The 64,705-nt window shown below is 45.1% G+C and overlaps 1 protein-coding gene and 1 non-coding gene across 3 annotated transcripts; both read right to left on the bottom strand.

The window, feature by feature from the left end:
* Window positions 1–13,673: 13,673 nt before the first annotated feature.
* Window positions 13,674–13,780, bottom strand: LOC111751136 (U6 spliceosomal RNA). The gene has a single exon (XR_002786224.1). It is a non-coding gene; the product is annotated as a U6 spliceosomal RNA (small nuclear RNA).
* Window positions 13,781–19,159: 5,379 nt separating this feature from the next.
* FKBP1A (FKBP prolyl isomerase 1A) lies at window positions 19,160–43,923 on the bottom strand. Of its 2 annotated transcripts, XM_003411626.4 has the most exons (5): window positions 43,801–43,923; window positions 43,671–43,718; window positions 25,196–25,308; window positions 21,691–21,855; window positions 19,160–20,282 (listed from the first exon to the last, which is right to left on the bottom strand). In XM_003411626.4, exons 1-4 carry the CDS (start codon window positions 43,835–43,837, stop codon window positions 21,727–21,729), a joined length of 327 nt encoding a protein of 108 aa, XP_003411674.1. In that variant the 5' UTR covers window positions 43,838–43,923; the 3' UTR covers window positions 19,160–20,282; window positions 21,691–21,726. The 2 variants fall into 2 exon arrangements, with proteins under 2 accessions (XP_003411674.1, XP_064131972.1); XM_064275902.1 differs by lacking the exons at window positions 43,671–43,718; window positions 43,801–43,923 and adding an exon at window positions 38,013–38,446.
* Between the last annotated feature and the right edge of the window lie 20,782 nt (window positions 43,924–64,705).

Raw genomic sequence — 64,705 nt, 5'->3', positions numbered from 1 at the left:
ATGCCAATTGACTTAGAAGTCCCCTTAGGCCATAGTCCCCAAACCCCCGCCCTTGTTCCGCTGACCTTTGAAGCATTCGGTTTATCCCGGAAACTGCTTTTGGTCCAATCCAGTTGAGCTGACCTTCCCTGTATTGAATATTGTCCTTCCCCTCACCTAAAGTAGTTCTTATCTACTAACTAATCAGTAAATAACCCTCTTCCACCCTCCCTCCCTCCCCCGTCTCGTAACCGCAAAAGAATGTGTTCTTCTCAGTTTATACTCTTTCTCAAGAACTTATAATAGTGGTCTTATACAGTAGTTGTCCTTTTGCATCTGACTAATTTCACTCAGCATAATGCCTTCCAGGTTCCTCCATGTTATGAAATGTTTCACAGATTCGTCACTGTTCTTTATCGATGCGTAGTATTCCATTGTGTGAATGTACCATAATTTATTTAACCATTCATCTACTGATGGACACCTTGGTTGCTTCCATTGGCTGCTCTTTTGAAGGCTGCTTGAAGAACCAGGTGGGAACCCACCCCAGCTGGTAGCTTTGCCTGACAGAGAGCCAGCTTCATCTGTTCCTCCTGGGCTTCACTCTCCCTATCTGTTAAATGAGAATCATGATTGGCAATAGCAATCTGGTCCTGGCTAAGAGGGTTCTACACCAGCCTCTGTCAGAGCTTCCTATCAAGTGTCTGCTCCGTTGGGCCTCAGTCTCCATATTCGCCCTGGGAGGGTTTGGATGAAGTATTTCTGAGGTCCCCAGCTGTGCTATCTAAGACCTAACAAAGGGACAACTCAGCACCCCAGCCCACCCACTCCCAGCCCCTGCTGGGCCCAGACACCACAGATGTCCAGACTGGGCACCTGGTCTCCAGGGACAGATGTCCTCCATGCCGATCTCAGCCCCCTCTTTGGTTTGGTTTTAGGGGACTGGTACTAGTCAGGAAACCCTGGTGGCATAGTGGTTAAGTGCTATGGCTGCTAACCAAGAGGTTGGCAGTTCAGATCTGCCAGGTGCTCCTTGGAAACTCTATGGGGAATTGACTCGACGGCAGTGGGTTTGGTGTTTTTGGGTACTAGTCAAGGCAGGCCAGGTCAGGCTGCAGTAACAACCCCCAAATCTGAGTGGTCCCTAACACCAAGCTCTTTCTCACGCCACACGGGCCTTTGAGGGCTGGCAGGGGTCTCCATGGTTCCTCACTGTAGGACCCAGGCTCATGGAGCAGCACCACCTCAAAGGTGGTCAGTGGCTGTGGCAGATGGAACGAGGGTCCTCATCTGACAACTAAATACTCCAGCCTGAATTAAATGCTCCAGTCACTTCTGCTGACAGCTTATTGGCCAGGACCAGTCACATAACCACCGCCCCCCATCACCACTAGCCGGCAGGGAAGTGTCACGTGCCCAGGAAGCAGAGAGTGGGAAGTACACAGAGAAGGGCATTACTGAGGGCCTCAGTCTTCTGTTCCCAGTTGTCTGCCTGTGGCTGCAATAACCTGTGCAGGGGCAGGGGTGATAGATGTGTCCTGGGGGCAGCACTGAGCCCAGCTGGGACCTACTTGGGGAGTTAAGGGGCTGGAGAGAAAGGAAAATCATCTGACATACCAGAGCCTGGGGCTATGACATCATAGTTCTGCCTTCTGGTCCTAGCCAGGAGCCTCAGTTTCCACTTGTATAAAATCGGGACAGCATTCTAAGCTATGGGATTTTAGTGAAGATTTACTGAAATAAGAATAACCATGGGGGAACCTGCCTCTGTACTCCCAGCAGCCTTCTCCGGAAGGTGGCGCTGGTCAGAAGAGAGCCCTTTGCTTTACTGAGCCTTCCCTGTATGTGGGCAGGTAAATGTGAGAGCCGGAGCTTGGCAAAGTGGGGCTCAGGTTGGAAGGGAGCAGGGGACTTATTGTGAGGTTGTGTGTCCTTACCAATTCTAGGATTTCTTTGGGGTGACTTCATTTATTTGGGATGGCCTGGGGGGAGCTGATGGAGGTTTTGGAGACATTCAAGCCCCCCACCCCCTCCCCGCACCTCCTCAGTTGTTCTGCATATCAAAGGGAGCAGATATGGGGGTTCCCGAGGAAGTCCACAAGATGGGGGAACAGGAGAAGGGAGGCAGCATGATGGGCAGAAGCTGGACAAGCAGTGACCTCCATGGAAAATCCCCGGGAGGTGGTGGCAGCAGTAGGGTACTTTAATAAAAAGGTTAGGTTTTGAAGCTGCTTGCATCACTGTGATGTAAGCGCCAGCTCCTTCCTGCTCTTCAGACCTTCAGTAAACTCCGCTCTGTAGGCTTGCTCTTGACTGTGGGCCCCCGGACATGCTGCCCTGTCGTCCACGTCATGCACAAGCCATCCTGTGCACACGGAAGCCCTGAAAAGATTCAGGATCTGCGAATGTGGAGCTGTCGCTGCTGCCTGGGGTGGGGGAGGAAAGCAAACATATCAAAAGCCTGGTCCTGCCAATCACAGAGAGAGATGCCACCAAGGCTTGGATTTATTCTCCCAGGAACCTCAAATAGCTGGCCTCAGTCTCGTGGCAAAAAATTCCTTTTCTGAGCAGAGGAAGTAGCAGAGAAGGCCTCAGAAAGACAAGAGAGAAACATCCCCGGGATCAGGAGCTATCTCATTAATCTAGGTGGGCATGGCAATGTACCCATTTTGCAGGTAAGACAAACTGAGTCCTGGAGAAATCAAACAACATTCCCATAGTAACCTTGCCAGACAGTGGCACAGCCAGGATGAGGAACCTCACTGGCCTTCCTACAACCATCAGAGGAGGAAAACTGGGAAGAAAGAGAGGGAGGGCTTTGCCCAAGGTCACACAGCAATTCAGTAGTTGAGCCAGGACCCAATGACTCCAAATCCTGGTCTCTTCTGGCCCTTCCAGCTGCCAGCTTGGGAGAGCTGCCCAGCCCTTTTACCTACCTTTAGCTTTGTATAGGGAGGCATGCTGGGGTGGTGGACAGCATGATTCTCTGAGAAATTCACTCAGGACCAGACACTAGGTGCCTCCCTGCTGCCTGGCTGGGGAGCGGCATTTTGAAAGTGAATCCTGAACGAGACAGTGGTACCTCCAAGGAAGGATGTGCTAATGGTGCAATACCAGGCACGGTGCCCAGCACTGAACCTTCTAGCTACCCTGTGAGGTGGGCTCCTCCATTGCTTTCTTCAGAGAAAATGGGGGTAAGTAGGACTCAGGCCTCAGGACTCTGAGTCCAGGGATCACAACACTGACACAGGCGGGCAGGGGGTGCCTGGCTGATTGTGCACTGGGCGGAGTGGGGGAGGGTGCCCAGCAGCCCTGATCCTTTCCTGGCCCGGCTGGAGCTAGTCCGGCCCCATTCCTGGAGCGGGGCAGAGCAGGAAGGCAGGAACAATGGGCAGCCGGTAGCAGTGAGATGCTGTAATTCCGGGAGCCAGGAGTGGGGGTGGGCCTTGCCTGGCCCAAGAAAAAAGCCCTGGGAACTAGGTTCCAACGCAGGAGACTAACGATAAGTATAATGGTCAACATCGCTCGAGCACTTAAAAATGCTAGAGCCTGTGTTAAATGCTTTAGACGGATTATCTCACAGAATCATCCTTTTACCCCTGTTAACAAACACCCACTGCCTGGAGTTGACTCCGACTCATAGTGACCCCATAGAGTTTCCAAGGTTGTAAATCTTTATGGAAGCAGACTGCCACATCTTTCTCCTGCAGAGCAGCTGGTGGATTTCAAGGGCCTTTTTTGTTAAAGCCAAGGCTTTAACAACTGCGCCACCAGGGCTCCTTTTTTACCTATTACTAGCCCCATTTTACAGATGAAGAAATTGAGGCACAGGGAGTTTAAGTAATAGGTACCAGGTTAAGTAAGGGGTGAAAGTGAGAATTTGAACCCAGGCAGTCTGACCCCAGACCCTATGCTTTTAACCACTGCGCAGTCCTAAGATGCTGGGAAGGGCTTGTCCATGTGCCCTGGCCCACCACCAACTCCCCAGTACATACTTCCCACTAGCTGCCGTGCCTCCACTGGGGCTCTCCCTGAGCTAACATGTGGCTCCTCTGCTTAGACTCAAATTGATGGTGGCAGTTATGACAGTACCAAGGAGTGCACTGGGGGCAGTACTTACGCGCCTCCTAACCTCTGTCAGGAGACCCTGGTGGCGAAGTGGTTAAGAGCTACAGCTGCAAACCAAAAGGTCGGCAGGTCCAATCCACCAGGCGCTCCTTGGAAACCCTATGGGGCAGCTCTACTCTGTCCTACAAGGTAGCTAGGAAGGCTGGGAATTGACTCCACGGCTACAGGTTTAATCTCGGTCAGAAGCCCCTAACTCTGAAAATAGGCACACCATCTAGACAGCATCAAGTGCTTGCCATGCAAATAAAGCTGCAAGGCCAGCCTCTCTCCTCCGTCCAGTCAGATTACAGCACCCAGGCCCCGCCCACAGAGAATTTCCCCAGACAGCCTGGTCGGTGGGACGACATTTGAGCAGTTCCTGGGGTGGGGTGGAAATTTGGAGCCCAGGGCCCTAGAGAAGACACTGGAAGACCCAGGCTGGCTGGGGAAGTGGTGGCTCCAGAGTCTCCAGAAGTTACAGGACAGCTAGAGGGGCAGAGGCACTTCCTGGCGCTGCACTTGATGCATTTTCCGTGAGATTAAGGCCTCAGATTGGCATTATCGGTGACTGAGAAGGATCTGTGGGAATCTGGGGCACCTCTCTCCTGGCTCCCTTCCACCTGAGAGACTGGGAGAGCCCAGTCCAGTGAGGGATGGGGAGAAGCTTGTTAAGACACCCCACAACAGCTGCTAGGGTGAAAACCCTTTCTCCAGGAGAGGCTGGTGGGGATGGAGCCCCCTTTTGTGCTCCTTTTGGGCCAGCTGGGTGAGGAGCCAGGATACCTGAGTTTTGTGTTCTAGTTTTACCCCTGCATGTAGTCTTTTGTGTGACCTTGGACAGGTCACTCTCCCTCTTTGGGCCTTAGGCTTCCCATCCCTACGACACCGGGGACCTCCAAGGGCTCTTCACACTCTGATAGGTGGTCTGCCAAGGATGCTATCCCTTTCTGGGGTCACCTGAACTGCCAGATGGGTGATGTGGAAGAAGTCACTTCAATGAACTTCCCTTTCACCAAGAATGGTTGCTGTTTAGAGTCATCCAGCATCTGTTTCCCCTTACGGTAACCAGTCCAGTTGCCAACTTATGGTGATCCCATGTATCAGAGTAGATTCCAACTTAGGGTGATCCCGTGTATCAGAGTAGATTCCAACTTAGGGTGACCCATGTATCAGAGTAGAGTTTTCAATGGCTGAGTTTTTTTTTTTTTTTAAAGTAAATTGCCAGGCCTTTCTTTCAAGGCACCTCTGGGTGAACTCAAACCACCAACCTATTGGTTAGCAGCGAGGTGCATTAACCATTTGCACACCCAGGTACTCCTTCTTCTGTTTGTTGTTAGGTGACACCGAGTCAATTCCAACTCATAGTGATCCCAACTGTGATCCTTAAGGTTGTGTGTCCACTTGGCTGGGCCATGATCGTCAGTGGTTTGGCAGTTGTGATGTAGTTTGGTAGTCATATAATGATGTAATCACTTCCATGATGAGATCTGATATAATGTGATCAATTCCAATGTAGGCAATCAGTGGAAAGGGAGTTTCCTTGGGGGTGTGGCCTGCATCCAATATAGGTGGACTTTCTGGCAAGGCTTGCTGGCTCTGGCTCCCGCAGCTGGCTCCTGTTCATTGAACTTCCAGCCCTTGGAATTTGAGCTAGCAGCTTACCTGGCATCTTACCTGCTGATCTTGGATTGGTTGGCCTTCACAGCCTGTGAGCCTGAGGCCTGCTATCGTGACATTCTGATCTTGGATTTGCCAGCACCTGCAGCTATATGAGTCAGGAGAAGCCTCCAGCTTGACCCACAAATTTGGGACTTTGCATTGGGCAAATCTGCTGCAAAGGACCTCTTCAAAGTGTTGAAGAGCAAAGAAGTCACCCTGAAGACTAAGGTGCGCCTGACCCAAGCCATGGTATTTTCAATCGCATCATATGCATGTGAAAGCTGGACAATGAATAAGGAAGACCAAAGAAGAGCTGACGCCTTTGAATTGTGGTGTTGGCAAAGAATATTGAATATACCATGGACTACCAAAAGAACGAACAAATCTGTCTTGGAAGACGTGTGGCCAGAATGCTCCTCAGAGGCAAGGATGGTGAGACTGAGTCTAACACACTTTGGACATCTTGTCAGGAGGGATCAGTCCCTGGAGAAGGACATCACGCTTGGCAGAGTACAGGGTCAGCGGAAAACAGGAAGACCCTCAACGAGGTGGATTGACACAGTGGCTGCAACAGTGAGCTCAAGCATAACAACGATTGTAAGGATGGCGCAGGACCGGGCAGTGTTTCGTTCTGTTGTGCATAGGGTTGCTATGAGTAGGAACCGACTCGAAGGCACCTAAGAACAAGAACAACAACCATTTGAGGTTAATATGGTGATTTAGCTTTATGGTTTAGGACACTGTGCGTCCAAAGTCAATCAGCTGGGAAGGAGGTGGTGGATCTGGGACTCAGAGCCAGACCTGTCTAGCATCCAGGCTTATGCTCTTGACCATAATGCCACCCTGATTCCCAGCCAGGGGCTGGGCTTCTCACCCCAGAAGTGCAGGGTAAGGATGGCCCAGAGGGATCTGGGGCCCAGTTCTTAGACATGGGTCAAGGAAAGGTGTGCTCGCTCACTGCCTTAGCCTGATTTGTGGAATTCTGGGCCTTTAAATTGGTTTTTGTTTTTCTGGGGGGCCTTTAAAAACATTTGGCAAACCGCCTGCAAAAGACCTCTTTAAAGTGGTAAAAAGCAAAGATGTCACTTTGAGGACTAAGTTGTGCCTGACCCAAGCCATGGTGATTTCAATCGCCTCATACGCATGTGAAAGCTGGACGGTGAAAAAAGAAGATTGAAGAATTGATGCCTTTGAATGATGGTGTTGGTGAAGATTATCGAATATACCATGGACTGCCAGAAAAGCAAACGAATCTGTCTTGGAAGAAGTATAGCCTGAATGCTCCTTAGAAACAAGGATGGCAAGACTTCGTCTCACATACTTTGGATGTGTTATCAGGAGGGACCAGTCTCTGGAGAAGTACGTTGTGCTTGGTAAAGTAGAGGGTCAGTGAAAAAGAGGAAGATCCTCCACAAGATGGGCTGACACAGTGGCTGCAACAATGGGCTCAAACGTAGCAATGATTGTGAGGATGGCGCAGGATCAGGCAGCGGTTTCGTTCTGTTGTACACAGGGCTGTTATAAGTTGGAACTGACTTGTTGGCACCCAACCACAACAGAAGGCCCAAGCATGGATGGGACTTGTCCAAGGAGATGCTGTAGAGTGAGTGAATGATGGCGCCTTGGCTAGACCTCCTGCTCCTGACCCCTCACACGGTCCTCATGCTTCAGTGGCCTCTCTTGTGAAGCCTTCCCTGCGCCCCCCAGCCCATGTCACCTTGCTCTGGTGGGGTCTCAACACTTGCTTTAAGTTTCAGACATGGGCTTTGGAGCCAGGCAGTCCTTGGGTTTGAATCCTCCTTCTACCACTTTTAGCTGTGTGAGCTTTGGTTTTTCCTTTTTTTTTTTTGGTTTTTCTTTTGTTTTTTACTTTTTCCCCTTTGACAGCCCTCAGTTCCTCACCTGTAAAACAGTCTCTGAAAGCCTACCTCACAGGGTCAATGTGAAGTTACAGGTGAGGTCAAGGGTAGAGGGCTGAGCACACGTGGCTTGTGCTTAGCCCTTGTGCAGTAGCCAAACAGGAGCAGACTGTTTCCATTCTCCCTTCCTCTATGCAACATAATTATTTTCACTAATAAAAAACAAACCAAAGCCATTGCCATGAGTTGACTCCAACTCTGAGCAACCCTGTAGGCCAGAGTAGAACTGCCTCATCGGGTTTCTAAGGCTGTAGTCTTTACAGGAGCAGATCGCCAGGTGTTTTCTCCTGCAGAGCAGCTGGTGGGTTCGAACTGTCGACCTCTCGATTAACAGCTGAGCGCTTAATCACTGCACCACCAGGGCTCCTGATTTTCATTAATAATCATGACACAAAATGAATGGTAACAATGTCAGAAAAGAAAGGCAGACAGTGAGCATTTTCTTTTATTGAACTTCAAATATATATAATTGTGCTGGTGAAGAATAACTGAATAGGCAAATATAATACAAAAAAACCCAAAAACCCACTGCCGTTGAGTGGATTCCAACTTATACAATACAGTAGTACAAAAAAAAAAGGAAAAGAAGTAGTGGATTAATACTTTTAAACCACATTTTTTTTTTTGCAGAAAGGAAAAAATAACATTCAGAAACACTTTCCAAAGGGGGGCCCCGTGAGGTTCAGAGCAGGAGCTGTGTGTGGAGTGACGCGTGGCAGTCCCTCAAGTTCCCTTTCTTCCTTTTACAGTCACAGGGTTTCCATTGTTTCTTTCACGTTTACTGTGTAAACACAGATGCGTGGACTTAGTACACAGGAGCTGGAGGCAGGAACTGTGCCTCAGGGGACTTCGAACTACTCCAAATTGTCAGGAAACTTAAAACAAACGGTGTAGCTGCATGTTGGGGGCTGACTGCATAACTGGAGGATCTCTGGATTAGTTTCCATATAGAATACAATGTTTACTACAGGAAAAGTAATAAAATAAAAAGTTAATATTCTGCTCTTAAAACTTAACAGTTAGCTACATCGATTGTTTCGAACTTAGACCACCGAAAGGTTTTTACAGGGAGGAATGCTTAACCAGTGGCTTTATTTAGGATTGCCAGTGCATACCGAAAACCAAACCCATTGCCACCGAGTTGATTCTGACTCCTATCGACCCTATGCACAGTGATAATAAAAAGCAGACCGACTTTTTATAGGTTTTATTATCGCTTTTTTAAATTCTCTACAGACAGTGCGCCCCCTCACTGCCTGCACTGGGATGAGCCAGCCCCCCCCCCACACCCCACTCTTGGTCTTCCACTGTGTTCATTTCATGGGGAATATCATTTTCATGATCATAACAGGATGTCACCCTTGGCCATCCCCAGAAGAGGGTGAGTGATGGAGTGACTGAGGGAGCCCTGCTTCTGAGTCCTAGCCCCACCTCAGTTATGACATGCTGTGTGTCTTTAGGGAAGTCACACCTTCTCTGTACTTCAGATGGAGGACGGAGATGTCAGGCCTAGCGGTGGAAGCAAAGGACAAAGGCATGCCTGCTCCAACCCTGGGCAACTCTCTGAGTCAAACCCAGGTCCGGGCTGGGCCGGGCCTGCCTCACCTGCACCGCCACCCCTCCCTTGCTCCAGCTACCTGGCTGTCCTTGCACTTTAAGCCAGTTTCTGTCAATTTCAATTCATGGAGACCTCATGTGTGTCAGGGTAGAACTGTGCTCCACAGGATTGTCAATGGCTTTGGAAGTTGATCGCCAGGCCTCAAAGGCGCCTCTGGGTGGATTCCAACCTCCAACCTTTGGCTAGCAGCTGAGAGCGTTGAACACCTGCACCACCCAGGGACTCCCCTTGCACCTTAGGTAATCCTTCAGTGCCCTGCCAGGGCCTCTCCCAGGGAGGGGCCGACATCCAGTGCCCCAACAACCCCTGCCGTTGCAGTTGCCTCATGGTTGCCACCGTGGCCGCCCCTTTTCCCAGCCAGTACAGAAACACCTTCCCACTGTCCAGCTGTCGCAGAGGCCCCCTAGCACCGGGTTGGGGCCCTAAGTGACATTGTTTTCCTTTCTATCACTCAGCCACCTCACGCCCAGGGGTTTGAGCTGCAGCTGGCTGTTGTCGGGTGCCGCTGAGTGCACTCCAGCCCACAGTGACCCCTGTAACAGAGAGCGGCCTAACGGGCTGTCTAGGTTGTAATCTTGACAGAAGCGGGTCACCAGGCCTTTCTCCTAGGGAGCCGCTGGGTGGGTGTGAACCACCAACATTTCAGTTAGCAACCGAGAGCTTAACCACTGTGCCACCAGGGCTCCTTGTGCTGCAGCCAAGGCTGGTTAAAAGGCAGCCTCATTTTCTGCCTGGAACCTCTGCTCCCTGATTCCCACTGCAGGGCTGCAGGGCTGCCAGATTGGCTGGAAGAGCACACACGTGCGCACGCACACACACACACATTCAAATGCACACTGTTGCGGTTCACATGGATTTCGCCCAGGGTGCAGATCTAAGGGACTAAAGTGTCCACAGGGCAAGAAGAGACAGAGCATGCTGCTGCTGCTCCTGCTTTCCCCTGGGCTCCTTGTCGGGCCTCACAGTTGTTGCTACTAGGAACCAACTTAGCAGCAACAGTTTGGTTTTTTGGTTTTCTCTAAGTAGATAGGGTCCCTCCAGAGCTGAAAGGACGGCTGAATTCTTGCTATGCCACAAAGTCTTTCACACTCAGACTTCCATCACATTCCACAAGAACATACATAATAATGTAGGCACTTCCTTGTAAAGCAATGTTTATCAAGGCTGGATCACTTGGTTTCTGAAGCGTCAATATTTCCATTTCCAGCCTTCCACTAACCTGGATAACTGTTTTCCCAAGCTCACCCTGCCAGACTCTGGGTTCCTTATTTTCATGGGGGGGCTTCCCCATATGCATCAAGCATGCCAGGAAAGGTCATGTTCCTTTTGGGGTGCTCTCCTGTGAAGACTGGGAGGTGTTTAGAGTCTGCCCACATTCAGGGTCAGCTGGGGAGGTTTTGTCTGCCCAGAGCACACAGAGGGCCCCATAATGGATCCTATGTTCGTCCCTTCATCATAGTCTTGAAAACCCTATGGTGCAGAGCTCTACTCTGAAACACAAAGGGTTGCTGTCATGGATTGAATCGTGTCCCCCCAAAGTATCTGTCAACTTGGCTAGGCCATGATTCCTAGTATTGTGTGATTGCTCAATATTTTGTCATCTGATGCGATTTTCCTGTATAGTAATCCCTATCTCTATGATGTTGATGAGGTTGGATTAGTGCAGTTAGGTTAATGAGGCAGGACTCAACCTACAAGACTAGGTTGTGTCTTAAACCAATTCTCTTCCAAGATATAAAACAAAGAAGCAAGCAGAGAGACAGGGGGTCCTCTTATCACCAGGAAACAAGAGCCTGGAGAATAGCATGTCCTTTGGACCTGGGGTCCCTGCACTGAGAAGCTCCTCAGTCTGGGAACACTGATGACAAGGACTTTTCCCCAGAGCCGACAGAGAGAGAAAGCCTTCCCCTGGAGTTGTGCCTTAGGCTGGGTTCTCTAGAGAAGCAAAACCAGTAAAGTATATAAATATATACAGAAAGAGAGATTTATATCAAGGGAATGGCTCACGTGGTTGTAGAGGCTAAAACATCCCAAGTCCGGGGGTCAGAATAGAGGCTTCTCCTGATACAAGTAGCCACAGGGGCTGGCGAACCCAAGATCGGCAGGTAGGAGAGCAGGGCTCCTCTTCACAGGCCTTGAAGACCGACTAATCCCAAAGATTGGCAGGCAAGACCACAGGTAAGCTGCTAACTTAAGTCTCGAGAACCAGAGATCTGATGAACAGGAGTCAGCTGCAGGATCCAGAATAAGCAAAAGCTCACAAACCTTGCCAGAATATCCACTTATATTCAATGCAGGCCGCATACCCAAGGAATCTTCCTTTCAACTGACTGGCTACTCACAGCAGATCCCATCATGGAGGTGACTGCATAATATCAAATCATGGAAATGATCACACCATCATACGACTATCAAACCACTGAGAATCATGGCCCAGGCAAGCTGACATACAACCTTAACTATCACAAGTTGGCACCCTGAATTTGGACTTCTAGCCTCCTAGGCTGTGAAAAAATAAATTTCTCTTTGTTAAAGCTATCCACTTGTGGTATTTCTGTCATAGCAGCACTAAAGACAGGAAAAATTTTGATCCATCACTTAGTACCTATTTCAAGGCCTGGGTAGGATAACACGATTCCCGAGTAAAAGGATGCTTTTGTCTCGATTTACCAGAATTGATCTGCTGTGATCTACTTACTAATCACATGTTTGGACCAAAGTACATGGAAAACAGTCATGCTCTTCATGTGGTTTGGAATTTTAGTGGTTTGTAACCTTGGTCTCATACTGCTGTTTATGTCCTAGGAGTTAGTAACAGGACCAAGGGAAAGTGATACAACTTCTATTGTGGGTAAGCAGATATGAAGATTATCCATAGCCTCTGATGACCAGCTACTGCAATCTCACAGAATCTACGGACACACTGTTCATTGGATGCAAGAATAACCACCCGCTTGTGGTCCTATGTACCTACTGCCATCCCTCCATGCTGAATAGCTGGTGGCTTATGATGAGTTGAGTACCTCACTAAAGAGCCTCACCGCCATGCTCAAGTTCTCTAAGGTTTGTCTTCTGTCCAATCCACGCACTCAGATCCCTGATGGAGGAAGTACATTACTCCAGGCAGCTAGTACACTTTGAGATGGCGATTCGGCAGACTACCTGAGGGTGATCTGACACCATGCATTCTCTCCTGGTTAGTTATATCTGCAAATTGGATCCATGGCTTCTCTGACTGCTCTCTTCACAAACTTCTACATTCAGACTTACAAATGAAGTGCCAAGTGATTTTTATACAGGGAAACAAAGGCAGTTTTGTTTTCTACCAGTATCAATGAAAGGTGGGATATATCCTTTTCAAAAAAGATGACTGAGTATCTCCCATTTAGTCCTAAAATCGATAGCTGGTTGCCAGGTTTCTAGTTACACTGATTCCTGTCCTATCTGTTCAGACACACGCTTCCTTTTCAAATGTGCTCAGCTGGAATTTCCTCATATACTTCAGCTAAAACAACATATTGCAACACCCTGAATGCAGAAGCAGAGAACGCAGAACTTAGCTGTCTCCTATTAGCCAGGCATTAAGCGGATTTCCAAAAATGTCAAATAACTCCACTCTTCTAATATTTTTTTGTGAGAAACGATATTTTGGAAAATACACGTCAAAGAAACAGTATAAGAAAAACTCCCAAACCGGAGGACGTATGATTCCAAATGAAAACTGACCTTCTGAATGCTCAGCACAGTAAAGGACAAAAAGGAAGAGGAGGCGGCAGAAGTGGGGCAATAAAAGAAACAACAATAAAAAGATCCACCCTGAGGTCACGTTATGAAATTTCATCATACCTCTGATAAGCAGAAGCCCCTGAAAGATTTCAGAAAGGAATGAAAGAGGAATGAGAGAAGAATAAAGGAACAGGCATCCAAATGGCATCACCTTTCTCAACAGCAACACTGGAAGCTATAAGACAATGCAGCACCGCCTCAATTCCTGGGGAGGATCATCGTCAATTCAGAGTAATATTCCTGCCCAAACAACCCACCGTGAGGGTTGAAGGAAGCATTTTTAGACATTGTGAGGTAGTTACAAGAACAGTCCCCAGTGAATCCCCGCCACCTTGCCATGCGACTTTGCTGCTTCTCCCAATAGATGGGAATCTATTTCTTCATCCCTCTGAATCTGGGCTGGCCTTTGTGACTTGTTTTGATGGATGGAACATGGCAGAAGTGACATCGTGTGAGTTCTGGGGTCGAGGCTTTGCAGCTTCTCATCTTTTTTTTTTTAATTAAAATATTTTATTGTATTTTAGATAAATGTTTACACAGCAAATTAAGTTCCCATTTAACAATTTCTACAGTTTTTTCAGTGACATTAGTTACATTTTTCACAGAAAAATATGGAACACTCTACGAATTTGCGTGTCATCCTTGCAAAGGGGCCATGCTAACCTTCACTGTATTGCTCCAATTTTAGTATATGTGCTGCCGAAGCAAGCACGCATCTCATCTTCTTGGAACTCTGAGACCACCAGGCTGTGAAGAGACCCCAGCATGCTAACTGGAGAATGACATCACAAAAACTGACCAATCAAGACAGAGCAATAAAATGGAAAATTCTTGTAACAGCTTAATGCTATATTCTATTAGATTGTCTTTTTCTTTAAAATTGTTTGCATACTTAGTCCATGAAATTTTTGTTATATTTTGCAAATATTTTCTCCCTTTTCTGGCTCATGTTTAAGCTTTATTTATGTTATCTTTTATGATGCAGAAGTTTTGTTTTTGGCTTGTATTTTTAGGTGGTCACATCCATTAAAAATTTCCTTTATGAGAATGAAGAACACCAAAGACACAAGGTAATTATGAGCCCAAGAGACAGAAAGGGCCACATAAACCAGAGACTTCATTAGCATGAGACCAGAAGAACTAGATGGTGCTCGGCTACAACTGATGACTGCCCTGCCAGGGAACACAACAGAGAACCCCTGAGGGAGCAGGAGAGCAGTGGGATAGACCCCAGATTCTCATAAAAAGACCAAACTTAATGGTCTGAGACTAGAAGGACCCCAGAGGTCATGGTCCCCAGACCTTCTGTTAGCCCAAGACAGGAACCATTCCCAAAGCCAACTCTTCAGACAGGGATTGGACTGGACTATGGGATAGAAAATGATACTGGTGAGGAGTGAGCTTCTTGGATCAAGTAGACACATGAGACTATGTGGCCAGCTCCTGTCTGGAGTGGAGATGAGAGGGCAGAGGGGGTCAGAAGCTCACCGAATGGACACAAAAAGAGAGTGGAGGGAAGGAATGTGCTGTCTCATTAGGGGGAGAGCAACTAGGAGTATATAGCAGGGTGTATATAAATTTTTGTATGAGAGACTGACTTGATTTGTAAACTTTTACTTAAAGCACAGTAAGAATTAAAAAAAAAAAATTCCTTTATGTCTTTGAGATTTTGTTTCTGTGTTAAGAAGGTCCTTTCCATACACTTTTTTTTTTTTTTCCTTTGCTTAAAATACAGAAAAGAGAAGAAAGAAGTAATAGTATGAGGACTGGTTGGTGCAATATGGTGGTGCCTAGACATAGGGCTAAGAATTTAAAGTGGCTGTCTGTAAGCAGTGGCACGGAGTGAGGAGAGGCCAGGTGGGGAGCTGCGGCTTTTCTATTGTAACTCTTTCTCTCACAGTCCCAGCCTGAAAGCTGCACTGATAGTGTGTGTCCCGAATATGACCATTTACCGCCCTCACTTCAAGCAATCTGGTCAAAGCCTCGATCATCTCCTGCCTAAACGATCCCAACAGTCGACTCACTGGGTCATGCTTCCAACTTTGCCCATTTCAGCTATCTACTGCTGTGAAACGAACCACTTCAAAATCAATTTATTAAATCTCACAATTCTGTGGTTTTCCTGGCTTGGGTGGGGTGGTCCTGCTGTTCATGGCTGGGGCTGTGGTCATCTGTGGGCTCAGTTGGGCAGAATGTCTAAGATGGCTCACTCACCTGGTCGATGTTTGGTGCTGGCAGTCGGCTGGATCCTCACCTGGAGCTGTTAGTCTGGAGCCTCGATTCTCCTCCATGTGGCCTCCGTGTGGCTTGGGCCCATGAGTTAGTTGGAGTTGCAAAAGTTAAGCAGAAGCTGCCAGTCCTCAAAAGGGCTGGTTTGGGAAGTCCCAGAATATCCCTTCCACTGCCTTCTAATGATCTAAGGAGGCCAGTCCAGATTCAAGGGAGTGGAAGAATTACTGGGGACCATCTTTGGAGACTAGCTTATGACCTCCTTCAGTCCATTCTCATTTTCAGAGGAGTCTTCTAAAAACAAATCAGACATCACTCCCCTGTTAAATTCTCTCTAATGGCATTGTCACACTCACACCGATAATGTAATGCCCAGCCTGAAATGGCCCCTGCCCAACTCTGTCCCTCACACCTCTGCTCTTCCCACACTGGTCTTCCTGCTGTTTCCCAGCACCCTAAACTTGTCACCCCACAAGGCCTTTGCATTTGCTGTTCCCTTAGCCTAGAGGTTTCCCTCCAGGCCTTCACTTGGTTACTTCGCCCTCCTTACTGCTTTCAGGCTCCAGGTACCCGACATTATTTATTTGCTCATCTGTTTTGGATCTCCCTCACTAGAATGTAAGGAGCCCTGGTGGCACAGTGGTTAAGCGCTTGTCTGCTAACGGAAAGGCTGCCTGTCCGAAACCAGCAGTAGCTCTGCAGGAGAAAGATGTGGCAGTCTGTGCGAAGACTGCAGCCTTGGAAACCCTATGGTGCAGTTCTACTCTGTCCTATAGAGTTGCTGATAGTTGGAATTGACTTGATGGCAGTGGGTTTGGTTTTTTTTTTGTTTTCCCTATAGTGTGTGGTCCTTGGGGGCAGGGCCTTTCTCTCTCATATCCTGTATTCCCAACACCTTCAACAGCATTGACTAGAGGGACGATGATGCACCATAAAAATATTCTGCTGTTAACCGATTTTCCTAAATCTTAGGCATATAGTACTTTAAGAAATAGACAAATTTTGAAATAGGAAAAACTACAGTGGTAATTAGCAGACAGATCCAATACTGTACCACTCCTCCACATCCACTGGCCTAAGTTTCTACCTTCCTAATAAAAGCTGACAGCTGTTGTCCTGTGTGCCCAGTGGGGCAGCTGCTGGGGCAAGTCCAGCCTTGGAAGGGTCTGTAATGGATCTGCCCTCTGCACACATGGAACTTGGAAGAACTCATTCGATACCCTGAGCAGAAGCCAGGGGAATGCTGCCCTTCACATTTTAATCCATTTTTGGTGTCAGCTGTCCCTCATTAATTCACTGAATTTAATTAGTGGACTGAACGAGAATCCCCAAACTACAGCTTCTCCATGATTCCTCAAGCCAAGCGTAGTCCAAGTTTGTCAACCGAAGTGAACCCACATTTATCCAGGGAAGCATGAGGTATGTGTTTAGGGCAGAATTCTTACAGACACTTATGGGTGTAAGAGAGAAAAGTTAAGTCCAAGTAAAATCAACAAAAGCTGTTTACTGATAAATTTGTGCAAGGAAACACTCCGTATTGCTTTAGTTTCAGCAGGGTTCAAAGGTGGTGGAGTATACACAGAGATAGTGTCCTTTTGGCAAATGTCCCATTAGGGCCAGCCTTCTGTGGGAGACTATGGGAGAACAAGTCTTCAAGTACATTTGGCAGTCCTTGGTTAGCTGCAAGGGGCAAGCCAGTAGTTGGGGGACATTTCAAAAGAGGAAGGATTGTTCAATGCTAGAGGCAAGGGGTTGTCTGTGGCTGGCCATTTCCTCAAACAAGAGGGCTTTGATGGGGTGCTTTTTTGCAGTTAAACCGTCATCATGGTCTGTTTACGGGGGGAGTGGCTGCAATGGCAAAATTTTTCTTACATGGATCATCAAATTTCAAATGATCAAAATTTTAGAGTTGAAAGGTATCTTAAAGTTCATCCAATCACCGTGGCCCACCACCCGTACCCCTCCCCCATCCCAAGTCTATTTAAGGAATGGAAAAATTCAGAGTAGTTCGGTGTCTAAGTTGTAGTAAAGGTTGGAAGCAGAATTAGAAACAAATTTTCCTGAGTTCTAGGGCTGTGAATATAACCATCAGGTTTTTAAAAAATAAAACAACGAAGGAAAGAAAAGAAAGTACAGTTGGTAGCATCCTAAGCCAACCAGTCCCAGCTGGTCCGAGTAGTTGGGCCTACCCACAGCAGAACCCCTGCTTCTTCAATAACTGAACCCTGCCTGCACCCAGGGGCTCAGGTGCTTGGGGGCCCTCACCCAGCACTGGGGGCTGGGGGCTGGGTGGGTTTTGATTGGTCTGTTGTTGATATAGGTGCTCAAGTAGATTCAGAGTCATAGCGACCCCAACGACAGAACTGCTCCACAGAGTTTTTAGGCTGTAATCTTTACAGGAGCAGATCGCCAAGTCTTTCTCCCATGGAGCCGCTGGGCGGGTTTGAACTGCCAACCTTTCGGTTAACAGCCTAGCACAAACTGTTTGCACCACCCAGGGGCCTTGAGGATGGATATATGATAAACAGGCACAGCAACATGTTTACAGTAGAATCTAGGTAGTGAGTATGCTCAGTGCAAAATTCTTTCGCTTTGTTGTTAGATAATTTTTATTAAAGAATTTCGGAAAAATAAGATAGGATCTTTGAATGTTACTCTGGTGACCTAAACTAATAAAGGTTAGAATTTAGAAAATCATAAGCAAGTTCCTGAACAACCTCTCTACTTAAAATCAACTATTCTGAACCAGACAATTCTGGAAGGCATCTGTAAAGGTGTGGGTGCATTTCAGGTGGCCTTGTTAACAGGGGAGGAGAGGCGTGTTACCTACACAGCGTAAGGTCCAGGGAAGCTACTGCAACCACCCAACTATCCACACAACTCAGAATCTTTCCACACTACATGCCAAGAGCACCTCCACTGAGGAACACTGATGTAAAACCAGAATCTTCCCTTCATAAATCTTCATCAATTTGCTTGCAGCACATGTCTTCAACTGGACTGTGGCTTCCTTCTTGAGGGTAGATCCATCTCCTACTTCCTTGTAACCCCAGAGAACCCAGCAGAGTGCTCTACCCAGAACATGTGCTATTTAATAAACATCTGATGATGGGTGCGGGGGAAGTGCTCCCTGACTGTCCCACCCAGCCTCACCTCCAGGCAGTTCCTCTGATGACAGATGGAACTATGGGTGCAGATGCAAGCCTACCTGTGTTGGTCAATATTATGTGTCGACTTGGCTGGGCCATGATTCTCAGTGTTTATATGTGATCACTTCCATCATGGAATCTGCTGTGAGTAGCGAATCAGTTGAAAGGGAGTTTCCTTGGGGGTGTGGACTGCATCCGAATAGAAGCAGATGTTCTGGCTTTTTTGCTCACTCTGGATCCTGCAGCTGCCTCCTGTTTGTCTGACTTCCGGCTCTTGGGACTTGAGCTATCAGCTTATCTGCAGATCTTGGGATTTGTCGATCTTCACAGCCTTAGAGCGGGAGCCCTGGTCTCCGACCTGCTGATCTTGGGTTCGCCAGCCCCTGAAGCTGCATGTATTGAGAAGCCTCTATCCTGATCCATCAACCTGGGACATTCCAGCCTTTACAGTCACATGAGCCGTTTCTTTCATATAAATCTCTCACTACGTACATTTATACACTTTACTGGTTTTGCTTCTCTAGAGAACCCAGCCTAAGACACTACCTTTCCCCCACCTCCCAAGAGAAGCCAGTGCGGAAGGGTGTTCACTTCTGTCAAGATACCACCTCAGACACTGCATGTTCCCATCGCCACACCCCCCACTCCATCCCGGTTGGTGAGCACCAAATGGCAAGGGGAGGTACCTGAAAGTAACTGCCATCACACAGAGCTGAGAAAAGCCAGCATAAAGCACTTTTATTGCAATAATAAAACTTGAAACTCATTATGTGGTGCAGAAGATTGGGGCGGGGGGCGGCAGCAACAACTTCTCTCACCAAATCACTACACAGGACAGCAAAGGGGTGAGAGGGGGAAGGAAAAGCCAGGAAACTTTGAGATCAGCAGGGAGAGCCGAGCATCAAAAAACAGGAGATGCTGAAGCTGCGATGACCAGCATCATTTTCTTACGAGAACACTCAAGGATTTGTGATGATGGCTGGGCTTTCGTTGGGTGTTAAGTGTCTACAAACAGCACCTTCAATTTAAACTTTCAATTAAAGTTCTTAAAATTTAGGAAGTGGTAGAGCTTGGATAGCTATGAGATTTTATAAAAGTCCTGAAAATTCATTAGAAAAACCACAGGATGTCTAAAAAAAAAAAAAAAAGGCCAGGCCACAAAGAAGGCTTCAGAGGTCCCTGCTGGCCCGGGACAGATACCGGTAGTGTCCAACACTGCAGTGACAACGATCTGCTTTCAAAAGGCAGAGCGTTTAAGGGGAGGGTGGGTTGGGGTGGGTGGAGGCAAAGCCTCTCCCCTTCCCCACTTCAGTTTTGGGAAGGGCTTTTAATTCAACCCAAGGACGCCTCTCTCAACCTGGAGAATTCAGCCCTCGACAGCGCCTCACATCTGCTATGGCTTTGCAGCGCAGCAGCAAGAATGTTTAATATATAATAGATAAAAATTTCATCCAAAAAAAATAAAATAAAATAAAGTTTCTTGCACCCCCCACCCCATACCAATTCCTATTCTAAAGTTAACCCATTGTTTGTGCTGTTAATACTGGATCATCTGCTTCGTTGGAAACCTAGATCCAAAAGACTGAAACTGAATCTTCACCCCAAAACAAAATAAAACGAGTAATTTGAGGTTGATGGCATATAGTTTAAGTCAACATACATACAAGGAGAAAGGGGAAGAGGAAATGGAGGTGTCGGTAGCAAAGCTGAGTGAGAGAACACATTCAGTCGGGGGAGATGTTTACACAGAGAGTACAGAGGAACATCAGGGAAAGTAAAGCTCCGTCTGGAGTCACGTGCGCGTGTCTGGAGGCACCAGATCCCTCTGTGGCAGATCTGTTGGGGACAGAAAATCTGTGAGTTCCAGCAACTCAGTGCCCTGAGTGTACGGTGGGGAGAGCCACAATACCCTCGGCCTCTGTCAAGTCGTTTCCCTAACAGCTGAGAGGTTTTACTGAGACCAAGCCAGGCCTGGTCCAGCTGAGGAGGCGGAAGAGGGCAGACTGAGCTCCCGGGGAACAACCCTCTTACTGCTTACACTGGTCTTATTTATCTGAAGCACTGAGGTAAACTGGGCCTGCAGGAGGCCAGCCCACCAGTACTACTAACAATATAGTTCCCCATTATCTTTGGACCTCCAACTTGGCTGCACATTGGAATCACCTGGGAATTAAAAAAAAAAAAATCATTAGTGCTTGGCTCCAGCCAGTGACAGTGATTAACTGGCCTAGGGTATGAGCTGGGCACATTTTAAAAGATTTTAAAACACTTCCCAAGTGATTTTAATGTGCAGCTGCGACTGAGAACCACAGCCCTAAGTTGATATCTGCCACGCTGAATAGACTTGGAAAATATCTGCAGTACTCACTCACTCACTCAAGCCTACAACTTTCTGAGTTTGCCCTTGGGCCTTCCTTCAAGACCCCTGCAACCAGCTCTGAGATGTTCTCTCTCTGGGTGGGGAGGGTCAGGCCAGACTGACTCGCAGCCCTTTATCCCTTTTCTCCCTTCTCTCACCCCACTAGGTTTACAGAAAGCATTTCCAAACCAGGATAACTCCAAGGCTCCCTGCGATATGTTTATGAACAAATGACTCAGCTCTCAAAGAACAAGGAAGAGGGTTTGGACTAGGTGTAGACCTCCGGGTAAACAGAGGGTCTATGACATGTCAGGGATTCCCTCCTGGTAGGAATGACAAGTGGAGAAATGTCCTGGCCCTGCCAGCCGAGGCAAGCAGACAGGGTGGTGATGCCTTCTTCATATCATCAAACATGGAGGACCCTTACACTGCGTAAGTGAGAAAGCTGCACAGCTAGGTCATGATGCCCATGCTCAGAGGGGCTTTTCTCACAAGCCACTAGAAACAGGGTATGGCAAAGTCAGCAATGGTCTTACTTCTAAAGAACTAAAATGTTGGCACTAAAAATTTGGTCTACATTTTCCACAGCCCTCAACTTGGTTTTAGTTTATAAGCTACATATAATAATACTTGATTTAAACAGCTACCATCAGTTGCCCCACCCTCAGAAATTCATTTGAGAGCACATGACATCCCTTGCATCATGGTGACCAACTTCTACATTCAAGGTATACATTAGTAACCAGAACTGAAAGGACACCTGAGAGAGGTAGAATGCAGGAAGAAAAAACCCTGTGGCATTTTCTGTTGTCATTCATCAAACACTGGGCATAAGACAAGAGGAGCAAAGGCAGTTAAAGGTCCTTCAGCTTTAAGTTTCCTTACCAAAAAACAGGGAGCTAAGTGAGGAGGCCATTCTTGTCATTCCAGTTTTAGAAGTTCCACATCAAAGACGAGAGTGGCATTTGGTGGGATGATGCCTGGGTGCCCAGTGGCACCATAGGCGTAGTCTGGGGAGATAGTCAGTTTGGCCCTCTGACCCACGCTCATCTGTGAAAAGAACAAGGAACAATCAGCTCGACACACTCCTCAATTGTCTCTGTAAGAAGCACAGCTGTTTACTTGAGGGCGCTTTGGCCAGGACAGCATGACTAGGACATTCTGGTGACTTTGTGGCTGCATTCTCATGTGCAAGAGGTTGGCAGCCAGGTTCGATGATTCCTACATCTCACTGCTGGGGGTCCAACGCAGTTAAAAACCCCTCTTGACTTACTCTCAGAATGGTCAGGCCCTCAACCTTTCTATCCAGATCTTAATCACCTAATAGGCTAGGTGATGAGACTTCTAGAGTTATCTGCCCAGCATCTACCCACCATTCAAGAGACATGTTCTTAAGAGGCATCTATGTTCTTCTTGAAAAAAGGAATACTTTGTCCAAAACTTTGCTTTAATAGAAAACACATGCACAGAAAATATTATCTGGGGTAAGTTTATTGTTCTGCATTTTCTCTATCTCTACTTTCATACTCAGAAAAACTTTTTAAAAAGACAATGATTTTCTGAGGTATAAAACAGTATGCACAGTATTCTACAGCTACCATTGGTGTGAAGAAGAGAAAAATATTTCTGTGTTTGTAGCTGCCTGTATAAGCAGAAAACATGTGTGGAAGGACACCAATAACATCAGCATTTGTGGGGAGAGCAGTGAGGCTGGTGGTCAGGATGGAGGGAAAGCTTTCACTTTTTTTTATATACTTGTGTATTTTTTCGTTTTCTAATCAAATACACAGGTTAGTGTAAATATCTCTTTTCTGAACAGTGAGCAGGGTCTCTACTGAATGTCCCACTCTTTCATCTACTCTGCTTTTAGCCTCCACATGTGCACTCCTGGGTCTCTGACCCAGCCTGAGAGACGGAGGCTAAAGAGAAGCTGCGAGCTGTAATGAAGCTTCTAATGCAACTCAGAATCCTTGTTTCTGGCAACTCCATCACAAACTGGGACAAGAGACATGCTGGGACAAAGGTAGTAAGAACAGGACTACAGGTGAAAGCAGAGACTCCACCATCCCTGTCCTCCTCCAATACGGCTTTATTTAACAAAATTCCAAATAATCACATTCTTTGACCCAGCAATTCTGCTTCTAGAATATTTTGGTAACAACCTAAATGTCCAACACATGCGGAATGATTACATAGGTACATACACACCAGGAGTTACCTTTAAAGTACTAACATGTAGAGATGCCTGGGAGCTATTGTTAGATAAAAAGACAAACTACCAAAATAGTACTTGTGACATGATACCATATCTGTAGACATGTAAAATCAAAACAACATCATCGAAAGAAAAGTGGCACAAGACAAACCCCTCTTCTTTGCTTGTTGAAGAAATACTCTGTGGAGGAGTGTTTAAACAAAGGTGTTTTATATAGGTCTCAGACTATCCAGACTCCTCACTAGTGACACAGCAGTGATTGTCCCAAAGCTCTGGGCCAAGGGGGAGTTCAAGCTTCTCCTCAACACCCTGTCATGCCTCACCAAGCCTGGGACTGTGAAACAGGCTGATAAGACTATCTTGATGGTGGCGAGAGCACTAGGGACAGACAACACAGTTATTGTTCCAACAGTGGAACAGTCACAGAAGGTGGGCTGTGGTGTGGACAATTGTTGGCACGGGGGATGGGGGTGGGCTACAGATCCAAGAGCCAGCCAGACGCAGTGGAGAGGGGACAGAAAGGTAAGATTGGCAAGGTTACCAAAGGGAAGTAAACCACAAAGGTCCTTTCCTTCTTGGACTGACAACTCCCGTGAGTGGGATGGCTTAAAGTTTCTGAAAGGTAAGCAGTTTACCTGGAGGTAAACCAGTGACATTTTAGAGAGGAAGTGGAGCAAAGTGTACTCTGGAAAAGGGGAAGACAGACAGAAACCTCAGTCCTGGTTAAATCTCGAATTCTCCTTGAAGAGAGGAAGACAGACGAATTACCCATCATGCAGGGTCTAATTATAAAGCTGCCTGGGTCTCAGGCTATTGTAAACATCCCTTTACCTGGTCAGTGCCAAGAAAAAGTTCCTGGGATTGATGGAAGGATAGAATCCAACTGCAATTTGGCAACCCTGAGTCCCCTATTGTCTCCTAGGAATTCTGTAGTGTTGGCAGAACAAAGCTGTTTACAATAATGGGGAGGAGTAAGTCAGGAAACAGACTCAAGACAAACAAAATGACTTTCTCCTCAAGCCTGACCTCTCAGAAGTGGTCTGACACAACATGTTCAATATTAAGACAAGCACAAGTTGAAACTACAACGAGATAGCATTTTTCACGCATCACAGTGTCCTGAAGCCAAAAGTTTAACAACACACTGCTGGCAGGGCTGTGGGGAGACGCCACTGTCGTTCCCTGCTGGTGGGGGTGGGGTCAGACAGCGTGCGCTCCATCTCCATGGCTAGCCGTATCTGGCCAAATGTCATGCACACAGCCTTTGAGCCCTACTCCATGTCAAATAAAGTCCATACGAGGTTAGTCACTATGGCATTGTTTGTAACAGCAAAACACTAGGAACAACCCAAATGCCCATCAACAGAACGCTGGACAAATACACTGGAGTACGCTCCCTAAAGTAATACCATGCAGCTATAGGACTTTTTTTTTTTATAAGACAGCCGCCTCCTTTTTTTTAATATGCTGGCACATAAAGTGTCTAAGATGTATTAAGTGAAAAAGCAAGAGAAATATGTATGAATTTGTATATGCTTCAAGAAACTCTACAGTACAAGATGGTAACTGGAATCACCTGTGGGAAGAGGCTTTTCACTTACAACATTTTTTATTTTTGAACTATATGAATGCACTACCTAAAACCTTTAAAGGGTTTTAGAGGACTAAGGTGCCTGGCCCAAGCCATGGTATTTTCAATCGCTTCATACGCATGTGAAAGCTGGACAATGAATAAGGACTGAAGAAGAATTGATGCCTTTGAACTACGGTGCTGGCAAAGAATACTGAATATACCTTGGACTGCGAGAAGAACGGGTAAATCTGCCTTGGAAGAACGTTCCTTAGAGGCGAGGATGGCAAGACTTCACCTCATGTACTTTGGACATGCTATCAGGAGGGACCAGTCCCTGGAGGAGGACATCATGCTTGGTAAAGTAGAGGGTCAGCAAAAAATAGGAAGACCCTCAAGGAGATGGATTGACACAGTGGCTGCAACAATGGGCTCAGACATAGCAATGACTGTGAGGGTGGCGCAGGGCTGGGCAGGGCTTCTTTCTGTTGTATGTAGGATTGCTTGAGTTGGAACAGGCTCAATGGTACCTAACAATAACAAACCTATAAAAAATAACTTAAACGGCAGATACAAGTAACGGAACAAAACAAACAAGAGCATACCTGGGCAACCCCTTCTTCCCAGCCTCGGATCACCTCCTGCTTGCCTAGCATAAACTTAAAGGGCTTGTTTCTGTCCCGGGATGAATCAAATTTCTTTCCATCTTCAAGCATCCCTGTGAAAAAGGGCAGTTGTAACATGAGCAACAAGGAGCAATGGCACGAGGCGAGTCAGAAACCAGCAGCAGAGTACCCATCACAGATGCTCATGCTTGAGAAGGCACCGCGGTGTCCGGGGAGGACCTCCTGTGCCCTCGCTGGGCACCCAGGGAGTTGGGGGTCGTCCCTGTACTCCAAATCTGTGAATGCTCTTCTCCGTGACTCCAAGTAGTAAGCTGACCACAGAAGGAGCTCATGTACCGGAGGCGGGCAGCAGTCCACCTTGGGCTGGAGAACAGGGAAGGGTGAATTCACTCTTTCCCCGCCCACTGTGGATTTCCTCCCAGACTAAGAATAACTGGGCCCTTAAAGGCTCACCTAACTGCTGAAAGTCATACACAATGCAAGCAGCAGCAATATTCATTCCCAATTCACCCTACCCAAAACCAATTCACCCTACCACCTTTTAAATACAGCAGGCACAAACACTCCTTCCACTGCTCAGCTAAAGAGAAGCCCCTCTCTGGGCAGGCTTCCAGTGGAGGGGACCCCCTTCCCCCACTGGCCGCCCCACAGTCTCCTCTGTGGCTCACTGAATGTGACCCATACACAGTGCTGCCCTCCAGGCTGTGGTGACTGGGTAGCTGCACACAGAGAGGAGAGGAGGACCTGCTCTGCACTCTGGATGCTATCAGACAAATCTGAGAGGCAAGTGTCTGCCAGCATTCTGGTGCTAAGTGTAACATACCAACAGAGAACTTGGGACACAGGTAGGAGGGCTCTCAAGGTGTCGTGATCTTCCCGAGAAAAGTGAAAACTGACCTGGGCTGAGCCACAGAAACGAACAACAGAACTTGTTCAGCGTTCATCCCACTCATGTTACCCAATGGTGCCCCAGGCCTCTGAATACCATTTTTGCACAGTTAACTCTTACAGAGAAGGCTGAAGAGAATGGCAGTAGTACTGAGGTTTAAATGGCTGCCCTCAGTGAGCCCAGTGAACTGCTGACGACTCCAACTTAACAGAACAGTACTTCCAGTTTGAGTCAGGGACTGGGCCAGGTGCTTTCCACACACAAATTCATTCAATCCTCTCCACAGCACTGCCCCCATTTCACAGACGAAGAAACGGAGGCAGAGAGCAGTGTGATAATTTGGCTCAGTAGTAAGGCCAGACTATACATCCAAATACCATGTTCCTTCCAATATGACAGTTTTCCAGAAGCCAGAGAGACCACAGTGGCGACCTCCAGTAAAGGGGAACTCCAGGGATGGAGAGCCCACGGGGTAAGCAACATGAGGTAAGATGGACAGACATCTGCAACTTCCTTTCCCCTTATCACTGACTTCTCAGGAAGTCAGTGCTGGTCAGTTGTGAGAGCTGACACTGAGCCCCTAAAAAATCTCATACCGGGACTCCAAATTGGAAGGGGCCAGCCAACTGCTGACATATAATTAACACAAAACTGATTTTATTGGAGGATGAGGGTAGGGGGTGGGCACCCACCATGGTTCTAAGCATCACTCAGAAGAACAACAAAGCATAAAATTCTGTTGTGTATTTAGAGGAGGATGGAAATCCTGGCAAAATCACTATCTAAAAACCAATGTCAACACTTATAAGTGGGATGGAGAAGCAGAGATCAATTGAGAGCATTATCACAGCCACCATAGTATCTGAACATCAACAAAATAGGAAACTGGGGGTGAGGGACCGGGGAGATGGGGGGAGGGGCCTGCTGTCCTAACACAGCAAGAGGGGAGATGGATGCCTTGGGGCAGGGTAGGTGCTGACACAGTCTAAAGCCTGGAGCTGAGGACTGAGAGGGAGACAGGGGAGCAGAGACTGGCCTGTGCTTTAAGCCAGTGCAGAGCCAGGAACGGGCAACCCAGGTCGGTGAGTTGGGCGCACATTTAGCTCATCCCTCTGCCTGAATTCACAAGAACCCTCTGATGAAGGAAACAACAAGCGGTAGGATGCAGAGGCGAGGGGACCAGGTCTCTGCTCTCCACAACACCCAACTGCACGCATGGCCTCTGGCCCCATTTCAAGCTCTACTTCATTCATTGAACCCAACCCACAAAGTGAACTCTGTGTTCAGGGTGAGAGTGGGCAATGAACAGCTGATTCTCAAAGTCCCTTCCGTGGCCAGGCAAGGAGCCCTTCCACCCACTCTTGTGAGAATGCTCATAACAGAAAAAAGGAAACCAACTCCAAGGCTCAGGAACCTACTCAAGGTCAGTGAATGGTGGGGCCTGGCTCTAGCAAAACGCTTTATTTAGCCCCCTAGAGACTGACAGCCCAGAAGGAGACTGAAAACCAGAAATAGCCTCTCCCTGGTCTGCGCTTTGTTGGCGCTAGTACTTCCTGAGCAGCAACGGTGGACAAGGCATTAGGCAAGAAAGCCTCCTGGGAAAGGACCAAGGATGGAAGGGTGCTTCTCTGGCCTCTGGGCCCTGACTGTCCACAAAGGCTGGCTGGACAAAACACATGGGAAAAAACATCCAGAGAGGCACCTGGAACCAAGACTGCACCATAAGCCAGACACTTGGAAAATTCAGACCCAGCACCCACAACCCCTCCTTTCTAACCGAACGTTAATTTTCCAGGAAGAGCAACAGGAAATGAACTATAGTCTCTTTAAGCCCTTCTCCTATGCCAGGGCTGGCACAGGGCAAGCATGTGGGCCAATGTGGGAAATCTAGTATGGTCTCCCAGGAACAATCTGTCTCATTGGTAAAAAAGAAGATACTCTGGGAAAAGCTCCCGCCCTCCTTTCCTGTTGAATGCTGTCGTGTGAGGACGTGATGTTTGTAGCCACAACGGCCACCCTGTGACCATGAGAAGGTGAGGAACACTGCAAGGCAGTGGCTACAGTGCTCAGTATCCAATCCCAAATCGCCTCCCTCCAGACCTGTACTCTGAGGTGATCAAAAGCCTGCTCTGCCCATCCCCCTAAACTGACCTAATAATAACAATGTGTTTAGTGCTTCTGTTCTACTTCCTCGTTTGCTATGTAGTGCCTGAGTCTTAAATGCTTGCAAGGCCCCAAAACTGGTCTCTATTTGCCTACAGAAACAGAGGAAGGAAAGTCAGGAATCCCATCCCCACTGCCATGGAGTCGATTCACCCTGTGGTGGCCCTATAGGACAGAGCAGAACTGCCCCACAGGGTTTCCAAGGCCGTAAATCTTTACTGAAGCGGACTGCCACATCTTTCTCTCACAGATCAGCTGGTGGGTTCGAACCATCGACCTTTCGCTTAGCAGCTGAGCACTTTAACCACTGTGCCACCAGGGCACCTTAAGTCAAAACAGGAGGAGATGGATGTGTGGCTAGTCGCCTCCAAGAACAGCTACCTCCTCTGCCATGAGACCAGAACTGGATGGTGTGGGGCTACCAGTACTGAACATTCAGTCAAAGATTCTATAAAAGAATTCTGATCAGAAGGAGGAAAATGCAGAAGAGAATTTCAAATTCTCAGACTCCAGACTTTCTGAAGTCAAGGAAGCTAGATGAACCCCTGAAACTATGGCCCTAAGATAATCTTTAAACCCTTAACCAAAAATATCCCCTAAAGTTTAACTAGTAAAAAAGGTCTGCCTTGAGCATTATGCCCTTTTAAGAACTACCCATATAGGATGGGATCAGGTTGACAACAGCAACTCAAAAGATTAGACAGAACATTAGGGGGCAGTGAGTTTATGTTAATGGAGGAGAAACAACCCAGAAAAGGAGGGTAAGAATGGCTGCACAACTCGAAGAATGTAATCAATGCACCGAAATGTATGTGCAAAAACCGTTGAATTGGTGTATATGTCTTGCTGTGTATATTCTCAACAAGTCTGCTCTGACTTAAGCCTGGAGGCAGCTGAGTGCACCCTAATTGGCATGAGGTAAATATTCTTGACAAATATTTACTTAGCACAACCCACTGAGGTGGTGCCATGAGAAGAGTAACAAAGGACTGGAATGCAACAACCCGGGGCACAAACAGCTACCACTGATTTAAGTTTTTATATTTTATGCTTTCCGTCAGGACCCAGCACATGTGCCCACATGTAAATGAAACAAGATTTTCATGGAACTATAGTTACTATGTGGGATGCACTCCTCTTTTTTAAAAAAAGATGCTGTGACTCACTACATTTATTTCCTGATACACCAATGGGCTGTAATTCACAGTTTAAAAAATGCAGTATACCTAGAGAAGAATTACCCCATTTCCTGCCAAATTTGAAACATGGCCTCAACCTGGGCAAGACTGAATTTTAATTGCAATAAAAAAAATACAGGGTATCGAGATAGACTGCCTACACTTTCCTTTTATTTCTGGTCAAATGCAGTGCCAGGCAGCCTCCAGATGTTATATGTATCAATCCTGTTTTGCCTGAAAGTGAGATGCTTTCTGAAGTGGCTGACTGGTAGGGGCTGGGAGTACACCTGGGGCACAGGCGCTCTCTCCTGCTGAGCCAGCCTGGAGAAGGTGATCACCCTCAGCAGAGACCGTGAGGATGTCTGTCCACTCCCAGCTCTCTTAAGCTCACCCAGGACACTGAGAGGGCAGGCCTCTCCCTATTTTAGGGAATCATAAAAGCTAGAAAACAGGATTTCTAAGGAAAGGGACTTTAAACAGGAGCTTTGTCTAGGATCCCTATTCTCCCACCCTGTTTCAGATGAGCTGTCATCCCCGGGAAGGGGACACAAGCTTTGCTCCAGAGCTTCAGACCACAGTCAGCACCGTCAATCTCATCTACTTCCTGGGAGAAGGAGAAATCTTACAGAGAAGGGTTGGGTGGTGGTGGGGGAGTCCTCAGGCTAGGTAGGGAATTTCCCAATATCTACATCCAAAAGCTAAACAACACCTCCAGAGATGAGCAGGATGGTATGTGATGGTATGTCACACAATTGGCATAGGCTAGAAGCCAAGGGGGCTAGAAGGAGGGCTTCTCCAACAAAGACGAAGAGACCACCTCAGATCTGGCTGTAAGCTGACAAGCTGGGAGAGGAGGTGACCCAGAAGGGGAGGCAGGATCCCTTAAATAGCAGGAATAAATGTGCATGCAGTGTTATCTGGAGTGGGAATTATGCCAGTCAGTGTTGAATGCAGAACGTAAGAGAAAAGCTATGACACCAAAATGGGTAGTGAGAACTTCCATTGCCAGCAAGGATGGAGCAACAGGGATCAGATTTACCCTCCTGCCTGAAACAACCAAAACCACCAGACACAATAACTGAAACAATAATTTTCAAGACACCGGACATCTGGCAATGAAGGCTGGTGATCCCCGAAAGCTGGGAAACAAAAAAGGTGAGCCCTAAGTTACCCAAGCTTCTGTGCTTGGGAGTTTCCGGGAAGAGGCGCAGGGCGAGGGAAGTAGGGGTGGAGCTCAAGGCAGCTGGAGCCCACAGGACAGAGCACCAGGGAGGAGAGAGCTGGGGAGAGACACCCAGAGATCTGCAGAGGATCCCCGTGAGTATCCGGCAGAGTACTCATCAGTGCATACGTTTGAGGAAACTGCTCACGGCCAGGAAAGGAACCACCCAAGAGGGTTGGGGGGTACAGTGCCCAGTGTTCACACAGGGCTCACTGCCTGTCCCCCCAGTCAGACTGGGGAAACTCACTGCTCGTGGAGCGGTGGGTAGAGTACTCGGGAAAATCTTGCCTTGGTAGTAGCGAAAAACCAGTCCTAGACTGAGCCTGCTCCAGACCTACTTTACAAATCATAAAAGCAAGACCCAAAGGATCAAACTGTTTCAAAGTAAATTAAGTGCTTCCCAAGACAAAGCTAATGAAGATTTAAAGGAATAAAAAATATCCAGCACCACAAAAGGTAAAATTCACAATGTCTGGCAACTAGTCAAAGATTAACAGGCATGCAAAGAGGCAGGAAACATGACCCACGATGCAAAGACTGATCAATCAATTGAAACCAATCTACAACACACACGCGCATGTGCGCGCGCACACACACACACCCCCACCCAAAGCTGCTGCTGTCTAGTCGATTCCAACTCACAGCGACCCTACAGGATAGAGAAGAACTGCCCCACAGGGTTTCCAAGGCTGTAATCTTTACAGAAGCAGACTACCACATCTTTCTCCAGCAGGGCAGCTGGTGGGTTCAAATCACTGACCTTTTGGTTAACAGTCAAATGCTTTAGCCATCATGCCACCAGGGCTCCTTAGAACTGACAGAGATGTTAGAATTAGCAGACAAGGACACTGGGACTCAAATTTAACTTCCAGAGATGAAAACTATCACGTCTGAGACGAAAAATACACTGGTGCAGAAACTGAAGATCCACATGAGAAAAAGTAAAAACTTGGATCCGTATTTCACACCATAACCAAATATTAACTCAAAATGGAACCTTCAGAAGAAAACACATAATATTTGAGACCTTGGGTTAGGTAAAGATTTTTTAGATATACTGCCAAAAAATAAGATCCATAAAAGAATAAACTGATAAACTGGACTTCATGAAAATTAAAAACATCTGCACTTCAAAAGCCACTGTTAAGAGAATGAAAAGACAAGCCACATTATGGGAGAATATCTTTGCAAAGCATATATATAATAAAGAGCTTGTATTCAGAATACGTAAAGAACTCTCAAAACTCAACAGTAAGAAATCGAACCCAATTAAAAAAAAAGGGGGGGGTTTGAACTGATAATTCATCTAAAAAGTCATATGGATGGGAAGTAAGTACATGAAAAGATGCTGGACATCACTGATCATTACAGAAATGCAAATTAAACCAGTAGGAGATACCACTACTACTACCACCGCCAATGAGAGTGGCCAAAACTAAGGACTGACCATGCCATGTACTGGCAAGGGGTGAGGATCTGAACTCTCATACACTGATGGTGGGAATGTAAAGTGAACAACCACAGCTTGGCAATTAAACTAAACATACACCTCCCATACGACCCAGTCACTCCACTCCTGTGTATTTATCCAAAAGAAGTAACAGCCTACACCCTATAAAGAAGGCAGACTTACTTGTAATAACCAAAAAACTACAAATAACCCAAATTCCACCAACTGGTGACCGGATAAACAAACTGCAGTATATCCACACGACGGAGTACTATTCAGCAACCAAAAGGAATGAGTATCAATACACAGAACATTGACGAATCTCAAGATAATTATGCTGAGTAAAGAATCCAAACCAAAAAAGAATACTGCAGGATTCCATTTATACCAAACTTTAGAAAATGCAAACCAATCTATACCGACACAAAGCACATCATTTATTGCTTGGGGAGGGCAATGGGAAGAAGGAATTCTAAAGGGGCACAATAAACATATATCGAAAGTTATTTAACTATATACTTTAAATACGTGCAGTTTACTGAATGTCAACTATTTTAAAAAAATTGCTTGAAAAAATAAAAAGGAAAAAAAGAAAGAAAAGTAGGCAGTCAGATTTATTAAAATCCAGCATATGTTTATCTCCTACACCCAACCTGGCATTGAGGAAAAGGTGCTTCCCGTTTGGGAAGGAGCAGGCAAAGCAGGCAAAGTCAAGCCTCTCAGCAGTTGCTCCTGTGTCAATGCTGTCAATCTTTGTGCCAGGACCTGGAGCACTTCAACAGTGAAGCCACTTGCCAAGTTAGTGCCATGATTTCCTAGAGAAAGCACGCTCTAAGAGAAGCCAAATGAGGTTGCGGTTCCGACATGACAGCTGACATTCCTTCAACTACAAAGGCCATTCTTGGTTGGCATAAAACATCACCAGCGTTATCTTCCACTTGCAGCATTGATTGACTCCATTTCTGACTATACACAAATCTATACATCATGACTCAGAAACACATCTGTGTTCTTGATTTCAAGTGTTAATTCATGTCTCTCCTGACTGAATGCAGCGTGAGGTCTTGGACCTGGGCTTGGAGTTCTATGTCCCTATGGCACTCGGCTCAACCCCTGGCACCTGCAATGCTGGCATTCATGAGCACTTTTGAATTCGCTTTACTTGCATGATTTTTAAGAACCAGCAGGACAAGCATGAGGCTTCCTTATTTAGATCTGCTTCCCTATACCGTAATAAGAATCTGAGGGGTAATCCCAGAATGGCAGCCTTTCTTTCAGCATCTTTGAGAAAAATGAAAATTTTGGGGTCTCCAGCTGAAAATACAAGACCATGAAAGGAGCAAAAGCTATAGTTGTAGGCAGGGCTGTTTAAGCAGCCTCTGGCTGCAGGGTGGTTGATGTCACCTTCGCCTGGGTCTCACCCAAACTGTTCAGCTGTTCTGGGGGAGAAGGCGGCTCAAATCCTTGGAATGGGAACAAGTGCACTTTAAAAAAGAAAGGTGTAAGGCAGAGTCTTGAGCATGTCTCCCCCACTGGCAGCCTTTCCTGCAGCTCATCTGTTTGAGAGTGTTCTCCTTCAGAAGGGATGGGCAGAAGACTTGGTCGGTAGCTACTGAGCAGACAAAAGTACCCCAGGCTGTGTTCCTGACGTACAGGCCATGCCACAGGATTCACAAGGATGCTGGAGCTCACTAATAACCCAATAGAAAGTTACTTCTCACGCACTCTGCTTCATGGAAGGCAGACTCCCACAGACACTCTAAGCAGTAAGGGAAGACGAATGCGGGGAATGAACTTAAAGAGTTAAAATTCAGCACTTGTGGTTAAAGCTCATTGTTACAGATTGAACTGTGTTCCCCCCAAAATATGTGATGTAAATCTCAACCTGGCTCTAAGCCCATTTGGGAATGCGTTGTCTTTGCTGTGTTAACAAGGCGGGATTAGTGTTGGGTGCGTATTAAGTTAATCTCTTTTGAGATATAAAGAAGATTGAACAAGCAAGCAAGCAAGCAAGCAGAGTTGAGGGACGACTGATTCGAAGACACATGGAGATTTCCAAGGAACCAGGAAGCAGAAGCTGAAGAGACAAAGACCTTCCTCCAGAGCCAACATTGGGAAAGCCTTCCTCTAGAGCCTGCGCTCTGAATTCAGACTTCTAGCCCCCTCAACTGTGAGAAAAGAAATTTCTATTTGTTAAATCCGTCAACCTGTGGTACTTCTGTTGTAGCAGCACTAGATAAGTAAGACACTCATGACTCACAATGTGGTTTTCAGTTACTGATGAATCTTTGCTGGAGGTTCTCATAAGCAGCACGTCATAGTGACCAAAACATTATGTTTTAAGATTAAAAAACTCAAATCTAAATCAAACAACAAAATAACAGAACAGCCCAAGTCCCAAAACTTCAAAGCAAAATTTCTTGCCATTTACAGTTTGGGGACAGAGAAAGGATTTCTACTTTCAACTCACAGGTGAGTTTCTAGAGCACTAAGAGTGCAATGACTGAGTGCAGGGCGGGGGAGCCAGTCTGAAGGCCGCCCATCAGTCCACAGACTTGCATTAGAAGCCGTGTGGGACATCCTCAAATGGGTGTACTGACCTAGGCCTCATGGCTTAGCTACTTCCCTTCCCCCTCCCGATTACATACTGGAGAAGCTCTCTTAACTGCCCTTATTTCACTGCCTGGCCAGCCTCTTATAAAACCCACTGCCTGCACACCCCCAGTATGCTAAAAGCTCCCTCATGCTCCAGTCTCTAGCTGGATTTACCTTCTCCAAATGTACAGCGGTCTCACCCACACACAGTTTGCTGGCAGTATTTTTTAGTGATTTGCCTTTATCGAGTCTTTCCAAACAGCTAAGATAAAGGAGCCACCACCCATTTTCTATTCATACTCATATTTCACTGATTTACGTACTACTTAATTACGTTATCTATACACACTAAGGAGTCCTGGTGGTGCAGTGGTTAAGGGTTATGGCTGCTAACCAAAGGGCTGGCAGTTCGAATCCACCAGCTGATCCTTGGAAACCCTATGGGGCAGTTCTTCTATGTCCTATAGGGTTGTTATGAGCGGGAACCGACTCAAAGGCAATGAGTTTGGTTTGGGTTATACATAGTAAGGAGCCTTGGTGGTGCAGTGGTTAAAGCAATCAACTGCTAACTGAAAGGTTGGTGGTTCGTTACACAGTTAGTGTAACTGAAATAAATGGTTTTGGAAACAAACACAGCAGATGGACTCCTAGGTAAGCATAAAGCTCACATGGAAATGAAGGAAAGGTTTGGCATTTAGATTACCACACAACATTTAGATTACCTGCTGTACTTTAAAAGAAATTAAAATTCATTTTTGCAAGAACCATGATGGGAAACTCCAACCATCAGAGCCATCTGCAAAGAAAGACGTGGCCCTTTAGCAAACGATTAACGCTTGAATTTGAAATAAAATGTTTAGAGATGCCATGTCACTTTTATAATTAACCTGTAAACTACCCACTTTCCCCAACCTAGGCACTGAGGTAGGTAAAAGGTATTAATTCAAAGTGCAGGTCTTTGCTCAGTTTCTGGGCCTCTGTGCTGTGTTTCCTGTGCAACCTTCCCGAAACCGGGGCTCTGAGATTCCCTTGTGCGCAGTGTGACCAAAAGTTGAATGCCTACTCCACCATTTTCTCTAGAACACAAACTGAGTGCAAGCACGTTTCCCATCTGTAATCTGGAAATATTTTTAACTTTTGGCTAAATCCCTTTAGATTCTACAACCAAAATCATATTCTCAAAGGCAAGGACCATGACAGAAAGAACGCAACAGCAGGATGAAGAACGCAGGCAAGAAAGTATGTTCCCATTTTCCGTTTTATCACAATACAAATAAGAGGACTGCCAAATGTGTCTCATGCGGAGGTACACAGTAGACCATAGACTAACAATGGCTATATACAAATGCTAGAAATATACATGATCTTTAGCTTTACTTTCATTTTTTCTGTTTTCCAGAAAACACGGAGGTGGGAGCCAGAAGGGTGTAATGGTTAAAGGTGTGGGCTCTGTGACTGGATTGCCCAGGTCAAGTATCAGCTCTCCTGCGTACTAGCTGTGTGATTATAGCTCGCCTCTCCAGTCCATTTCCCTCACCTATAAAATGATCCTAATTATCAGACCTCACTCACAGGAATGAGGCGAGGATTCAATGAATACACTATAGGTAAAGCCTTTGCACCAGTGCCCAGCACACAGTAAGCGCTCCACAGATGTCTGCCGTCTAGCCCTCCTGATGGCCTCCGCCAGAGGGTGAGGAAAGGGAGCGTCTGCCCTATCTGTGAACTGCCCTCTGGTTCCTCACTAGGTACACTGCTCTTCTGGCTTGAAAAGCTCAGACCCAATTCGAACCCAGGAAGGCTCTGGAAGCTGAGGTGGGAGTGATTGGCATGGGCTTCTCTGGGGGAGGCGGGAAAGAGCTCAGTCAGTGGCCCACCACAATCTGGCAAGATGCCATCAGCTCCACAGGGAGGCTAAATCTAAATTCTGCATTCAAATCACCTAAATCATGGCCCTTCTACAGCAGAAATCTGACAGTCCTCCACTTCTAAGCTACCTCTACACCTACCCTCTCCCAGGTGCACAGAAGCAAAGACTCTTATGTGGAGAGAGGTTTGGTATGTCTGAGGAATAACAGGCAACAGGCCTGGGTGATCTGCGCTTCTGGGAGGAGAGAGTAAAGGCAATGAGATCAGGGACAGAAGCATTCAGGAGATGATTATTTCTCTCTCTCCAGTTACTTTCCTTCTCTTCCTTTTTGTACTTCTAAAACTTGCTTGGTCAAAATTAAAAGGGCCCAGGTGAAGGAATGCAGGAACTCAGCTGAGCTCCTCAGTGGGTAAAAAAGCAGGAAGGTGAGGGGCGGGGAAAGGGAACAACCAACACAGGCATTAGTACCAAAGGAAGAACTAGTAAAAACCCTGGCCTTTTCCATGGGGAAACAGCAGATGACAATCCTATCTTTACAGAAAATCTCAAGGTAGACAAATGATTCCAAGTTATCAGGTACATTAAGCCCTTTAGCATGTCACAAAAAAAGTTTTTAGCCAACAAAAACATTCAAGTTCAAAAGCCTACGAGTAAGGGGATTAGATAGCTTGCTAATAATGCAAGTAAGGTACATGGCACCCTTGTGGTGGGTGGGGCCATGCAAATAAGGTATATGGAACCCTAACGATGGGATTGGTCAGTTTTGACATCCTAATAGGCTTAAAAGGAGCCATCCCAGAGGTGGAAAGAGAAGATCTCACTACTGCCAAGAAAGAAGAGCTAGGAGTAGAGTATATCCTTTGGACCTGGGGTCCCTGTGCTGAGAACCTCCTAGACCCAGGAGACAGAGAGTGAGCTGTAACACCAGAGGCAGTGAGAAGCAGTGGCAGAGAAATGGTGGCAGCAGAACCAGGAGACCAGCAGGAGATGGCATGGTGGGCTTCCCCACCCACGGAGTGAGAAAGTTGATCGTCTTTTGGCAGGAGGCTTGCTGGTAGAGTGGGGGGCCTTCGGGCACTTATCAGTGGAGCTAAAGAGCTTTGTAACCCTTGCCTGAGCAGGGCAGAGGCCTGGCTGGCCCAAAAAGGCCCAAGGTGCCGAAGGCTGAGAGGCTGAGGGTCAAGGAGAGGCCTGCCTGTGGGCACAGCTGAGAAGCTGTCCTGACCGAATAATTGTATCTAGACACTTCTGACTCTGAATTATAACCTGTTACTTCCCTAATAAGCCTCGTAATTGTTAGTATGGTCTGTAAGTTCCTGGTGGCCACTGCAATGAATCATCGAACCCCGCAGGGAAGTTGGGAGTGCCATGGGAGGGATAGCTGGTATCAGAGTTGGTAAAAAGGTTGGTGAGAGGAAGTATATCTGACCTTTGCTTCATAGGAATCAGCCTTGGGCTGATGGCGATTCTCTCTCCCCCTCGTGAAGTTAGAGGAGGTCAGATGCCCCCAACATGCCACTTCTACACCGAGTAATCCACAGTAACCCTGCTAACTACAAAGGGAAAAATGTACCTTAACAAAAAAGATAAAATTTAGCATTTAAACAGTGATGCTCCTCACAATGTGCGGAGTATGAAGAACATGGCACCATGTATAAAATACTCACACTAAAATGGGTAGCCAGAATTTATTCAGACATTTAAAACTGAACTTCCAGTTTACATGAAACCAGGCAGAGGACCCAGTTAAACAACACTCTGACTGAGAAAACAATGAGACAGATGCAGAATGTGGGCGATTCTGTAAGATAACCAGGCTGCTCTCTGCGGAAAACATCAGTCATCAAGAAAAAGTAAGTATGAGGACTCTTCCAGATTGAGATTACAGACGTAACACCCAACAGCAATGAGTGAACCTCAACTGAGTTCTGCTTTTTAAAAAAAAAAAAAAGCTATAAAAAAAAACATTTTGGAGATGACTGGGGGTAATTTCAATGTGAATGTGGTTTTAGAAACTATGGAATTATCTTAAATTTTCTTAACTGAGATAAGCAGGAGGATGAGGAGAATATCCTCATTCCTAGGACATGTCCAAGTATTTACAGGTAAAGTGTCATGATGTCCACAACTTAAAACGAATCAGCAAAACCCAATAAATTAGAGACCGATATACACACTCTACACAGATATGGCAAATATGACGAAATGTTCATCATTGCCGAATCCAGGTGGTGGGCACATGGGTATTCACTGTTCTAGTTTGATTTTTCTGTACATCTCAACGACATCATAATAAAGAGTTGAACATACACACAAGAAGGCTACGGGGCCTTATGTTCATTTAAGACAAGTGAGCCTTCTGCTCTTAACTGTGGAAGAAGATAATGATGGTATCTGCATGATTCTTATTCCAGTAATCACAATCCCAAAGGAAAGTACACTGATTCCTCACTTATCGACTATCCTGATACCCAACATTTTCCATTTACGACAATAGTAAAAAATTGACTATCCGACTATTTTGCACCTTAATGATGTATGTCCAGCAGTAACAAACACCAAGGTCAGAGTAACACACTGACTGGGCCATGATTCTCATGGTTTGGGAGTTATGTAATGATGTAATCTGGCAATCATATAATGACGTAGTCATCCTCCATTTGTGCATAATGCCGATTTTTACATAATGACCTAGTCTTTGGAACCTTTCCATATCAATTAAGTGTAATGTTTTCACATCAAGGTCTATTTTCAAAGTTTTAAAATCTCATTATGTTAAAGAAACTTAAGGAAGAGAAAAAGGACTCATACCTTATCCTGCTCATAGTCAAGCTGGTAGAGACCAATCCACCCTTCTCATACCCACAAACACCAACCAACCAACAAAACTTCCCTCAGTCCCAAAATTTAACAGACAGCAGCAGCTTCCTTAGCTGGATACGTGTAGGCAATGTGCAGGCCTGTTCTGAGAGGATCACCTCTGCCTCTTTGCCTGGGTCCATACACTCTAGACACCCAGGGTACAATCAGGGTCCTGTTTATGCCGTTGTCCCCACCACTTTACTCTCCACACAGCCAGAAGGGAGGAGTCCTGTTAAAGCCTAAGGCAGCTTACAGACCTACCCTGCTCAGTGGCTCTCACCTCAAAGGGTTAAGTTAACGTTCTTAAAACAATCTACAAGGCTACGCTCTCTTATCTGTTACTACTTTTCTCCTCACCCAATTCATTTCCAGCCACACTGGTTTCTTTGCTGTTCCTCTACCACACACAGCATACACCAGCCTCAGGGCCTTTGTACTACCTATTTCCTCTGCCTGCAACACTCTTCCCTTAGAGTCACAGAGCTCATGCCATAGCTTCCTTTGGGTTACTGTTAAAATGTCACTTTGTCGCAGCCTTTCCCAACCATCCTCCCTAAAACCAGCAGCACCCCAACTCCTCACTCTGCTTTCATCTCTCCAGTGCTTCTTATAACGCCACAGACACATTCACGTTATCGGTCTCCTCATCACAAGGTTAAGACCCATCAGATAAGGACCTCTGTCTGTTTAGTTAAGGAGCCCTCAAGGCACAATGATTAAGTGCTTGGCTGCTAACCAAAAGATTGGTGTTTTGAACCCACCAGCTGCTTCACAGAGAAAGATTAGGCAGTCTGCTTCCGTAAAGATTACAGCATTGGAAACCTTTTGGGACAGTTCTATTCTGCAACGCGATGGCAATGGGTTTGGTTCAGTCTATTTAGTTCACTGCATGTCCCCAGTGCCTGGCTTGTTGCTGGTGCTCAATAAACATTTGCTGTAGGAAGGAAAGAGTCTGTTAAAAGCAGCCTTGCCCAGTTACCACCTGTCTGCCTCAAGATCACACACATCTGGGGAAACCATCTGAGGTGTCTCTGCTGGGCATAAGCCTTCTTCCAGACACTAGGTCATCAACCAAGAAACACCTGGCAGGAGAGTGGACAGAATAAAGTAGAGAGGACACTTGAGACAGAGGCCAAAGAGCAAGGGGCTTAGCGGGAAGTCACAGGGAAGTGGCCACACCTAAGCATCCCTCTAAGTGGACCACCTGAGAAAACAGGGTTGTGGGACCCTTGGTTTTTCTCAGCTAAAAATCAGGAGGGTATGGGTGACTTCAACCCAGTCACAAGGACAAGACGTCCAGCTATTTTTTTAAGAGGACAAGAAAAGAATGTCCTCTAATCCACTGGAGGTTGCTCTCACAATGGCAGGCACACGGCCTGCTGGTATGAGTAAAAGGAATATAAGCCTAGCTCTGAGTTAAGACTAGCTCAACAGTAAAGATGACAAAGCTACTGGAGGCAGGGAGGCGGCTGTGAGAATCCACTGGATCCTCCAGGCACTTACTGGGCAGGTTACCTTCCTACCTCCTCCACCCCACCTCTGCTCCTGACTACTAGGAGACACTTGGGTGATGACAGTAAAAGTTTTCATTTTCCATTTTGGCACCACAAAGAGGTGGTGCAGGCCGTTTTGGAGGCCTTGCTCAATGCGTTCTGCTAGAGGCTATGGAAGCCACCACAGGGAGACTTGAGAGTGGCATCAGGACTACTACCAATAGCTGCCAATGGCATGTAAACCTCCACATGGTAAAAGTCGGTCTGTGCTGATGGCTGAGGGGAGATTTTGGCCACCTTACTTCTATTCCTCTTGCTTTGGACCTGCCCCTAAAATTGAGTGTTCACTTGACCCTAACATGGGTCAGATTCTCCCTCCTGGGAATTATAATCAGTGGAGACACACAGTCAAGCAATTTGAGCCAGTTACTTTCATCAACCACCAGTTGGAGAGGTAAAATAAAAAAAAGGAATCTGCAGCATACTACTGAGGCAACAAGGTAGAAAAAGAGACGTGAAAACTCAGGACATTATGAGAATTTCTTCTCCCTTCTTGGGGTACAGTGCGCTTCCTGCCTTTGGAGGCTCCCCTGGGTCATTATGATAATCTCTTCCTTTATGATCCAATTCCCTCAAGATGGATTCTGTTCCCAGTGACTTAAAAGCCTTAACTGCTACAGATGAGATCTCAAGTGCCTACCCACTCCTCTCACGCCCCCACAGGTCTCAAACAGGTTCTTCCTGGGAGGCTGGTGGCAAAGACCCACGGGAACAAAGCCGCCTGCTGAGAACAGCCTATTCTGTGAGCATGAGGCAGAGCTGGCTTCTTACTAAGGCGTCTTTGTAGGGCTTATCAAAAATGAAATAAAAAGAAAGCTTTTGTCCTAATGCATGCCAGGGTCCTGCTGCTGTTCTGGGAACATGTGGGTGGGTGCCACCCGCGAGGAAAACACAGACTTGGAGAAGAGGCACTGGAAACCCTGATGGTGTTCTGGGTCCTACGACCATCTGCTCTCCTAGAAAAAGACTGCAGATCATATGTGGGGACATATCACCAAGAGGCACAGTGAAATGTGGTTGTGCCTGTATGCTGGTGTCCAGTCCTGCCAGCAGCACCAGAGAACAGATGAGCCAAGGATGAGGGGTAGACATCCTACCTTGGCCACTTACAAACGGAGTTGGAAACTACCTTCCTGAGCCTCAGTCTCCACCCCAAATGGCTGTGTTAACTGAATGAGTTGCCACTCAACTCAGGACATCTGAGCCTGTACAAGGTAACACTTATTCTTTCCACTCAGTAGATCAAAAATGACCAAACTGATGAGCTTTCCTTCCCTAAAACTCCTAGGCTCAGGTACTGACCATGGCCTACAAACAGCTATTTAAAAAGTCCAAACCACTTTCCAGTTTCGTTCACAGGCATAAGACTGTTCTCTTTAAGATGGGTTTCAATACCTTCTCCTTTGACAGTCTTTTTAAGGTACTAGTCCTTAACACTCTCCACCCCTGCTCCCATTTCTACTCATGGAGAAGGGCCAGCGAACTAAAAGACCATGGGATGGGGGGTGTTAGTTGTTTTTTGTCCCCTTTCTTTCTTCTCAATGACAACAGAGCGCTCCTCCCATGATCTGGGGGAGAAGAGTAGAGCTTTTTCCTGAGCAGCGCACAAAACTGTCCACAGCCCTGCTAGCCAGGAGGAGGAAGAAGGGAGGAGAGCAGGAAAGGGACAGAGAGAGAAGGAAGAGAGAAAGGAAGGAGGGGGAGGAAGAGGTGGGGAAAAGAAAGGGGAAGAAGGGAAGGTTATTCATAACAACTGTAGCAACACAAATCACTCGCCCCCACCTCCTCCAGCCAACAGCCAGGCAGTCTCAGCCAGCTCAACCCCCTCTCCCTTCCCCCAGACAACCCAGGAGGTCCTTGTAAGGGCATGGAGTAAAAGATGGCCCAAGGCACCAGGCTCTGAGGTTTGAAGTCCGGCTGGGGGTCTAAAATTTCCTTTGGTTTATTTACATTAGCTTTGTTACCCTCACTGAGCTTGTTTCATTATTTTTAAAATGGGCATGAGAAAAGTGCCTAGGCCGGTTGGGTGCTTAATTACATGTTCAACTTTCTGTCAGCCTGGACCACCAGTGCCACTGAGGTTTCAATTTGTAAGTGGCTCAACTACTTCCTTGGAGACCAGGCCGAGCCAAAGCCACGACTTAGGAAGTGGAAGTCTCCCCAGCCACAGCGGAGGGGTGAATCCCGAGCTCCCCGGGGAGAGGAGCAGTCTCTGAATCACCTCACCCGTCTTATCTTCATGGAAGGGCTCATGGAAGGGCGGGCCGGAAGCAGAGATAGGTGGTCAACCCAGACAGAAATGGGACAGATTCTTCCTAATGGTCCCCGGCCAGCGCTCTGTCCACTCCTGAGCTCGTGACCTTGGGCAAGTGACTTCGCCTCGCCAAGCCTCAGTTTCCCCATCTGCGCAGTGGGCATAATGGCAGTATCCAGGCACAGAACTGCCTCTGACGTGCGAGGTAACGCTTGGCCCGCACTCAGCGCTCACAAGCGCCGCTCGGACCGCCCCAGGTTCGGCAGGCCTGAGGCTGCACCCTCCGGAGCGCGGCCACCGCCCAGGCCTCAGCCTCCGGCCACGCGGACCTCGTCGCCGCCGCGCCCGGGACCCCAGGCCGCGGTGGCCGGCCGCACACAGGCCGAGGGCCGCCACCCCGCGGGCTCGCCCGACTCACCCGTATAGTGCACCACGCAGGTCTGGCCGCGCTTCGGGAAGGTGCGCCCTGAGGAGACAGAGACGGTCTCGGTTAGCGGGTGAGCGCGGCGGCGGGAGGCACTCCGGGACCGCTCAGAGCGGCTACTCACCGTCTCCGGGGGAGATGGTCTCCACCTGCACTCCCATGGCAGCGGCGGCGACGGGCGCGGGGCGGGCGGAGCGACCGGCGGCGTGGACGCAAAGCAGACCTGGCGGCGGTTCCGCGGCTCTGCCTCGTCCCTCCGCGCGTCCCCTGCGCACACGCGCGCCCCCGCACGTCCCGCCCTGCGTGCGCGCTCACACACGGCGCGCGTCCCGGAAGCCCAGGCTTCCGGCGGCGACCGGAAGCCCGAAAGCCCCGAGGCCTCTGAAACTCAGTGCGTGAGGGAAGGCCTGGCTCTTCGCCTCCTGGCTCTGTGATTGGAGTCACATAGGCGTCTGAGCCACAGTTTCGGCATCTGAGAAATGGGAGTGATAATAGGGAGCCCGCCAGTTACTGACGGGTTACTTTGAGGAGGTTCACACTTCTAAGTACACAGTTAGTCATCCTGTAAAAAGGATGGTTGTGAGAGAAGTCAGTGCCCACGTAGTACCTGTTAGTGTTGAGTAAGTGGCTCAAGGTTCTGAGCTCTGTTTTTCTTCACTGGAAAAGGAGTCAGTATTACACTGCCCTGCACTGAAGCCTTTCTACTCTTGGCTGGATTTATTCATTCATAGCTTGCACACGTACATCCTTACGGAGCACCTACTATATGCCCTGTATTGTGCTAAGTGCCGGGAATACACAGGGAAGAAGACAGATTTCAGTCTTTAACCTCACAGAATTTACGTCTCTTGAGGGACAGACAATCATATACCCAAGCAAATACACAGTTTCCAATCCATGAGTGCTGTGAGGGAGCGGTGCCTGGTATAATGCTATGAGGGACATATAACAGAGATGTGTAACCTAGCCTAGCCTAGAGTATGCGGAAATGCTGTCGTGAGGCAGCCTGGTCTAGCCAAGATCTAAAGAAGCTGACCGTGTGTGTGTGTGTGCGTGTAGGTGTGTGTGTGTAGGTGTAGGGGAGGGGTTCTAAGAGTATTCCAACCCTAAGAAATAGTATATGCAGAGGCGCTGTGGTCCAAGGCAGCATTGTGACTCAGTCTAGGACCTGAAGGGAGGCAGATCCGTAGTAATCCAACTTTGGTCTCCCTGTCTGAGCTCCTAAAAAAACCAAACCCATTGCCTTTGAGTCAATTCTAACTCATAGTGACCCTATAGGACAGAGTAGAACAGCTCCATAGGGTTTCCAAGGAGCGCCTGGTGAATGTGAACTGCCTACCTTTTGATTAAGCCGAGCTCTTAACCACTATGCCACCAGGGATTCTGTCTGAGCTCGCGTAGAGTTTTAAAAACATAACCTCAAAGTTTTCTGCACTATTTCCATAAAGAGGCCCATTTCCTTAAAATCTGGAAGGGCTTGTGAATAATTTAGAAATTTTTAAATTAGTAAGGATATGGGCTGTTGTTAAGTGGCATCACGTCATATCCAACTCATGGCAGTCCTATGTACACTGGAACAAAACACTGCCCAGTCTTGCACCATCCTCACAATCCTTGCTCTGTCTAAGCCCATTGTTGCAGCCACTATATCAATCCATCTCGTCGAGGGCCTTTTTTTTTTTTCACTGACCCTTCACCTTACCTAGTTATTCTCCAGGGACTAGTCCCTCCTGATAACATGTTCAAAGTATGTGAGACAAAGTCTCACCATCCTCACTTCCAATGAGTGCTTTGGTTGTACTTCTTCCAAGACAGACTTTTTCATTCTTCTGGCAGTCCACGATATATTCAATATTCTTTGCCAACATCATAATTCAAAGGCATCCATTCTTCTTCAGTCTTCCTTATTCTTTGTCTGGCTTTCACATGCACATGAGGTGATTGAAAATATCACGGCTTGGTTCAGGTGTACCTTAGTCCTCAAAGTGACATCTTTGCTTTTCAACACTTGAAGGAGGTCTTTTTGCAGCAGATTTGCCCAATGCAATACGTTGTTTGATTTCTTGTTGGCTGCTTCCATGGGCGTTGATTTTGGATCCAAGTAAAATGAAATCCTTGTCAACTTTGATCTTTTCTCCTTTTATCATAATGTTGTCTTTTGGTCCAGTTTTGAGGATTTTTGTTTTCTTTATGTTGAGGTGTAATCCATACTCAAGGCTGTGGTCTTTGATCTTCATCAGTAAGTCCCTCAAGTCCTCTTCACTTTCAGCAAGCAAGGTTGTGTTATCTGCATATGGCAGGTTGTTAATAAGACTTTCTCCAATCCTGATGCTGCTTTCTTCTTCATATAGCCCCCAACTCATCCCCCCACCCCCCCAAAAAAACGAAACCTGTTGCTGCCAAGTTGATTCTGACTCATAGCCACCCTATAGGACAGAGTAGAACTGCCCCTTAGGGTTTTCAAGCAGCAGCTGGTGGATTCAAACTGCCAACCGTTTGATTAACAGCCATAGCTGTTAACCACTGCACTACAAGGGCCCAGGTTCTCTGATTATTTGTTTAGCATAGAGGTTGAATAAAATGGTAAAAGGATACAATCCTGACGCACACCTTTCCTGATTTTGAACCACCCGGTATCCCCTGGTTCTGTTCAAATGACTGCCTCTTGCTCTACGTACAGGTTCTTCACGAGCACAATTAAGTGTTCTGAAATTCCCATTCTTCATAATGTTATCCATAATTGGTTATGATTCATACAGTCGAATGCCTTTGCATAGTCAGTAAAACACAGGTAAACCTTGTTTTGGTAGTTTCTGCCTTCAGCCGAGATCCATCTGACATCATCAATGCTATCCCTCATTCCATGTCTTCTTCTGAATATGGCTTGAATTTCTAAGAGTTCCCTGTTGATGTACTGCTGTAACCGTTTTTGAATTATCTTCAGCAAAATTTTACTTGCATGTGATATTAATGATATTGTTTGATAATATCTGCGTTTTGTTGAATTACTGTTTTTGGAATGGACACAAATATGGATCTTTTCCAGTCAATTGCCAGGAAGCTGTCTTCCAAATTTCTTGGCATAGATGAGTGAGCACCTCCAGGGCTGCATCCCTTCAGTGAAACACCTCAATTGCTATTCCATCAATTGTTGGACCCTTGTTTTTTGTGAATGCCTTCAGCACAGCTTGGACTTCTTCCATCAATACCATTGGATCTTGATCATATTCTGCTTCATGAAATGACTGATGTTGAGCGATTCTTTTTGGTACAGCGACTCTGGTATTCCTTCCATCTTCTTTTGATGAGTCCTGGATCATTCAATATTTTGCCCACACCAAAAAAACAAAAACAAAAAGCCAAACCCATTGCTCTTGAGTCAATTCTGGCTCATAGTGACCCTATAGGACAGAGTAGAACTTCCCCATAGAGTTTCCAAGGAGCAGCTGGTGGATTCAAACCACCAACCTTTGGTTAGCAGTCATAGCTCAACATAGCTCTTAACCACTGCACCTCCAGGGCTGCATTTTGTGCATAGAATTCTTCAAAATTGCAACTCAAGGCTTGAATTTTTTCTTCAGTTTTTTCAGCTTGAGAAATGCTGAGAGTGTTCTTCCTTTTTGGTTTTCTAACTCCAGGTCTTTGCACATTTCATTGTAATTCTTTATTTTGTCTTCTTGAGGCACCCTTTGAAATCTTCTGTTCAACTCTTTTACTTCATCATTTCTTCCATTTGCTTTAGCTACTCTAAGTTCAAGAGCAGTTTCAGAGTCTCTTCTGACATCCACTTTGGTCTCTTCTTTCTTTCCTGTCTTTTTTAATGATCTTTTGCTTTCTTCATGTATAATGTCCTTGATGTCATCCCATAATTCACGTGTTGTCTTCAGTCATTAGTGTTCAGCTTGTCAAATCTATTCTTAAGGTGGTCTCTAAATTCAGGTGGGATATACTGAAGGTAATGCTTCGGCGCTTGTGGATTTCTTTTCATTTTGTTCAGCTTTAACTTGAACTTCCATAGGAGCAATGCATGGTCTGTTCCACAGTCAGCCCCTGGCCTTGTTCTGACTGTTGATATTGAGATTTTACATTGTCTCTTTCCACACATGTAGTGGATTTGATTCCTGTGTTTTCCAACTGGTGAGGTCCACTCGTATAGTCACTGTTTATGTTGTTGAAAATGGTATTTGCAATGAACAAGTCGTTGGTCTTGCAAAATTCTATCATGTGATCTCTGGTGTTGTTTCTATCACCAAGGCCATGTTTTCTAACTACCAATCCTTCTTCCCCCCCGTGTCTGTCAGTTTGTTGTACTATGGGGGCTTGTGCGTTGCTGCGATGCTAGAAGCTGTGCCACCGGTATTCAGATACCAGCAGGGTCACCCATAGAAGAGAGGTTTCAGCTGAGCTTCCAGACTAAGACAGACTAGGAAGAAGGACCCGGCAGTCTACTTCTGAAAAGGATTAGCCAGTGAAAACCTTATGAATAACAGTGGAACATTGTCTGACATAGTGCAGGAAGATAAGTCCCCCCCTCCCGCCCCCCAGGTTGGAAAGCACTCAAAAGACTGGGGAAGAGCTGCCTCCTCAAAGTAGCGTTGACCTTAATGATGTGGTTGGAGTAAAGCTTTTGGGACCTTCATTTGCTGGTGTGGCATGACTCAAAATGAGAAGAAATAGCTGCAAACATCCGTTAATCACTGGAACTTGGAATGTATGAAGTACGAATCTAGGAAAATTAGAAATCATCAAAAATGAAATGGAAGCAGGGGGCGGAGCCAAGATGGTAGAATGTCCAGCCCTCTTTACAACAAAGACCTGAAAAAAACAAGTGAAACGAGTGTATTTGTGACAAGCTGGGAACCCTGAGCATCAAAGGCAAGCTTAGACAATGAACTGAGGGGTAGGGGAAGGAAGAGGCTGTTCAAAATGGAGAGGAGTTACTGAACCTGAATTGCGGGGAGCCCTCAGGCACCATTCCCAGAGTGGCAGCGGCAGCAGGGGCAGTGGCGGGCTGGTCCTAGCGTTGGGCCACAGTTTCCTCCGGGAGAAGCAGCTGGCCACACAGCCCACTCACACCTCCGAAACCTGAGGAGAATGGCACTCAGAGCAACGCGTAAGTACTTGAGTATATTTTACTGCGCTCCCCCTGCACCCCCAAGCCGGCCTCAGCGGCTGAATCCCTAGGCCTGAGATAGACCCTGGTGAGCACCTGGAGCCGTCCTCCCAGTCTTGGGGAAGGAAAACATTTGCAACTGGGGGAAAAAGATAACTTGCTAGCTCCATTAACCGGAGTAGCTCAGGACAGAAGCAGCTCCTGTCCAGGCATAAACCATCCGTGGACCTTGAGCACCTTTCCCTTCTGCATGGACCTGTATGGGCCTATTTCGGGGGAATAGGCCCTTGTTGGCAAACTCCAACCATTTCAGCTGTGCGGTGGGTGTTTGACGTTTGACATTGCTTTGCCTATTAAACAAGGTCCTCACCTACCCACAACAGGGACCTAAGGACTGGTAGCTCCACTCAGGTCACCCAGCCACCCGTGACAGGGGTCCAAAGATAACTGGTATCTCCCAGTCCTTACAACAAAAACTTTGGGTGTCCATGGTCCCTCTGCAGAACCCACCCACCAGCACGCTCTAGGGAACAGAGATGCGTTTTCCTCAAAGACACTTGGGGGTTGGTTCTAAGCCCCCAGCCTTGTTCAGAGCGTGACACCTGCTGCAATCAGATACCAGTATATATGCCAATCACCCCTGCCCCTCTAAGACTCTAGGACAGAGCCTGTACCACACACTTGATATCAGCTACCTGAAAACCTGAGCTGAATTCATACAAGAAAACTGAATGGGCTCCTAGACTGCTATACCTGGTAACAGCTCTACCCAGCTGGGGACAGGACACCAGAGCTCCAAAGGTGAAAATAATCAAGCTATCTCACTCAAGCAACCCATAGGGGTATACCAAAACAAAACAAAGCAAGCAGCTGCAGCACAGTAAGCAAGCATAAACTAATACAATAACTTATAGATGGCTTGGAGACAAAAGTCAATATCAAGTCAGGTAAAGAAACAGGCCATGATCACCTCAACAGGCTCTCAAAACAAAGAATCCAGGGATCTTTTAGATGAAAGTCCATTCCTGGAATTACCAGATGCAGAATACAAAAGTTTAATATACAGAACCCTTCAAGACATCAGGAAGGAAGTGAGGCAATACGCAGAACAAGCCAAGGAACACACAGATAAAGCAACTGAAGAAATTAGAAAGGTTATTCAGGAACTTAATGAAAAGTTTAATAAGCTGGAAAAATCCATAGACAGACAGCAATCAGAAATTCAGGTGATTAACAATAAAATTACAGAATTAGATAACTCGGTAGAAAGTCAGAGGAGCTGAATTGAGCAAGTAGAAGCTAGAATTTCTGAACCTGAAGATAAATCACTTGGCACTAATATATTTGAAGAAAAATCAGATAAAAGAATTAAAAAAAAATGAAGAAACCTTAAGAATCATGTGGGACTCTCTCAAGAGAAATAACCTATGAGTGATTGGAGTACCAGAACAGGGAGGGATAACAGAAAATACAGAGAAAATTGTTGAGGATTTGTTGGCAGAAAACTTCCCTGATATTGTGAAAGATGAGAAGATATCTATCCAAGATAGATATCAAACTCCATCGAACTCCACATAAGGTAGATGCTAAAAGAAAGTCACCAAGACATATTATAATCAAGCTTGCCAAAACCAAAGATAAAGAGACAATTATAAGAGCAGCGAGGGACAAATGAAAAGTCACCTACAAAGGAGAGCCAATAAGAATAAGCTCGGACTACGTGGCAGAAATCACGCAGGCAAGAAGGCAATGGGACGACATATTTAAAAAATTGAAGGAAAAAAATTGCCTGCCAAGAATCATATATCCATCAAAACTGTCTCTTAAATATGAAGGTGAAATTAAGACATTTCCAGATAAACACAAGTTGAGGGAATTCATAAAAACCAAACCAAAACTACAAGAAATACTAAAGGGAGTTCTTTGGTTAGAAAATCAATAATATCAGGTATCAACCCAAGACTAGAACACTGGGCAGAGCAACCAGAGGTCAACCCAGACAGGGAAATCCAAAAAAGAAAGCAAGATTAAAAAAAAAAAAAAAAGCCCAACACAGGTAATGGCCATGTTATTACATAAAAGAAGACAAGATTAAAATAATAAAGAGGGACTAAGAAATGTAATCATACACCTTCCATATGGAGAGGAAGATACGGTGATACAAAGAAATAAAAATTAGTTTTACATTTAGAAAAATAGGGGTAAATAATAAGGTAACCACAAAGGAGATAAACTATCCTACTCAACAAACTAAAATACAAGGGAAAAATACAGACTCAAGAGAAAAAAAATCAACAACAACAAATATGAGGAAAGGACAATATATAAAGAAAATCTACTAAGCACATAAAATCAAGTGGGAAAAAGAAACTGTCAACACACAAAAAAAGACATCAAAATGATAGCACTAAATTCATACCTATCCATAATTACCCTGAATGTAAATGGACTAAATGCACCAACGAATAATGGATTAAAAAACAAGATTCATCTATATGCTGCCTACGAGAGACACACCTTAGACTTAGAGACACAAACAAACTAAAACTCAAAGGATGGAAAAAAATACATCAAACAAACGACAATCAAAAAAGAGCAGGAGTGGCAATATTAATTTCTGACAAAATAGACTTTAAAGTGAAATCCATCAGAAAGGATAAGGAAGGACACTATATAATGATTAAAGGGACAATACACCAAGAAGATATAACCATATTGAATATTTATGCACCCAATGACAGGGCTGCAAGATACATAAAACAAACTCTGTCAGCATTGAAAAATGAGATAGACAGCTCCACAATAATAGTAGGAGACTTCGACACACCACTTTCAGTGAAGGACAGGACATCCAGAAAGAAGCTCAAAAAAGACATGGAAGATCTAAATGCCCCAATCAACCAACTTGACCTCTTAGACATATACAGAACACTGCACCCAACAGCAATCAACTATACTTTCTTTTCTAGTGCACACGGAACATTCTCTAGAAGAGACCACATATTGGGTCATAAAGCAAGCCTTAGCAGAATCCAAAACACTGAAATATTACAAAGCATCTTCTCTGACCATAAGGCCATAAAAGTGGAAATCAATAACAGGAAAAGCAGGGAAAAAAAATCAAACACTTGGAAACTGAACAATACCCTGCTCAAAAAAGACTGGATTGTAGAAGACATTGACGATGGAATGAAGAAATTCATAGAATCCAGTGAGAATGAAAACACTTCCTATCAGAACCTTTGGGACACAGCAAAAGCAGTGCTCAGAGGCCAATTTATATCAATAAATGCACACATCCAAAAAGAAGAAAGGGCCAAAATCAAAGAATTATCCCTACAACTTGAACAAATAGAAAGAGAGCAACAAAAGAAACCCTCAGGCACCAGAAGAAAACAAATAATAAAAATTAGAGCTGAACTAAATGAAAAAGAAAACAGAAAAACAATTGAAAGAATTAACAAGACCAAAAGCTGTTTTTTTAAAAAACTCAACAAAATTGATAAACCAGTGGCCAAACTGACAAAAGAAAAACAGGAGAGGAAGCAAATAACCCGAATAAAAAATGAAATGGGCAATATTACAACAGACCCAACTGAAATGAAAAGAATCATATCAGATTACTGTGAAAAACTATACTCAAACAAATTTGAAAACCCAGAAGAAATGGATGAATTCCTAGAAACACACTACCTACCTAAACTAACACAAACAGAGGTAGAACAACTAAATAGACCCATAACAAAAAAAGAGATTGAAAAGGTAATCAAAAACTCCCAGCAAAAAAAAGTCCTGGTCTGGACGGCTTCACTGCAGAGTTCTACCAAACTTTCAGAGAAGAGTTAACACCACTACTACTAAAGGTATTTGAGAGCATAGGAAAGGATGGAATACTACCAAACTCATTCTATGAAGCCACCATATCCCTGATACCAAAACCTGGTAAAGACACCATAAGACAAGAAAATTATAGACCTATTTTTTTGGGGGTTTTTTATCCCTCATGAATGTAGATGTAAAAATCCTCAACAAAATTCTAGCCAATAGAATTCAACAACATATCAAAAAAATAATTCACCATGACCAAGTGGGATTCATACCAGGTATGCAGGGATGGTTCAACATATAGAAAAACAATTCATGTAATCCACCATATAAATAAAAGACAAGAATCACATGATTTTATCAATTGATGCAGAAAAGGCATTTGACAAAGTTCAACACTCATTCATGATAAAAACTCTCAGCAAAATAGGAATACAAGGAAATTTTCTCAACATAATAAAGGGCATTTATACAAAGCCAACAGCCAACATCCCCTAAATGGAGAGAGCCTGAAAACATTCCCATTGAGATCGGGAATCAGACAAGGATGCCCTTTATCACAACTCTTATTCAACATTGTGCTGGAAGTCCTACCCAGAGCAATTAGGCTAGATAAAGAAATAAAGGCCATCCAGATTGGCAAGGAAGAAGTCAAAGTATCTATTTGCAGATGACATGATCTTATACACAGAAAACCCTAAGGAATCCTCCAGAAAACTACTGAAACTAATAGAAGAGTTCAGCAGAGTATCGGGATACAAGATAAACATACAAAAATCAGTTGGATGCCTCTACACCAACAAAAAGAACATTGAAGAGGAAATCACCAAATCAATGCCATTTACAGTAGACCCCAAGAAGATAAAATACTTAGGAATAAATCTCACCAGAGATGTAAAAGGCTTATACAAAGAAAACTTCTGCAAGAAACCAAAAGAGACTTACATAAGTGGAAGAACATACCTTGCTCATGGACAGGAAGACTTAACATTATAAAAATGTCTATTCTACCAAAAGCGATCTATACATTTAATGCAATTCCGATCCAAATCCCAAGGACATTCTTTAATGAGACGGAGAAACAAATCACCAATTTCATATGGAAGGGAAAGAGGCCCTGGATAAATAAGGCATTACTGAAAAAGAAGAACAAAGTGGAAGGCCTTACTTTACCTGATTTTAAAACCTATTATACCGCCATAGTAGTCAAAACAGCCTGGTACTGGTACAACAACAGATACATGGACCAATGGAATGGAATTGAGAATCCAGACATAAATCTGTCCACATATGAGCAGTTGATATTTGACAAAGGCCCGAAAACAGGTAAATGGGGAAAAGACAGTCTTTTTAACAAATGGTGTTGGCATAACTGGATATGCATCTGCAAAAAAATGAAACAAGACCCATATCTCACTCCATGCACAAAAACTAATTCAAAATGGATCAAAGACCTAAATATAAAATCTAAAATGGTAAAGATCATGGAAGAAAATATAGGGACAACATTAGGAGCCCTAATACATGGCATAAACAGTATACAAAACATGATAAAGAATGTAGAAGAAAAACTAGATAACTGGGAGCTCCTAAAAATCAAACGCTTATGCTCATCCAAAGACTTCACCAAAAGAGTAAAAAGACTACCTACAGACTGGAAAAAAGTTTTTAGCTATGACATTTCTGATCAGCACCTGATCTCTAAAATCTACATGATACTGCAAAAACTCAACTGCAAAAAGACAACCCAGTTAAAAAATGGGCAAAGGATATGAATAGACACTTCACTAAGGAAGACATTCAGGTAGCTAACAGATATATGAGGAAATGTTCAAGATCATTAGCCATTAGAGAAATGCAGATCAAAACTACAATGAGATTTCATCTCACTCCAACAAAGCTGGCATTAATCCAAAAAACACAAAATAATAAATGTTGGAGAAGCTGTGGAGAGATTGGAAGACTTCTACACTGCTGGTGGGAATGTCAAACGGTACAACCACTTTGGAAATCGATTTGGTGCTTCCTTAAAAAGCTAGAAATAGAACTACCATACGATCCAGCAATCCCACTCCTTGGAATATAGCCCAGAGAAATAAGAGCCTTTACACGAACAGATACATGCACACCCATGTTTATTGCAGCACTGTTTACAATAACGAAAACACGGAAGCAACCAAGGTGCCCATCAACGGATGAAAGGATGAATAAATTATGGTACATTCACACAATGGAATACTACGCATCGGTAAAGAACAGTGAGGGACCTGTGAAACATTTCATAACATGGAGGAACCTGGAAGGCATTATGCTGAGTGAAATTGGTTGCAAAAGGACAAATATTGTATAAGACCACTATTATAAGAACTTGAGAAATAGTTTAAACTGAGAAGAAAACATTCTTTTGTGGCTACGAGAGGGGGGAGGGAGGGAGGGAGGGTGGGAGAGGGGTATTCACTAATTTGATAGTAGATAAGAATTACTTTAGGTGAAGGGAAAGACAGCACACAGTACAGGGGTGGTCAGCACAGTTGGACTAAACCAAAAGCAAAGAAGTTTCCTGAATAAAATGAATGCTTCAAAGGACAGCATAGCAGGGGCAGGGGTCTGGGGACCATGGTTTCGGGGGACATCTAAGTCAATTGGCATAAAAAAACCTATTAAGAAAACTTCCTGCATCCCACTTTGAAGAGTGGCGTCTGGGGTCTTAAACGCTAGCAAGCAGCCATCTAAGATGCATCAATTGGTCTCAACCCACCTGGATGGAAGGAGAATGAACACCAAGGACACAAGATGATTACGAGCCCAAGAGACAGAAAGGGCCACATGAACCAGCGACTACATCATCCTGAGACCAGAAGAACTAGATGGTGCCCAGCTACAACCGATGACTGCCCTGACAGGGAACACAATAGAGAACCCCTGAGGGAGCAGGAGAGCAGTGGATGCAGACCCCAAATTCTCATAGGACCAGACTTAATGGTCTGACTGAGACTAGATGGACCCCGGTGGTCATGGCCCCCAGACCTTCTATTGCCCCAGGACAGGAACCATTCCTGAAACCAACTCTTCAAACATGGATTGGACTGGACAATGGGTTGGAGAGGTATGCTGGTGAGGAGTGAGCTTCTTGGATCAGGTGGACACTTGAGACTATGTTGGCATCTCCTGCCTGGAGGGGAGATGAGAGGGTGGAGGGGGATAGAAGCTGGTGAAATGGACATGAAAAGAGAGAGCAGAGGGAGAGGGCAGGCTGTCTCATTAGGGGGAGAGTAATTGGGAGTATGTAGCAAGGTGTATATGGGTTTTTGTGTGAGAGACTGACTTGATTTGTAAACTTTCACTTAAAGCACAATAAAAATTAGTAAAAAAAAAAATGAAATGGAACATATAAATATTGATATCCTAGGCATTAGTGAGCTGAAATGGACTGGTATTGGCCATTTTGAATCGGGCAATCATATAGTTTACTCTGCTGGGAATGACAACTAAAAGAGAAATGGTGTTGTATTCATCGTCAAAAAGAACATTTCAAGATCTATCCTGAAGTACAATGCTGTCAATGATAGGATAATATCCATACGCCTACAAGGAAGACCAGTTAATACGACTATTTTTCAAATTTACACACCAACCACTAAGGCCAAAGATGAAGAAATAGATTTTTATCAGCTTCTGCAGTCTGAAATTGATCAAACATACAATCAGGATGCATTGATAATCACTGGTGATTGGAATGCGAAAGTTGGAAATGAAGAAGAAGGATTGGTGGTTGGAAAATATGGCCTTGGCGATTGAAGCAATGATAGAATTTTGCAAGACCAACGACTTCTTCATTGCAAATACCTTCTTTCACCAACATAAATGGAGATTATACACATGTACCTTGCCAGATGGAAAACGCAGGAACCAAATCGACTATATCTGTGGAAGGAGATGATGGAAAAGGTCAATATCATCAGTGAGAATAAGGCCAGGGGCCTACTGTGGAACAGACCATCAATTGGTCACATGCAAGTTCAAGCTGAAACTGAAGAAAATCAGAGGAAGTCCATGAGAGCCAAAATGCGACCTTGAGTATATCCCATGTGAATTTGGAGACCACATCAAGAACAGTTTTGACTCATTGAACACTAATGACTGAAGACCAGATGAGTTGTAGACTGACATCAAGGACATCATACATGAAGAAAGGAGGAGATCGTTGAGAAGACAGGAAAGAAAGAGAAGACCAAGATGGATGTCAGAGGAGACTCTGAAACTTGCTTTCGAACGTCGAGCAGCTAAAGCAACAGGAAGGACTGATGAAGTAAAAGAACCAAACATTTCAAAAGGGCAGCTCGAGAAGAGAAAGTAAGGTATTATAATGACGTGTGTAAAGAGCTGGAGATAGAAAACCAAAAGGGAAGAATACGCTCGACGTTTCTTAAGCTGAAAGAACTGAAGAAAAAATTCAAGCCTCAAGTTGCAATAGTGAAGCATTCTATGGGAAAAATATTAAGTGATGCAGGAAGCATCAGAAGAAGTTGGAAGCAATACACACAGCCATTACACCAAAAAGAATTAGTTGACGTTCAGCCACTTCCAGAGGTACCATATGATCAGGAACCCATGGTGCTAAGGGAGGAAGTCCAAGCTGCACTGAAGGCATTGTTGAAGAACAAGGTTCCAGGAATTGACGGAATATCAACTGAGGTGTTTCAACAAACAGATGCAGCACTCACTTGTCTATGCCAAGAAATTTGGAAGGCAGCTACCTGGCCAACCAACTGGAAGAGATCCATATTTATGCCTATTCCCAAGAAAGTCAATCCAACCGAATGCGGAAATTATCGAACAATAAAAAAAAAAAAAAAAATTAATTTTTTTGTCATTAATATCACAAACAAGCAACATTTTGCTGAAGATCATTCAAAAGCAGCTGCAGCAGTATATCGACAGGGAACTGCCAGAAATTCAGGCTGAATTCAGCAGAGGACGTGGAACCAGGGATATCATTGCTGATGTCAGATGGACCCTGGCAGAAAGCAGAGAATACCAGAAGGATGTTTACCTGTGTTTTATTGACTGTGCAAAGGCATTCGACTGTGTGGATCATAACAAATTATGGATAACATTGTGAAGAATGGGAATTCCAGAACACTTAATTGTGCTCATGAGAAACCTGTACATAGATCAAAGGCAGTTGTTTGGACAGAACAAGGGGATACCGAGTGACTTAAAGTCAGGAAAGTTGTGCTGTATGCTGAGCAAATAATCAGAGAAGCTGGACTATATGAAGAAGAACGGGGCATCAGGTTTGGAGGAAGACTCATTAACAACCTGCGTTATGCAGATGATACAACCCTGCTTGCTGAAAGTGAAGAAGACTTGAAGCACTTACTGATGAAGATCGAAGACCACAGCCTTCAGTAGGGATTACACCTCAACATAAAGGAAACAGAAATCCTCAAAACTGGACCCATAAGCCACATCATGATAAACAGAGAAAAGATTGAAGTTGTCAAGGATTTCATTTTAGTTGGATCCACAATCATCACCCATGGAAGCAACAGTCAAGAAATCAAGACACATTGCATTGGGCAAATCTGCTGCAAAAGATCTCTTCAAAGTGTTGAAAAGCAAAGATGTCACCTTGAGGACTAAGGTGGGCCTCACCCAAGCTACGGTATTTTCAATTGCATCATATGCATGTGAAAGCTGGGCAATGAATAAGGAAGACCGAAGAAGAATTGACGCCTTTGAATTGTGGCGTTGGCGAAGAATGTCGAATATACCACGGACTGCCAAAAGAAGGAACAAATTTGTCTTGGAGGAAGTACAACCAGAATGCTCCTTAGAAGGAAGGATGGTGAGACTGTGTCTTACATGTTTTGGACACGTTGTCAGGTGGGTTCAGCCCCTGGAGAAGGACATCATGCTTGGTAAAGTACGGGATCAGCAGAAAAGAGGAAGACCCTTAACGAGATGGATTGAAACAGTGACTGCAACAATGGGTTCAAGCATAATGACGATGGTAAGGATGGCGCAGGACTAGGCAGTGTTTCGTTCTGTTTACATAGGGTCGCTGTAAGTCGGAACTGACTTGATGGCACCTAACAACAACAACAAGGTTCATATCTAACCTTTCAAGTTGCTGTTGTCAATTTGATCCCATATAGATAGTTCTTAAAAGAGCGTAATGCTCAAGGCAGACATTTTTTTACTAGGTAAGCAAAACTATTGTTTGCTTTTAAGAAGACTTCAGGGGATATTTTTGGTTTAAGGTTTAATAATGATCTCAGGCCCAATAGTTTCAGGGATTCATCCACCCTCCATGGCTCCAGAAAGTATGGAGTCCGTTAGAATTTGAAATTCTGTTCTGTATTTTCTCCCTTTTGATTAGGATTCTCCTATGGAATTTGATCAAAATGTTTAGTGGTGGTAGCTGGGCACCATCCAATTCTTCTGGTCTCATGGCAAAGGAAGTAGTTGTTCATGGAGGCAATTAGCCATACATTCTGTATCCTCCTTCTATTTCTGAGTCTCCTCCTTCCTCTGTAATTCCAGGCAAATAGAGACCAATTGTTGTAACTTGGACGGCCGCTTGCAAGCTTTTAAGATCCCAGGCACTATGCAACAAACTAGGAGGTAGAACAGAAGCATTACACACGTTATTAGGCCAATTAACTGGGATGTCCTATGAAACCATGATCCTTAATCTCCAAACCAAGAAACTGAATCCCATGAGTTTTTAGTTGTACATAAACAGCCTCAGCTGCTACTTTTTTTTTGTACTTGTTATAAATATATCTATCACACAACTTTTGCCAATTCCGCTTTTTACAGTTGTACAACGTATTGACAGCAAATACATTTAATTGACTGTGCAACACTACCCTTAATCAATGCAATATTTCCATCACTGTTAGCCCCCATTTTCCCCCTTCCTCTCACTCCTGGTAACCAGTAATAAACTTTGTTCCTTATGTATTTGCCTTTTCTTGTCTTTTTATATAAGTGACGTCATACAATATTTGTCCTTTTGTGATTGACTTATTTCACTCACCATAAGTGTTTTCCAGTTTCATCCATATTATAGTACAAAAGACTTCACTTCTCCTACTGGCTGAGTAGTATTCCACTGTATGTATGTACCACATTTCGTTTATCCATTCATCTATTGACGGGCATTTAGGTTGTTTCCACTTTTTGACTATTGTGAATAGAGCTGCAATGAACATTGATGTACAAGTCTCTGTTTGAGTCTCTACTTGCAAGTCTTTTGAGTATATACCTAGGAGTGAAATTGCTGGGTCATATGATAGTTCTACAAAATCACCGCTTTGTTTTCCACAACAGATGTACCATTTTGCATTCCTACCAGCAATGTGTAAGGGTCCCAATTTCCTCACATCCTCACCAACATTCGTTATTATTATTATTTGTCTTAGCCACTGTAGTGAAAGTGAAATGGCATCTCGCTGTGGTTTTGATTTGCATCTCCCTGATTGCTAATGATGCTCAGCATCTTTTCATGTGTTTGGTGGCCATTGGAATTCTTCTTTGGTGAAATGTCTGTTCAAGTGCTTTGCCTGTTTTAGGATTGGGTTATTTGCCTTTTTGTTGTTAAGTTGTCAAAGTTTTATATATATATTTTGGGTAGGTTTTGTTGGATATGTGGTTTCGGAAGATATTCTCTAAGTTTGTGACTTGCCTTTTCACTTTTTTGGTAAAGACTTTTGATTAACGAAAGTTTTTTTTTTTTTTTTTTAACTTTTGTGAGGTCCCATTTATTTACTTTGCCTTTTGCTGTTTGTGCTTTTGTTATTATATTAGATAATCCATTGGTCTGACATCATTGTCCTTGCTTTTTCTTCTAAGAATTTTATGGTTTTAGTTCACACATTTAGGTCCTTAATCCATTTTGAATTTGTTTTTGTGTATGGTGTGAGGCATGTGTCACGGATTGAATTATGTCCCCCCAAATATGTGTGTATCCATTTGTCTGGGCCAAGATTCCTGGTATTGAGTGATTTTCCTATGTGTTGTAAATCCTGCCTCTATGATGTTAATGAGAGTGGATGGGTGGCAGTTGTGTTAGTGAGGCGGGACTCAATCTACAAGACTGGATTGTGCCTTGAGGCAATCTCTTGAGATATAAAAGAAAGAAGGGAGCAGAGAGACAGCAGGACCTCGTACCACCAAGAAGGCAATGCAGGGAGCAGAGCATGTCCTTTGAACCCCTGGTCCCTACTCAGAGAAGCTCCTAGTCTGGGGGAAGATCGATGAGAAGGCCAACTGCAACTGAGAGAGATAGTCTTCCCCTGGAGCCAATGCCCTGAATTTGGACTTTTAAACTACTGTGAGGAGATAAATTTCCCTTTGTTAAAGCCATCCACCTGTGTTATTTCTGTTATAGCAGCACTGGGTAACTAAGACCACATGGATCCTATTTCATTTTTCTGCAGGTGTAAATCAAAATTTCCCAGCACCATTTATTGAAGAGACTCTTCTTTTCCCATCAAATGAACTTAGAACCCTTGTTAAAAATCAGGTGACCATAGATGTGTGGGTTTATTTTTGGACTCTCTGTTCTATTCCATTGGTCTATGTGTCAGTTATTATATACCAGTACCAGGCTGTTTTGATTACTGTGGCTGTATGTATTTTTTTAAATCAGGAAATATGAGTCCTTCTATTTTGTTCTCTTTCAGCATTGCTTTAGCCATTTGGGGCCTCTTGCCGTTCCACATAAAGTTGAAGATTGGTTTTTCTATGTCTGTAAAGAAGTCTGTTAGAATTTTCATCATGATTGCATTGAATCTATAGATCACTTTGAGTAGTACTGACATCTTAACAATATTAAGTCTTCCAATCCATGAATATGGAACATTTTTCCATGTATTTAAGTATTCTTTAATCTCTTTCAGCAGTGTTTTATAGTTTTCATTGTATAAGCCCTTCACATCGCTGGTTAGATTTATTCCTAGGTATTTTATTCTCTTAGATGCTATTGTAAATGGAATTGTTCCCCTAATTTCACGTTCAGATTTCACTTTGCTGGTGTATAGGAACCCAACGGATTTTTGTTTGTTGACCTTATATCCTGCAACTTTGCCAAGTTCCTCTATTAGCTCTAGAAGTTTTCTTGAAGACTCTGGGATTTTCTGTATATAGGATCATATCATCCACGAATAGAGATAATTTTACTTCTTTTCTAAACTGGATACCTTTTATTTCTTTTTCTCTTCTTATTGCTCTGGCTAGGACTTCTAATACAATATTGGATAGATGTAGTGAGTGTGGGCACCATTGTCTTTTTCCAAAGTCGTAAAGATTTACTCTTACGTTTTGTTCTATGAGTTTTACAGTTTTAGTGCTTACATTTAAGGTATGACCCCTTTTAAGTTAATTTTTGTATATGGTATGAGGTAGAGGTATACTTCACTCTTTTGCATATGGATATCCAGTTTTCCCAGCACCATTTTTTGAAAATGCCTCTTAAATCTTGATCCAGAGCTTTTCCCACTATGTTGCCAGATTGTCCAACAGAAGTTGGGTGGCAAGGTGAGGAGATGTTTCAAGACATAAGCTGAGGTCCAGAATTACTTATTTACAAAGACATATAATCTGATCCTGTTGCATTTCACTAATAAAAATTCAGGTACTAAAACGCCAATCTATGAAAATAAACTGTCACTTTCCCAGCTCAATAGGAGGAATTAGGTTTCTGTGGTCTCAAGGAGCTGTCAGGATGACTAGGCTGTACTGCCCACTGGTTACAATGTTTGGGCAAGGAACATGCCAGACTCTGGCAATGTAAAATTTATAAGCACAAGGGAGCCTGGACACTCTAGTGGCGTAATGGTTAAGAGCTACACTGCTAACCAAAAGGTCAGCAGTTTGAATTCACCAGGTGCTCCTTGGAAACTCTATGGGGCAGATCTACTCTGTCCTATAGGGTCGCTATGAGTCGAAACCGACTCAATAGCAGTGGTTTGTTTTGTTTTGTTTTGGTTTGGTTTAGGTGAGGCTAGTTGCCTCTAGTCCCTACACTCAATAATGAGCCAAGCACTCCAAAACTGGGCCTTCTTCCTACAGTGGCAACTGAGCTAGCCTGTTGTCACTGCTGCACAGTATGGTAATTTGATGTAAGCAACAACAAGGTTGTGTTTCTAAACCAAGAGTTGGGGCCAACAGCCCCTGGAAGCAAAATGTGCATCCTGAATGGGGGCCCTGCCAGTCTAAGACTTTGGGAACATACGAGATGGGTGGGATTAGAGCCACTCCCTCAAGATGAAATTGTCCAAAGTCCCAAGGCCCTTCTCCCTTTTGGGATCCCATAGCCCTCTTCTTCCACTCCCTGGAAACAACCTTCTTTCGTGTCTCTCACTCACATCAAAGTATAAGTGACTAACAATACCTTAGTTCAACCTGACGGCACTGGTTTTTTGTACCTTAGTTCAACCTAGTGGTGTTAATCTTCTAAAGGGATTGAGATCTCAGGTTAAGGGCAAAATCTTTAGTGGTGGAATTCCAGGCATTCACCAATAGATTAAGTTGATATATTTGAGCCTTGTTGAAATCTTAGAAATTCCTCAGTGGGATGTTGAGCCATCTATTCTCATGGAATCTTCCCTCTGCCTCCTTCAGATGCTTGAATCCCCTTCTCAAACAAGCTTCCACAAGGCTGCCCAGGCTCTGTTTGAATACCTTCACTGCCAGCAAACTACTACCTTCAGAAGTAGAAACTTTTGCCTTTGAAGAGCTCTGTGTATTGAGTGAAAGGGCCCCTGAGAATGGGACAAAGAAATGGACTGGCTCTTCTTGTGCATGGTAGAAGTGAGGGCAGGAGTCAGGTTCTGTAGGTCCTAAACGTGACAGACAGCAGGGCTGAAAGATGAAACACATTGCTGTTTCAGGGCATGACTAGGACCAGAAGCCTTGGGTGAAACTAGGTAGAATAGAGATGTCTAGTTAAAAATCTTATACATTTAATGGTCTCCATGAACAAATGCCTCCTCTGCTCTGAGACCAGAAGAACTGGATGGTGCCCAGCTACAATTACTGAACGTTTTGATCAAAGATTCCATAGAAGAATCCCAATCAAAGGGGGGAAAATACAGAACAAAATTTCAGATTCTCATGAACTCCATACTTTCTGGAGGCTAGATGAACCCCTGAAACTATTGCCCTGGGATAATCATTAAATCTTAAACTAAAAATATCCCTTGAAGCCTTCTTAAAACCAAACAATAGTTCAGTTTAACTAGTAAAAAAGGTCTGCCTTGAGCATTGTGCTCTGTAAGAACTATCTATATGGGATCAAGTTGACAGCAGCAGCTCGAAAGATTAGATAGGAACATTAGGGGCCGTGAGTTTATGTTAATGGGGGAGGAGTAACTCAGAAAAGGGGAGTGAGAACGGTTGCACAACTCAAAAAATGTAACCAATGTTACTAAATTGTATGCTTAAAAACTGTTGAATTGGTGTATATTTTGCTGTGTATGTTCTCGCCACCATCACCAACAAAACAAATAATATTTAAGAAAATCTTATAAATTTCTATTGTGGACATTTGGGTTTTGCCTATTTCTGGTGATGGTACTTTGGTTTTCATTTGGGGAAGCACTCTTCCTCCACTCTCGGGCCACCGTGGTCAGGTGGAGTTAATAGCACTCCCAGCTCTCGGCCTGACCAATTGGAACTCTGTATCCCCATGGATGCAGTGATTGATGGGCCTATGATCCCAACAGAGTTAATTCCAGATCCTTGTTGATGCAGTCACTGATAAAGAGAGAGCCCTGACTGATTACAATAGATGCAGCAATGGCTGAATCTACATGACCCTTAAACTTTCCATTATGTGGGCTAATAAAGTCCCCTTTTTGTTTAAGCCAGTTTAAACTGAACTTTCTACCACTTTCAACTAAACGATTTGTGAATAATATAATCCCAAACCCACAGGTCATTTTACCCATAGAAGTTAATCAGTTGCTTTGGGTATATGTGTGTATAGTGCGTATAGGGATTCTTATACTTCAACATGCTTCAGAATCACCTGGAGAACTTATTAAAACTCAGATTGTTGGGCTTCGCCCCCAGAATT

This window comes from Loxodonta africana, chromosome 24 (assembly GCF_030014295.1).
Source record: "Loxodonta africana isolate mLoxAfr1 chromosome 24, mLoxAfr1.hap2, whole genome shotgun sequence".
Taxonomy (NCBI): Eukaryota; Metazoa; Chordata; class Mammalia; order Proboscidea; family Elephantidae; genus Loxodonta; species Loxodonta africana.
The sequence above is the reverse complement of the archived record's forward strand: the minus strand, read 5'-3'. Positions and strand labels throughout refer to the sequence as shown.

What these genes read in the sequence shown, in the direction of transcription:
- FKBP1A (XM_003411626.4), bottom strand. Translation starts at nt 43,837, where the DNA reads ATGGGAGTGCAGGTGGAGACCATCTCCCCCGGAGACG. An exon ending in GACCATCTCCCCCGGAGACG is followed by an intron (nt 43,719 to 43,800) that starts GTGAGTAGCCGC and finishes CTGTCTCCTCAG; the next exon opens with GGCGCACCTTCCCGAAGCGC. An exon ending in GGGAAGAAGGGGTTGCCCAG is followed by an intron (nt 21,856 to 25,195) that starts GTATGCTCTTGT and finishes TTCTTTTCACAG; the next exon opens with ATGAGCGTGGGTCAGAGGGC.